Genomic DNA, 67,398 nt, shown 5'->3' on the forward strand with positions numbered 1-67,398 from the left:
GCCCCTTCGGAATAAAAAAAACTAAAATTCTTAACGAACTATTGGAAGATGATATGGGCATTATTTGAAATTTGAATGAGACCTACTCTATTTTAATATTTGCACCATGGTTCTGTAATGAATAGCGTCCTCAAAAGACTTCCGACCCATAAATAAATTGTTTGTAGGAGACAAATAACATGTTTATACCAATGCGAATAATTTTGTTTACTAAACACCATGGACATGATGGAGTTAGTTGGGAAATAACATTTTGTACCAAGAATGTTTAAATACTTCATGCATTTCATTGCTTCCTGTCCATATGGCACAGTGTCAACACCCTATATTATAAATATTTTTTTCATACAGCTCCATACTCCGTTGGTGAGATCAATATTTTATTATTGACATAGATAAAGAAAGTTTACATATGCATTGTGATATACACGTGTGATCGAATATTCAATACAAGCACCTGGATTTTAGGTGAATGGGCTATTTGTGTTCCTTTATATAATTGTAATTCTCAAAATTAAATATATCACAATTTTATATCGTAATTAATTTCAAGTTAGTGTATTAAAAACAAAACCTGGGGTTTACCTCAAAACAAGTCGAATTTCCTTGTAATAGCAACACCATATGGGATACTAGAGCATGCGCAAAACGTAATAATTTGTAGAATAGAACTTGGTGGTATCTCATATGATAGTCGTACTATGCTTAGCCTGAGTCTCTCGGCCTATCTCGAACAAAATCGCCATGCGTAGATATTGAAAAACAAGAGGATTCGCCGTACTATCACGGCAATTTTTGACACGAAGATATAGGGATGATGACGCTGTGGTAGCCTATAAGACGATATAAGCTGATATATATATTGCCAGCCACACGCTTGCGTCGACGCATTGCTCCATACGTGTTGCTGTAACCAATTGCCTCCGCATAGTGACAAGAGGACTGATCGATTCAAAGTTGAGGCAAGTAAATGGGCCAAATCTACAATTTTCACCTTTTTTGCATAAATGTTTAAACAATATGAGACGTAAATATTGTTTTTAGCCTCTGTCGTGTAGACAAATCCAACGAGCCAAGTGATGGTCAGAATTCAGACGGCCATTACTGGGTCCCGTCTGCACCAAACTGGTGTTGTTACTGCCCAATTGGGTGGATTAAATACGCTTAAAATCAATGTTGAAGTGTATTATGATCATTCTTTCTTTTGTCTACGTGTAACATGGGTGATGGAATGCAGTTAAATATCCCCACCAAGGCCACATCATTTTACATTTTAGGTGGGATAGACCTAAGGGGGGCCAGCTCGGGGCTCGTGCATTAGACGCATGAAAATCTCAGTACGCGTGCATTATTTTGTACAATTTTACTCCCAACAAGTGATACTCATGTATTAACCTATAATTAGATGAATTGATTTTATTCCTATAATGAAAATAGACTACATGTCGTGCTATGATGATGCACATGGTGTATGATTCTTTTAATGTGATTATATCTTAAACCCTGTAATATATACCTTATTTTTGGAACCAACTTGCAGTTGCATATAATGTATTGTAACAATGTAATAAGCGTTACTGTGCGAATTGAATTTCCGCTCTGCGTCTTGAAAACAAAAACTGGCGAAAAATTGAATTTTCTTGGGTTAAAAACGTGAAAGATAATAATGAGCATGCGCAGATCGTAAAAACTTGTCATTTCAGCTAATGAATGGAAACGCTGTGGTATCTTATATCATCCCGGTGATGTACTTAGCCTGAGTCGATCGGCCTATCTCGAACAAACTCCCCATGCGTGGCCGTTGAAGAAATCAGTGGATTCTCACTACTATCATGGTAATTTCTGACACGAAGGTAAAGGTGATGATGCCGCTGTGCGTTTTTCCAAGTAAAACAATAGTACAACCACGGCTAAAAACAATATTTATTATCAGAGTATAAGAAATGTTAAATTTAAGCTTACAAGCCATCCTCCGCCATCTGTTTCCATATCACAGTAGGCTAGCTCTAATCTGTTGTCAAAGTATAGCTGGTATACGCCGCTTGTTTCGTAGCCTTCAAATCTAGCATGGAGACAACTTTCGAACTGTACATTATAAGCTAAATAAATGAATGAAATTAATTATAAAAGAAAGAAAGAATGAATGAATGAATGAATGAATGAATGAATGAATGAATGAATGAATGAATGAATGAATGAATGAATGAATGAATGAATGTTGGCAAAAACTGTTTGCTACAATAAGCTGATTATCTATTTGTTTTCATGAATTGGAAGACATTCTTTGTTGTATTACTGAGCTCAATCATCTGAAATTACTGGAGCATGAGCCACCCAGGATGGTGGCTCAGCATATTATTTTATTAACAGAAGGTTTTCTCCAAATTCGTTTCCTAATGTTCTCCTTTCCTTTGCGATAAACATTTGAATATAGCAAACCCGTTAATATAGTACACCCTTGCATTTAATATTTATGCTGATTAACGGAATGACTTAACAAGCGCTTCCCAAACTGTGGTTCACGACCCTTCTCTGGGTGTCGCTGCCTCTTCCAAATGGGGTCGCGGAAAACATACATCTCCGTATAGTGCAGGGTATCATTGAATTGAATTGGTCGTGTAACCCCAATTTGACACATTTTAGCATTTTAGCTTCGCGCGCATTTGTCCCGGTAATGTCATTCTGGCAGTAGATCAACATGATCAACGGGACGACTTGGAAGTTGTGCTCCCTTTGGAAATTGTGCCCAGTATGCCGGAAAGTAACAGCATTATATTATCCTGTGGATCACGCCAAATTTGGATCACGGGGAAAAAAACTGTACGTAATAAAATTATAATCAAAATAATCTTACTGAAATTAGGGCACGACGAATATATTTCGGCTGGTCCTGACATATCTGCATAAAATATATAAAAATACATTGGTTACGTCTTATTTTTGACCTTCCAAATAATTTGAGTACTTATCACGGAAAACACTACTGCACGGTTTCTAACAGGGCTGTCAACTCTCACGCATTGGCGGTGAGTCTCACGTATTGGGTCACTTTATCACGGTCTGACGCCAAGGTAGTATAATCTCACTCCTAGGTAGTAAATCTCACGCCAAATGCTGGAAAATGAGTCAAATCTCACGCATCGTCAAAATAATTTGTTGTCCCTACCCAACTCCATCTCCCACCCCCACCCCCACCATCACCCCCACCCCCACCCCCACCCAAACGCTTTTCAGATTCTCGAACACCATGCCTCAAATAATCATGGGTCAAAAGGACAAATCCCGGTACGGCTCTGTCTCACGCCAAGCAATTCCAACAAGTTGACAGCCCTGTTTCTAAAGTGTACATAATGTTAAATTGAAAACGTGGAAGTTGAAGATGGATAACAATGGAATACTTTTTCGCAAAATTCCAAGACTGGTCTTGTAGAGGTCTGCATTAACGGCACGGGCTAAATATTAATTGGGGTGTGTCGGGAGATGGTGTAAAATAAGTGTATGACAGAAAATGTGCTTTCCATTAGTTTACATTATGGCACTCATAATGTAGTGAATAAGCCTAAAATTTGATTTGATTTTTGTAGGGGTAAAATTTTTGAATTTGAGCAACATTATTCTGATATTATCAAATTCATTGAGGTTTGAGGCGATTTTACTGAACCTGAATACCAATAAGTTTTTGTCTGAACTGAAATGCACCTGTGATCCACCAGTTTTGAAAGTGGGAGGAGCTTTAAAAATATGGCTCTTAAAAGTGATCCGGGAAAGTGATAGGCACTCAGAAAGTTTGAATGGTCCCCTGAGGCCAAATGTTATAAACTTACTGTTCACAAAGAAACAGTGTGAGTTCATCGGACCAAAGATAGTATCTTTGATCGGACAACCAGGAATCCACAGGGTTGTTTTTGTACCGTAAGTTTATAACATTTGACCCCAGGGGGCCATTCAAACTTTCTGAGTACGTACAGCTTCTAGGACTCCCATTTTAAGCCCCTGTTCAAAACCTTGGTACATTGTAAGTGTATTTCAGCTGTGACGAATGCCAGTTGCAGACGTTGCTGAAGTTTAAGAAATATCACCTCAAACCCCAATAAATTTGATAGTAACAGAACCATGTTGCATAAAGTCTGAAATTGTGTCCCCGCAAAGCTCAATTCTAGGCAATTTCGCTACATTATGAGCACCATAATGTAAATATATGGAAAGCACATTTTCCATCAAACAATTATTTTACACCATCCCCCGACACACCCCAATTAATATTTAGCCCGTGCGGTCTATGCATATTCCGTCCAAACAAGTCTTGAAATTTTGCGAAAAATATTCCATTTTAAATGTCAAGTCTGTAGCATGAAACTGTTAGCGTCAATCATCAGTGATGATGTAGAGTCTGATTATCTGACTATCTTCGAATTTAGAAGGCAACTAGCGTTAAAGCAATTACTGAAGGCATTCCCCAGGAATCCATCCTTGGTTCTCTGTTGTTCATCTCTATCTCGAACTATTTTGTGTTGCCAAGTGCAAGATAAAACCAATATAAATTCGAAGATATGCCTCTATTAAACCATCTCACATTTTTCTTCTTTGGAACAACTACAGGAGAAACCTGAAAGCGTTTACCTACTTGGAGCAAATACATGTTGTGGATACCTATGCTCACGATTGGCAAAAACAGCTGGCCAACATTTTGAACTCCGTTCATTGAGAGCAAACTCACACATATATGACATAGGATAACAGGAACATGACTGACTATATAGAAGCACAGATAGAAGCATAAGCGTATGAAGACTACCATCGTCTTTTCTTCATACCACCTACAGTAAACAAAACTCTAGAATTTCCCGGGGTTATGATAAAAATAGCCCGGGAAAATACGAACTTGATGTCATATCTCAAGTTTGATGGCAAAGCCTATGGCCAAAATGAAGGTTGGGACCGTCAATCGAGTCACCCACCTTCGATTGGAAAAAACGAAAGACAATAAATATCCCAGTGGGCACAGGTTAGGATTTCGACGTTGAATCAACGTTGATACAACGTCGAAGTTTCAACCTAACCTGATTTCAACCTGATTTCAACCTAGACGTTAGTTGAAATCGGGTTGAAATTTCAACGTTGATACAACGTTGAAATTTCAACCCGATTTCAACTAACCTCTAGGTTGAAATCGGGTTGAAATCAGGTTGAAGTCCATCAGGTTGAGGTCCATTTGCAAATACAACGTGATTTCAACCTGATTTCAACGTCGAAATTGATTTCGACGTCGAAATTTCAACCTGATTTCAACGTGATTTCAACGTCAGTTGTGCCCACTGGGTAGGCTTACCTATCATTTAATCTGCTGACATAATATACATACACTATACACATGAAAACACACATAACAAGTGGATATACTTGAACCATGATTGTATAACTAACCTGTCTCCTTTAAATAATAAGATGGCAAGAGAGAGAGAAACAAGTTAAACTGAGTTACATTATCTGATTATATATAATATCAAATCATCTGCAGAAACACAAAGACGATTTGAAAATTATTACACTTAGTTCTCTGGGTTAATAGGATAAACAAGTTTTACTCTTTCCCCAGAGTAGGCCAGTGCAGATAAACGTTGAAAAAAAAACAGTGCATCCGGCCGCTCTTCTCCAACGTGCCTCTTTAGCTCAGTTATTTAGAGCGTCGTGCTAGTAATACGAAGGTCGCCGGTTCGAATCCGGCCGGATGCACTGGTGTTTTTTTTCAACGTTTATCTGCACTGGCCTACTCTGGGGAAAGATTAGAACTTGTTCACCAAGACGATTTGGCCCTTTTACGTTTGTAACATTTTGATAGATATAGCTAACAAAAAAAGGACAACAACATTGACAATAAGATATAAAATAGGCCTACTCATAATAAAAAAGTAATCTATATTTTGTCCTGCTTGTGTTTTGCTCATTTGGCGATTTGTAACCTTTTGGACAAAATGTATGAATGTTATAGTATATATCAGAAATGAAATGAAATGGAACTATAATTTTATATCACTGCCAGAGCTTTCCAATGATTGCGACTTTTTCTTGTCCTTGCACTGTGATATGGTGGGCTACTGGTTATTTTATAAACCAAATATGATTATTATTTTCAATTAACTAATTCACACTCACCCATTCAGATGGTGTTGAAAATATTTGACAATCTTGTTGTGCCGCTAAATTTGTTTGCAGATCACCCAACGATGTTATATTCATTAAATCGCATGTTGGCGCTGGAGATTCACAGAAATTGAAGGAATTGCAACCATCTTTGCGAAGACACCTGTCAGCACAATGTAATACATTCACACTTTGACAGGTGGACAATATATCACCGCTATAAACCTGACCAGTTTCTACCCGATGGAAGGATGAACTCTGGAATTGAAATGCCGCATTCGTCAAGACAAATATCGGAATGATAAAAGTTGCCAGAATTGGACGCAAGCCGATTGTCGAGACTACCTGATGATTCTCCATGTTTGATATGTTATGAATGTAAAAAACGCATCGTTTTGGTTTAAACGCTCGATACGTAATGAAGGTGAAACAATGATTACGTTTGATTAGGTTAATAATGACCTACATATACAGGATGACACCATGACCTACATATACAGAATTTCAAGATGACCTACAAAGACAATGGGCTATTCCAGACAGATAATTTCGCAATACATGTGTAGAGGATTGGGAAATCGAGTTTTAACTATTCAAATCCATCTTCTGTGTGACCAGTCTTTACACCAAAATTCATCTATGATCTTGATTATGAGCTAAAATGTGTAAAATCCTAACGTTTTACATGTGTCGAGGAGATTTGTTTTAAAAGCAGGAGACTTTCCTGTAAAAAAAAACCCTGACATAATATGCCCCCCTACACGTGACACATACTGGGAGAAATATAATTTTTTGATACTGTTTTGTATAATATATAATATATTATATAATCACCTACAAAAAAGAAAGAAAAAAGAATGAAAGAATGAACAGGGACTCGAACCTGTACCTATGGTTTAGACTCAAAGTATTACCTAGTCCAGTCAGAGTCCAGCCCACTAACAAGGACTGTTAAATGACAAAAATTTAAAAATATCAAGTTTTAATAATTTGTCACAAAATTTTAATCATATCCCGAATTTCAAAAAATCAAAATTATTTGATGTCAGAAGGACATTCCTCGTATGCAGAATTCAACCCGATATGTCTGATGTGCTCTCATGTCCCAAAAAATTTACTGTCGAAACATTCATACCATAGCCCTTTGCTTGTTCCTGTTTGCATGCATTTGTAGCTTTATTCTGGTTCTTTGTTGTTCAGCGATGAATTCTTTTGTAGGAGCGCTACATAAACATTAATGTCTGTACATAGTGTTCCTGAAAGATGAATTTTGACAATTGACCCGTCCGTTTTTGAAATAAAAGAATTGTACGAAACTACCTCATTTTCAATCCGTTCCACGGAGTCAAATATCTATAAATGACCATGATGACAATAGACGCCTCATGCGCTAATAATGCCCAGAGCACTCTGAATACAGATCATCGATTGATACTAGTATTTGAATCCATGGACAGGTTTGAAAATGAGGGAGTTTTGTAGAATTCTTATATTTTAAGAAAGGTATGGTCAATTGTCAAAATTCAAAAAGTATGTGATAGCTGATTTATTCCTCAACCACACCAGTTATTAGTTATGGTGTTAAACATGTTAAAATATCCAAACAATTAAGTATCTGACGATACATGTATAATATAAAGCGCTGTTTCATATCCTCTATGGGTAGGGCGATATTTATGTGGAATGTCCCAATGACGTTATAAAGACGGAATAACATTGGATAATCAGGTTAATTAGTTCTGGAATTTTGATTCAGATGTCACGTCTTGTCATGCGATATTAAATCGCAATTACTATATAGGTCATAATAAAAGGCGGGCACATCTCCAATTACACGATTTGTATTGATTAGAAAATATAATTAAAGCATTATATCCAACAAAACAATAATATTCAGACATGATTCGATTGTACGTGTTGCATTGACAACTAGAGGAGGGGAACAATGATTACTATATATATGTGTTTATTGAGCGGTCGATTTTCATGTCTACGCCATTTTTTTTTTTTTGCAAACTTTCCATCCAAATGTCAGCAATACTTGTTTAAGTCAAGTTTGTAAGGACAGGCAAAGATGATTTGACGAGGACCAGGGCTGTCATAAACTTTCCGGAGCTTACAACTCCTTACTGCGTCAGAGCATGTCACGTGACTCACGTCACGGTTCAACGGTCTCTGACCAGTAACAAGTATCTTTCACCAGTCCATCTACCGAGTGAACAAGGAATAATGCTACATTCCAAAAGCTCTCATATTTCCGCCTTGATTAATAGTTTAGTTGTCTTCATTAAAAGAACACATTCTTTGTCGGTCTTTAATTTGCTCTATACATGGTTATGCATATTATTTACAGATGGACTCAGATATTTAGCGCACATTCTTAAAACTCGTAGTTTCTACTTGGACAAATATTGAAGGGATTGGATACAATCATTGCGATAAATGCGTCTTTTTTAAATTCTGATCTTCTTAATATATAAAAGATAAGTTTTGTAACGGTTATTTACTGAAGGAATACAGCATTTACTTTGAACACAAACCATTCATATTCTACAAAAAAAGGTAATGACAAGAGTTATTTAAATATGTTCAATGTTAAAAGATTTTAACTCATATTACACTAAAAAATGAAATTGATCTTATAGAAATAATTATGATTGTAAATGAATTGATACCAACGTCAGCTTACTATTACTGTATTTATTACATTATACATGACTGTGTCCCCTTGGAGAGAATACGCAATATAGCCAAGGAACTACCCCCTCAATTCAGATCATAGTATCTAGCTTGATAAATTTCATTTTGTAAAAATTCATTTTCAAAATTTAGTCCTGCATTTTATTTACGAACATGGAATTAGCCTATCGCTGGGGTTGCTAACATTTCTTATGACGCATGGCGTAATATATTTTTTAATTTGTGTTTGCCAAAAATTATATTTTTCTTCTCTTTAAGCACAGAAAGGTGAGTTCGTATAAACTGAGTGCACACTTAATCTTGCTTTTTATATTTTTGTTCAAATTTAGATATCTGAAACCTTCAGCATTTTTCATGAAATTTTAAACCACTTACAAAAAGTAAGTCAAAGACGCTTTTATAAACTTATTACATAATTATACCATATAATGATATGGGATTCTCCCACCCAGTAGCGTATCCAGCTGGGGGCAGAGTTCCCCCTAACAAATATAAAAGAGAAAAGCGCCCCTCTGACAAAGAAGTGAAACAGAAAATCGGGAAGGCAACTGAAAAGAAAAGGGGCGAGGAGCCCGTTTTTCCGAAATTCAAACCGATTGGCAAAATAGCCTAACATACACAATTTTTGCGCGCTACGTCATGTACGTGCGAACATTGTACAAATAAAGCCCTTTTCACTCAAATCATGGGCCAAAATAGTGTTAGAATACAAAATTGTTGCGCTACATTGCAGCAACATCAAAAACGTTCATCAGTACATAACTATCACCCTCGACGGATCAGTATCCGTCGGGGTAATAAAACTTAATAAAACTAAACTGAAATGAACTGCAGTAACAACACACTACAAACGTAAATTAGTCAAAATAGGGCATGATGCAGTCATGTCTACAGTAGAATTCACCGCGAACTTTGCAGGACTTAAACCCCATTAAAAGCTATTAAACCAAGATAACACTCATTGAAAACAGCTCAACTGATTAAATCAGATCTTCTCTGGTTGTGCACATGTGTCTGTTTTATATGTGCGGTATCGCAATGAGCTGGTATTATAGCTTCAGTTGGGTAACCGATTATAAAGGAAACGCAAGGAAACAATGGTATGTGGACCTTTGTTCACGAAATGAGACAATGGTCTGCTTTTTGTTAACCAGCATTCTTGAAAATGAGCAACATAATGATTGTTGACTTAACACGGTTTGAAAATAATTTCTTCATATTTTTTGGTGTTATCTGTCGTTTACATATCCTTCCTAAAACACCAAAGTACGCATATTTCCAAACATCTAAATTAGCTAACAATTTAGGACATGTTACAAAACTATATTTTCTAGAATTTTAGAGGAGTACTTTTAATATTGGCCGGTTTTTTTTCACACAGCGACGTTAACTAGGCAATGTACTATTACCTATAACATACACTAAAACACCAAAGTACGAATATTTCCAAACATCTAAATTAGCTAAAAATTTAGGACATGTTACAAAACTATATTTTCTAGAATTTTAGAAGAGTACTTTTAATATTGGCCGGTTATTTTTCACACAGCGACGTTAACTAGGCAAATTCCCATACTTCTAACGTACGCTATTTGTAGAGGTCACGCGTCAATGGTAAGAGCACTGTGTATTGTGTATAGGAAAACAGTAACTGCAGTATGGTCTTATTTTACTAATTTTTGACTAACAAAAATTAGTCAAATAGACCCTTTTTGACTAAATTGCGTTTACAGTTCATTATTACAGTAACAGCAACAATAAAAGCAACAACAACGCGGCCAACAGCAACACATAGCATGAACACAAAGCAACAAAAAACCAATCTGTAACATCGGCAACACACATAATTTGTATGCTAACATTGTAACCAGGTTTTTGTATAAAGGTTTTGTGATAAAGCGTTGTCGTGAACCATCACACAATGGAATTGACGTAAATTACACATCACATCTAAAAGGCAAAGTGTGTAGTGGGAATTTCCAATCCAATACCGTTGAAGGTTTAGGTACCGTATCTGAGTATCATGGTATACGAAAAGAATAATAATAAATATGCTGTTTCATTCAACGGAATTCCCAAATAAAATCTTTTTGCCTCTTGGTCTTAATTTCTATTTTCTCGCAGCGTGAAATTAAAGTAGTCATTATGTTGCGAAATATGGAAATAAAAAAATGCTTTTATTTGTCATACATTATATATTGCCATGAAAAGAAATATACAAGGTGTCCCATAAAAAGGTTACATGTAGAAAATGAACCGCATAATGCTCTCGTATCTCAAATTCCGTAGCACGGTAAGTGAAATATGTATAAATAGAATCGTCACCTGGATCATTACGCTACAATGCACATTCATTATTATTTAGAATCGTCACCTGGATCATCACGCTACAATGCACATTCATTATTATTTAGAATCGTCACCCGGATCATCACGCTACAATGCTCATTCATTATTATTTCCTAGGTTTATTTGGAGTTGACCTTCACGATAAAGTGCCAACTATTGTAAAATAAACTAGTGGCAAATGGTTGTCATAGACCACAACCCTAGCTGGGGCATGTTGGTGTTTTGGAGGTATCTGACTCCTGCAAAATGTTCAAAAATGTTCCTCCCTTGAAGTGTCATAAATTTCTTGACTCCGTTGATGACGCTACACAGGAGTCATTTGACTCCCAATATGGGGTCATTTTAGACATAGAGTTGCGTAGTGGCTGTACTCTGCTTCTAGAGCAATCCAGACTCCATTTATAGAGTCACCCTGACTCCATTACAGGGTCACTCCGACAGTTTGGAAAATTTTAGCTCAAAATAATATACATCAAGATTAAATTCAAAGTATATACCTAACCTTACTTTGAGTTTCACGCCATATAGACGATCGTCAGACGACAGGATGAAGAAATTTAGGCTGAACCACCATCCCTTAGGAATGGGAGAATATACATTCCATGGTGTCAACAGCCAAACTATTCAGACGACTCTGAATGTAGAGGAAATTGACTCCCCGGGTAGAGTCAACTGACTCTCTTGTGACAGTCAGGTGACTCCTTTTGAGAGCCAGTGCTTGTTTACACTACTTTGAGAGTCACTTGACTCCATTCTGGCTATCAGTATAGTCATGAGGTTTATGTCCAGATAATATAATTCTAAGATTTGACCCAGATGACCTTTAACCCGACCCCTGCCCCTGCAAGATGTTCCATAATGTTCCCCTGGTCATGAGGTTGGCTGATTTTGCTTGATCGCATCGCATTTGTCTTCCAATTTTTCAATCAGGCTCGATTGGCCTTACTTCACTACCACTGAGGAGTAGACATGTATAGATACATTAGTCCAAATTTAATGATCCACAGATGCTATTAAAGTCAAAGTCCTTTGTCTCCTGTGTATTCTCCCTTTCGCTGTAGAGAAGTTGCAGAAATGGTGCATCTAACCCTAGTGTTTTGTACAATTCAGTCGAGCAGTATTTGGAGCTATACCTGTAAATAAAAATACCTTTTAAACACCAGGTACACGTTAGGCGTTTAGCCAAATATTTATTATTATCTCCATGTAAATGTTCAGAAACATATTCTCTACACATCATTTTGCTTTGTCATAAAAAAACAGCGTGCTATAAATTACTAGCATGTTTAGTTGGACACAATTGGGAATTCAAGTTTAATTTTACTAACTATTTTATTTAATCATCGTTATTAACCAAAAGAAGAAAAACATGTAACCCCAAGATCAACTGAGATCCATACCGATCTCAGGCAAGGGTAAACATAATTACAAACAGCAAATACATATGGGTTATTCTACATGTTTATTATTTTAAACTATGATATGCATAAAATTCAAATCGATGGACTGAATGTTTCCAAGCACTAGCATATTGTGGGGTTTTGTACCGGGGTTTTATGAAGCAATGAGACTCACCCAAGATACGAAAACTGCTTCTGTTTGCAAACTTCCACCAGATACTGCAAATCTCCCGGATTTAACTGGAATCTAAGAAGTGTCAGACGGCTGAGATTCTTTGATGAGGCCACGTGAGATATGAAGTGTTTGATGCATTCAGGTGAAATTTTCTCTTCTTCATCTGCATCCAGGAAGAGAGTGTGGAGTTCGAGAAGATTATCCAAGATGATCGACATCTGGGATAAGGCTGTCGTTGAATACAGCAAGTGATGTAACGACAATATTTGCAAGTGTTGCAAATATACAATTGACAAAATTGTATGTCTCTGCAATGGGTCGATTTGACTACTCATGGAGACCGTCAGAACGTTAAGTTCAGTAAGCTTAGGAAGGATCTTACGCAGGATCGTTGCGCTCTTCTTGTCCATTCCATTGCCATGGATCTGCAGTTCAGCCAACTGCTTTGGGAATTCAGTGATGAGGTTAAGCACAATAGCCATTGCAGAAGCCGAAGCATTCATTTCTGCGATGTTCAAGTTTCGCAACGAAATTCCTAACAAGCCTTCTATTAACGATGGTAAACCGTTGCCCGCTTTGTTCGCGGAGATATCAAGAGCTTTCAGTTTCTTGGTATGCCTGAGAATCGTTAACTGAGCGATATGGTGGTCATTCAAATTGGTGCGATGTAGCCGCAAATCCTCCAACGATGAAAGATGTCCTTGTTTTATTATTGAAAGCAAATGTCTGATTTGGTCATGTAGAGGTATATCAGAAAGATCAAGCACTTTCAGAGTCGTTCCTACTAAGCCTTGAAAAACACACAACAGATCTGATTCTCCATTAGATGGTTGGTTTTCCAGAGTCTTGCATAGTTCCGTATAGCACATACCAGCTACGTCAGAATGTCCGTATACTTGAGTATACACAGGAAGATTTTCAAGATCATTGTATGCAGCGACGCCCTTCCCAAGTTCGTTGTAGAGTTTTAAGACAGGGCCTTTCTTAGGCAAACAGTAATCGCCTCTTCTTGGAATGGGGGTTATCTGGATAGATGTCAAGTTAGCGTTGGAATCAAGGCTTGACAAGAAGTACCCCAAGTAAATGACAGCTGCAGGTGACATGCCAAGAAAATTGACCTGACCTGCTGGGAAAAGATGTGTCAGGTGGGATTTGAATTGTCCACCAGAAGCACTTTCAAAGTTACATCCCAGGCATAATTCAATATATCTTTGAATGTGTGTCCATTCGTTGATGTCAGCTACTTTTTCGTAATACCCTGACTGTAGCGTATGAGGTAACTCCTGGATATGTATTTCTGTGAGGCGCTGAATGATGATACCGGCTACGTCGGGATTAGCACCGCATGCAAATCGAAGTAACTTGGCATGCTTTAAGGCGTCATCTATCGATTTCAATTGGTGAAGGATTGAAATCACCCAATCAAGATTCTGCTGAGCAAGATAGTCTGCTGCGCATTTATCTTGGGCGGACTCGTGAAAAAACGTGAAAGTACAAGGATGTTTTAAAGAAACAAAAATCTCTTCAGCAGAATCAGTGCGGTGTAGATTCTCAGGAGCTGTGTCGTCTAGCTTAATGTAAGCGGCCTGATCAGATTGAACTCTCCGATGTTTTTTTTGGACTGTTACTGTCTCATGACTGCCAAGTGCTGTGGTGCCTATATATTCCAAGGCTTCGGACAGTTCATTAGATATCATTTCAAGTAATGATCCTGAAGATTCATTTCGTTTGTGGCGATGAGTAAATTGATTCCTCGCAGAAACACTTTGTCGAGATTTATCATCACAAATAGTGGCTTCGCATTCCGCTGTTTTCGCGTTAGATGACGTAGACACAGTGGGCTCTATATCGTCAGTAACGTGCACGATGAGCTCTATATTGCCAGCAGCAGATTCAATTGGCTCTTCTACATCGCCAGCAGCAGACAATGTGGGCTCTACCGCAGCAGACATGGGATGGCCTACAGCAGCAGACAAGATGGTCTCTACAGCAGCTGACACGATGGGCTCTACAGCAGCCGACACGATGGGCTCTACAGCAGCCGACACAATGGGCTCTAAAGCAGCCGATACAATGGGTTCTACAGCAGCCGATACGATGGGTTCTACAGCAGCCGATACGATGGGCTCTACAGCAGCAGACACGGTGAACTCTACATTGTCAGCAGCAGGTGCGACGTACTCTACATTTCCAGCATCAGACACGATGGGTTCTATATTGTGAGCTGCAGACACGATGGGTTCTACAGCAGCAGACGCAATAGGCTCTGCAGCAGCATACGCGATGGGCTCTATATTGCCAGCTGCAGACACGATGGACTCTATATTGACATCTGCAGACACGATGGGTTCTATAGCAGCAGACACGATGGGCACTACATTGCCAGCATCAAACACGGTGAACTCTACATTGCCAGCATCAGACACGATAGTCTCTACAGCAGCAGACACGATGGGGTCTACAGTAGAAGATACGATGGGTTCTATATTAGCAGAGGCAGCCACAATGGGCTCTACATCACCAGATACAACGGGATCTATAATCCCAGCAGCAGATACGATGGGTTCTATAGCAGCAGATGCGATAGAATCTTCATTTCCAGCACCAGACACGACGGGCTTCACATTATAAGTAACAGAAGCGATGGGCTCCTTTAGATTTTGATCAAGTTTAAGCGGCGGATCAGTCAAAAGTCGTCGGCGTTGAGGTCGGAGAGATGGTGGCTTGTTGTTGGATTCTGACGCATGAGTTTTGGGCAAAACAACAGCTCCAGTATTCTTGATCAAAGTTCCAGAGCACATTAAACCCATTTGCAAGGCTTCTGCAAGTACCGGTGCTTGCAGTTCTTCAGCTAACTCTTCAGAGGTAAATTCTCTCTGTACTTGCTCTTTCAACCATAGTCCTTCAAATGCAAGCCTCCCAACATTGCTAATTACCTCACTAAGTTTTGCCATTTGAGTTCGCTTACTCTTCCATGGAAAGAGCATCAATTTTGCATACTTTAACAGATTTCCTGATCGAGCACATTTGTGCATATAATTGAATAATTCTGAATATAATTGGCTCGTAACCTCCGATTGCCAATCACCATTCATACTCTTCCAAAATCGGCAAAGGAGTGATATCATAACAGGATGTGATGCAATTCCTGGAAGCATATCATGCACTTTTAGGAAATGGATCAGGGTTTGTTTTTCATTCTGTCTAAGCCAGTCGAATCTTTGCTCGATGTATTTCAACACAATATCCTCCGAAAACCCACATACTTCAAAGGATTTGTAGGACCGTATGGTGTCGAAATCGAACGGTGTCCAGATGTATGTGGTAACCATTACAAGAGCTTCTTGGAGTATGTCATGGCTGATAAGATTTGCGATATCATGGCTGAGATGGTGTTGGTTATATTGATTATATCCGCAGAGGAATATAGCAATATCTGATTGATGCGTGTTGATAAAACCCCGTAGCTGCTCACACGATGTCAAGGTATCATTCGGCAGAAGCTGGTCTACAATGGCTTCCTCGAGAGTCATTCTCTCCATTTTACTTAAGTCTAAGATGAAAAGTAAGGGAATGTCTTTCAGTGGGGAGATTTCATCTCGTGTGCTCCATTCATGTGCTAATTTAGACACTAGTGTTGACATGCCACAACCTTTGCGACTTGTTATTAAAATCCGTTTGTGGCTTTCATCGTCTTTCGTTGTAAATATTTCATGATGAGACGGAATTGATTGCTGAAGGCACTGATCTTCATCTTGGTTCCGATGGATTTCTAGTGGCATAAATATCTGATTTACGGGAAGACCATTTATATCACCAGGATATTGCGGAATTTTCAATAACCACTTGCTATAGGACCGCTCCAGCTCCTTCCTGCATTTACCAATGTCAAAATCGGTGATATCTGGAAAAAGTTACGAATTGAAGGTGTCAGATAATACGCAAATACATATAACAATAGTAAACACAAAAATAACAACACCATCTTTGATAACATTATCGCACTGCAACAACAGAAACGATAACATCATTATCACTAAAACGAATATCAACAGCAATAACACTAGTCACAATAATTACGTCCGAAACAACAAATAATAATATTATTAAATACCAACGATAACATCAATGGAAATGTCCAAACTCAAATTCATTGCCACCTGCAGATATTATCGCTCTTATCTTAATTTCACTGAGAATTACTACTTAATTGTAGTCAAAAACAATTAAAACTACTTACTTAATTTTTGAGCCAGTAAATTTTCGGAGATGCTTACTAGACCAGTCTCTCTAAGCGCTTCTGCAAGTTTTGTGATGCAGTCTTCCGTTGTCGATTGGTCTTGGACCCAATCCTTGAACAAGCACACCATGGCCGTAAGAATGCTGTCCTTATTGTCAAATTTGTAGCGTTCGATATCCGGTATTGTAAAGCCAAGTTGTAAAGCAACCTGAATCCAGTCCTCAGGACTTAGTTGTTTAGCAATAGCCAGTAACTCACTATCATCTAGTCCCACTCTTGTTTCTATGACAATAATCAGGACACAGAATCAAGGTAAGTTTCGTAAGTATGTAAGTAAGTAAGTAGGTAGGTAGGTAGGTAGGTAGGTAGGTAGGTAGGTAGGTAGGTAGGTAGGTAGGTAGGTAGGTAGGTAGGTAGGTAGGTAGGTAGGTAGGTAAAAGCAACGAAAGAAAAAAGAATAAAGTAAGGAAGGAACGATATTCAACATGCAAAGGGATTACCTGAAGACGGAAAGCTTAACGCGGTAACGATATACAGTGCGAAATATAATTATGGTACCAGTTATGTTTACTCTGTATATCCTAAACAAAGACAAGTGTGTCAAAATTAAAACAAGCAGCGGTGATCTAAAACCAAAGGAAGGAATGAAAACAAAAGTTGCACTTTTATGTTCTAGTGATGATGCTAGTTTTAATGTGCTATTCAACTGATCAATGGAAAGCACGGCGCTATATAGTTCTCTTGTTTGAGAACGCTTTGTATACCATTTCAACGAATGGGGTCTTGAACTTAAGCTAAAAGATGCAGCTATTGGCTGCTTGTTCCAATTATGCCATATCTGTATTTGTTTGGGACATACAGGGATGACCATAACTGGCACCTAAATTCTTTTGCACACCACAGCCTGTCTCAAAAAACATTGTGCAAGTGAAAAGCGCCCTCTTTGACAATTTGTCAGTGTTAAGGGCGCAGTCTTTGCTCTCAAATACCGTGTGTTGTGTTCAATTTGCTTGTTTCAATCTCGAGATATGTTTATCACAATTGTGCCACTTTTACAAGGGAGCTGTACATGTAAATCAATGATAGCTGATGTTGATGCGTCTAATGCACTCCCCCTTCATGGCTCGTGCATTAGACGCATCAATATCAGCGAGCGTGCATTATTTTTTTTTCTAATTTCTCTCCCAAAAAGTAAATACGCGTTCATTAACCTATAAGTGTGAAATATTTCTTGAGTGACAGTAGATCAGTATTTACCATGATAAAATCATTGACATGCACATGTTTTTAATTTTTCAGCAGAATGTGAAATATTTATTTATCTTTTAACCTGTTTTACCTTTAGTGAGAAAAGAGAATCATTATTCCTGTGTCATGATAAAACAGTAAAAACAGTTTTAAAAATTGCACTGTTGTGTAATTGATGCATTCTTTTGATTTCACGAAGGAACGTAACTCTTGATAAACTTGATGCTATCACTGATTTACTTTCACTGATTACTTACTGAAAGTCCTCTTCCCTAGTAAAAGTGGCACAATTGTGATTTTACCCTTTCGTCGTTAACTAATCAATTAAAGCAAGCAAATTGAACAGAACAAACGGCATTTGAGAGCTGGGACTACGCCCTTGACGTTGATGTAAGCATCATGTCACAACGGTATTTTCTAATTGCCAAAGAGGGCGCTTTTCACTTGCACAATTTATTTTGAGACAGGCTGTATAGTCCTGCCAAAACACTTTAAACTGATAATGCCCTACTGGCTACTGGTAAAAGATCGTTATGTCATCAAAATCGTTATTAACATATTAACCCATACCTGTTCCTGCTAACACCTTGGAAGACGATATTCCTCGTATTCTAGCTATGACATTCCCCATCGCTTCTTTAGCAGTATTCTAGCTGGAAATAATGACAAACAAAGATTAAGAAGAAGAATTACCCTGATTACACTTCAAAATGACGGGCTCATTGTGATTCTTTATACATGTACACTTTGCAGTACACTACTCCCGGATACTACTGTATGGCATTGAACTCGACATGCTTCACCAAACAAAGGCAAATCTAGGTAAACCAACCTTACTTATTATTTTACTCGTAACAATAGTATTGGCATTGTGTGTAAGTTACATGTACATAGTTTTTAAACACACTAGCAATACCACGTTCCATATTCGATCAAAAACCCTACCTTTTCAGTTCAAGCAGTCCCACGTAGCAGCATAACACAGCCTAAATGAAATCAATCACTGCAAATTGCACATTCGAATTTGTTAACGATCAGTACATCCAAACTTTCCATATTAATTATGTTTCTTAGTCGTCGCGTTGAAAATGGGAAATCCTATTTCATAGAATTTATAGTAATATTAATATAGGAACGTGCTATGTCAAGCCAGCGTTGAGCTTGAGTGACTCCCAGACCCCGGGGGTACGGTACTCAAATTTTGTTTTGGTAGGAGGTGTCTCCGAGAATTGAAGTAAGCCCTTCACTACACCAATTTATCAAGACAAGTTAACCTAAATTGGCCCTAATTTTCTGTAAATTTTCAGGTTGTACTAAATTACCAGAATTTTGTTGATTTTAATTTTGAAAACGTTAGCTACAATGAGGCTAATTTGGACTGTTTATAAATTTTAATATGCCCCTTCCATATATATACCAAAATAGACCTCTAAAAAGAGGACATTGGTATATCAAAATTGCCGAAAATGAAGGGTGTCGGTAAACCGACTACCTCGAAAACGAAGACCTCGAAAACGAAGACCCCGAAAACGAAGATCCCCCCCGAAAACGAAGACCCCATTTTGAATGCTTTTTTTTCTTTCAAGATAGGTGTTTTCTTCTTTGGTACTCTTAGATATCAGAACGTAGCGTAAACTAAACGATACAGTTAAATAAGCTCGGTAATTCATAAATAATGTATATATAAAAACGTAAACAAAAAAGTGTTCTAAATTTGTTAAAATGTTTTGCAAATGTATGGGGGCGGTATGACTTCTATAACGACTGTTAGCTACTACCAGTCACACATTTGTGAAGTCGCACAATTGTATCCAAATAAGTTTTGCAATAATTCCGTAGTTCAAATAAGGTTAAATAAAAGAATCCGATACGGCTTAATAATTTGAGCTTGTTCATTAAACTAATATTGAAACCGTTTTAGCTATACAGTAATATACTGCGCCAATAAAGTATCCTTACACTTGGAAAAATAATCACAATCTCAAAACTGAACAATATTAGGGTAAATTTGTTTTTTAATAGATGCACTACCTAATTCTGCACATTATGACACCACATTGAATCCCATGTGACCACAAGAAGTAAAGTTACAAGCAATTGAATAGACGAAAGTTCAGTTTGTTTTAAAAGTGACAAACTGGCTATACATTAAGGCGCAAAAAGATTCCAACAAGCGCAACAAAGAGACAACGCAGCTTCTTCAATGAAGCGTTATTTAAAGCAGTTTTTATTTCAGTTTTACTTCTCTGTAATTTTCATAACTTTAATTTTATTTGTCAATTCTTTTGTTTCAGTTTTCTTTTGTTCCTTTTGTTTTAAATTAAAGCCAAACGCATAAATTAGCCATTCACCACTCTCAAACCAGATGTCTAGTCTGTGGAGTTTTGAATAAGCCAGTTTGTCACTTTTAAAACTGGACCTTCGCCTAATCAAATTCTTGTAACTTTGCTTCTTGAAGTCACATTGGACTCAATGTGGTGTCATAATGTGCAAGATTAAATAGTGCATCTATTCAAAAAGCAAATTTACCCCAATATTGTTTAGTTAGGAAATTGTGATTATTTTTCCAAGTGTAAGGATACTTTATTGGCGCAGTATATGAGACGGCCACGTTGGATTTTCATCTATTATACTCCAAGAAAATATGTATTACATGTATCTACCTTTTCTAGGACGATTCAACGTTCACATCACAGTCATTTATTTTGAGTTGCTTTCACTGTAAGCTTTAACCACTCAACTGTGTACGAGCGTGTGAATTCATTCAACGCAAAGCTATGCCAGCCTAGCCTTGACTAGGCCTAGCCTTGACTAGGCCTAGCCTACGTGTATGCCTACTCCAATGTCTATGATAAAGGCCGTGCGTTTCTAATATTTTAACCAATCAATGAACAAAGAATATATTAATGTAACAGTGAAGATTTTTAGGGTAATTTTCTTTTTGTTCAACTTTGGATCCAGGGACTTACTCGGGCGATATCAAATGGAGAATCCCGTTACACAAAATAAATAGACACGATGGAAGACTTGTAAATATACAATGTTATACTCCGGCTTTAATAATACTCTGTAGAAACAATATTAAGATGGTAAATTATGATGAAGATTGAGTTGTTGATGTTGACCAGTTGGAAGCTAAGATGGAAGATTTGATGTTAATCAGTTGAATGCTCGGATGGAAGTGAAGTGAAAATAATCTAAGAAACAAGTTCATATGGGAAAGCACTTGAAAACCAACGTAAGTACCATTTCTACAACAGCATAAATAATAACCCTAACTAAGCATTTACTTAATACAAATCTTAACAATACATAACACGTTAAACATTTGAAGTACTCATAAAATTGAGAATCAAAGGATGCAGGTATCAATGAGGTAAATGACCTTTTCAAATTAAAGATAAACCATGATCTATTAAAAACAGTTTTAAAGACAATAATGATTATGATGGAAAATAACTTAACTTTATGATGATTATGATCGATTAATTACACAACAGATAGAAATATAATTTGATATGAAACCAAAAACCTATATTAATTAAGAATGACACAATCAAAATAAACAAAATAATAAACATGGTAAATAATGATATTACCTTAAGTCCTAACATTTCTAACCCTACCCTTATTATTAAAACCAACCATTCTGATGCCCGTTACATTAATAAAAGATATAAAACAAATATTTACTGTTCTATTTTCGGGATCTAGTGGAATCTATTGGTCCCCTCGACATGACTGTCTCGGGAAAATAGTAGGCTCACGGTCTCCAGTTCACCTAGGGGACCAATAGATCACACCAGATCCCTCACGAGCAGTAAACATTTGTATACTATTCCTTTAATTAAATGCTTTTGCAAGCGGAGCGGAACAATATGAGACCATTTTGATCAAAATCAGAGAAATTTTCATTTTTGGACCCCCTGTGGAGTCCAAATTTTGATATATGACCTTTCCCCCTATAACTTAAGAAATGTACATCGGAGATATGTCAAACTATACTTTTGCTGAATCCCTATGACGAGAGCAATACATAAGTATGGTTTTTAGCAAGATTTAATAAGGATATACAGAGAAAGGAAAAGAATGATAAATAAATGTAATAATCATTATAGACTGCAAAAACAGTGTTTAGAAATTCAACATTTTTCTAAACACAATTTTGCCTTCACTTTGTAAACACGTTTAGAAGCTAAACATCATGTGTCAAATTTCTGAACATTGGTCAGTGATGGTGTTCAATTTCTAAACATCTGACATCCATATTCTAAACATAACGTTTCTAAACACATTCTTGCCTTCACTTTCTAAATACTGTTTTTGTAGTGAGACTAAACACATAACAGCACTAGGCAGCCATTCGATGTTGTCAATGCCTTTATGCGTTATGTAATTGATACGCCCAGTCAGATGTATTTCACACCTGCCAAACACAAGTCACCCAATTTTGAAAACTGGACTCTCATGAATATTGATTGGCAACATTTTACAATATGTCAGCGCTCAAATCGGACATAATAGAACAATGAAACATGCAGTGCGCTGTTTGTATACGCTGGCGAAGTGACGCAATAAATCGGAATAACTACCATAGCAATAGGTGAAAACAATTTTGAATATATCGCGCTGCACTACAAGCAGGTTGCACTCATCACCTGTGTATGTCTGCAATCATAGATTGAATAAAATTATACCGGTCTTTTCAAAGATACTAATCGTACAGGTGCGAGTGATCAGCATTATATGGTTCAATGCAGAGGTACCGCGTGAACGTACCAGTACAGCGAGCTATATTAAAAAAATGTTTTCTCCTATTGCTATGGTAGTTAATGCAATTATTACATAACTTCGCCAGATTATGGAGAAGAAAAAATAAATAAATATTATCGCTACTAATCCAAAAGGGAAGTCTGAACTTCTTTTATTATTTTCCAGTACCGCTACCAAACTCGCCACATTTTACAATGGTGGCAGCGGTGGTAGAACTCGAAAAGCGCCAGAGACCACAACGTGTTATAGTGGTGGTATGCAGTGGTGTTCTTCACACCGAACAAAGTAGCGATAGTAGCATGGTAGAATCCTGAGCTTATCTTTGGTAAGATACCTTGTGCATTACACTGCCTGTTAGCACCGCAGTACCACATGGCACCATGGTAGTCCACCATTCTATATGCGATAAAAGTTTACCAGTCTAGGCGAATTTGCTGCTTCATAGAATTTGCCTTTGGTTGGTTTGATGATGTGAGCATATGAGGAAGTCAGATGGCCAGTGAATGCAGGCCCGTAGCCAGGATTTATTTGGGGGGGGGTGCTGATTTTGAAAAAAGTGGACCTTTTTTCAAAATTTGGACCTTGTTGGACTGGTGGGGGCGGATTTGGACATTTTTGGACCAAAAAGGCATAAAAAACCTCTATTTTTTCGTTCGCTACGCTCGCAAATAAGACTTTTTGGGTCCAAAAAGTGGACTTTTTGGGTCATTGGCATTTTGGGTTCGTGTTTTATGTTCAACTCGCTCAGCTGAACTGAGCGGAATCAACAGCTGAGAAGAAATAAGATCTCATTGGAAGCTGAATCGAAGAAAGAAAATTTACGAAAAGCAGAAAAGGTTTTAATAATACGTAAACCAAAACAATATTTCTTGATTCAAAATTCAATACGTAAATTTCGGCAATCGCATTTGGCATTATTAAAACGTCTCGCGAAATTTATTTACATGTTCATGCCATCTTATTTCAATCGTCGCTGATGAAAGTCTGATTTTTATACAAAATATGTTTATAAAATGTGCCAAAAAACTTTTATGAAATGTACGCCACATTCTGATAATTATCATTATTATGCAGTGTTTTTATACAGATGCAAGGTGTTTACGATACATGGATTGATATTTAAGGTGGTACTACACCCCTTGATAAATTTGTGACTATTTTTGCATTTTCTCACAAAATAATAACTAAACACACTGGTAACAAAAGTTATGTATATTATATGGGCAAGGAATCCAGTTACTACACTGGAATTTCATTGACTCAAGACAAGCGGTACGTTATTTATGATAAGAAAAGAGGGACCGCTAGAATGTACCTCATTTCTTAACACATATAATGAACCACTTGTCTTGAATCACTGAAATTTCAGTGAAGTAATTGGATCCCTTGCCCCTATAATATACATTTTTTGTTACCAGTGTGTACATATTTTTTGAGAAAAATGCAAAATGCAAAATTAGTCAAAAAAGGCATAACATTCCTGTGATATGAACAAGATACATTGTACATACGACATGTTTTATGTGATATCAAAATGATACTGTCATGAGTGCAAACATATAAACAAATTGTATAACAGGTAGAGCTTAATGTGATACATCTTTGTGATACAGTTTTAAGGGCTTTGTCATGTATTTAATGTGATACATTGTTGATGTGACACGTTTTGGAAGTATTGTTTGCATGTGATACATCGAATGTGATATTTTGTCATATAATTAAGTGCAGTTGCAATGTTTATTGCAAATATGGTTAAAACCTGACACGGTTGTTGACAAAATGCATGAATTGTATTGAATCAGTATTGATATTGCATTGTATACATATGTAGTAATTTGATCATTTAGATGGAGTATATAGAGGTTTATGAAAAATTACTCCGATATTTGTGATATGTTATGATATTTTGTGAAATAGATTCAGTGTTTTAAGGTACATTGGTACACGTACATTGATATTTATTTAAAATGCATGGCATTGATAAGACGAGTATATGTTGTCATTAGATATTTATTGTGAGTGAAGTTTGTTCATTTTTGATGGTGTGCATTGAATCCTTTATACATTCTGATCATTCGATCAACGGCAACAAAGACCATTCAATTAATTTAAATGAAGCGTCTAGAGTCAGGTAGGTGATAAAGAAGTGTACATCGACAGATAAAGCCTCCTCTAGAGACCCGCATAAGCACACATTGGGATACGTGAGAACAATGGTACCACTTTACACATAACTGACCTCACACATGACTGTTGCGTGGTTACTTATTGATACTCGCCTGTTGTGTAAAGCGTTAATATGCTGTCGGATCAGTGACCAATTTAATGGCGGAACCCCTTTGTTCGAAACAATGGTACCATTGTTCGAGACAATGGTACCACTTTTATGAATAGCCTGTCGGAAAATCTAATCGGCATCAAAGGAACAAAGCATTACGTAATCTATTGTCACTCTATGTTTATAAAAGCTCTTTGATTCAATCTATGATTGCAGACAGACACAGGTGATGAGTGCGTGTCTGTCACGATGAGGTTAGTATTTATTCCGTTTTGAAAAGCGTGTTCCGACGGATCTGCACTCGACCGGCCTTTTGTAGTGCAGGGCAATATATTAAAAAATTGCATTCATCTAATGCTATGGTAGTTAATCCGATTATTATATCACTTCTAAGGCGAATCCGCCCACAAAAAATACGTGAAAATGTCTCTATCTGAGCACTTAACCCATGAAGATAAATAAAATCAGTTATTTTATTGATAAAATTCCGTAAAGTTGTGAGACAGTTCTGCTACATTGTGCAATCATTGCACATTGCAAGTTAATGAACAAGGCCGAATGTTTTTGTATCTTTTTGTATTACAAATGTAATATTATTTTCATTGCTGCTTAATATTCCTGAGGGTGATGTGTTTTCCCGTTTATTTCGTTATATTACCACGAACAATAAGCACGGGTGTCGGCGGTCGTGCTGCATTTAAATAATGGCTCTGTGGAAAAGCGAATCACGGGCAAATTCAAATCATGAACTGAATATGGAACCCGTGGCGTCTGATGGGAATAGAAACAAAACTGCGAGAATCGTGGAAAACAAATCTTTCAAGCTCCGTCTTGAACAGTTCGGTGAAACTACGACATTTCATGGTGCACGATATGTAACGAATTCGAACCACAACTGGAAAAGAAGGTAAGTTGACGCGCTTATTCAAAAAATGATTCAATTTCAAACCCTTTTGTGGTGGTATTTCTGCACATGAATCAGGAACTAGAGTCAAGAAAAGAATTATGAAGCAACTAACTGCTAATTGACAAGCAGCATTGACAAATGAGGGCACTTAGCAGGTGGAACTTAGTTGCCTTTTCGCCAGCCCATTCGGGGCTGGTACCTGTTTCAGGTTTGGGGTCAGTTTACTCAAGAGATTATATTTTAGTGGTATTGGAATGATTTTTTTTTACTTTTTGTGGTTAAATTTTTTTAAATATTTTAATTCGATTTGTTAGGAAAAGTAAGTATGTTTTGCCGTTTCAACGAACGAAAACGAGTGAGTATTACCAAAGTTATGTTTGAACTAATTAATTATGACTTTAAAAGTTTAAAGGCCTAAATGTAACAATAATAGTTAATATATATAGCATCATATGGTCAGCAGAAGAAAATCTGACATCACCTATGATGTCATATCAGTGTCCTTGACCGGGGTCCTTACTCCTTGACCACTGAACAGCGTGATATCATGTTGATAACAGATCTATAGAATCAAAATCTTCATCATATCCCCGGATCATATCACAGATTCTCAACAATCTGTGATCATATGGACCATATTGATGTGAAAGTAGTTATCTATCATATCCTGTGTCGTTTTATGGATAAAAATGACTCAAAATGTTATTGATGAAATGGTTGCTATCATAAACATCAGTTTTGTCTTTTCAACGGGAAAAATCCGATGCAAAATAAAGTTTTTAGGGCCTAGCTATAATATGGGCATAATTTATGCATATAGTATTGAACAATGTACCCCATTTGACATGCACTTATAGATAAATAAATTGTCTTACTTTATTAATTTAATAACTTCTTTATTATAAATAAAATGACACATAACTATTTGATTCATAAAATTACATTCAACAAAATGATTGAAGAGAAAACACACAAGACACTAGGCAGACTGTTATAGAATGGAGTATGTAAGATGCCATGTCCATAGCTTCGCAGGAGTTTCCGACTAGCAATCAACATGATCAGCACATTCAGAAAAACACAGTTTAAGAGTGAAGATTGTAGTGAGTAACCAGTCCTTTATAAATGTGCTGGCCACTATCTATTATAATATAGTAGGCTTAAACTATACATTGCGAATTAATTAAGTTATTTTAAAATAAAATGTACATGTAAGTTAACTCAAACCGGCAGTGTATATATCGAAAGCAGTGAAATCGGACATTCCTAAGCGAAGATATTGAGTTCGTAAGTTCTGGTATTACAAAATTGGAAATTGAGATATCGTGGGTAAAAAGCTGAAAAGACAAAAAACCCAACGACAACAACAACAACAACAACAACAACAAAACAAACAGACCAGAACAATTTGGAGTACATGTAATGAATTAAAAGAGTTGACATGAGATTAGGAATTAATGTTTTCTGCTGTTTCAGTGTGCATGTCTTATCGTTGATGGTTTGGTGGACTGTCATGTAGATGTAAGCGTGATCCTAAAATGCCTTTCACATTGACCAAAACTAATTACAAGACCTCTTCTACATTGAGGCTGGCTTTCCTTTTAAAGGGAATTTTATTAAAGTTTGAGCTTAATTAGAGCGGCATAAAAACAAATTTACGCGAGAAATTTATGGATGATAACAGTTTCTCAGTCTTACAGTAAGTTGAATTCTCTAACAAATAAATAAATATTCCCATAGGCGGCGGAACCGGGAGGCAACGCCCCCTATTTTTTCATGGGGGCCGTCCCCTTCCTGTTTAGCCGAAAAACAGTGTTTTGAGCTGTTTTTTGTCCAAATAGAGTAAAACTGCAACTTTGGTCCATCAAATAGCTAATTTACCTTCATGTTTGGGCTAAAACAGTCTAAAATTGACTTCTTTTGGTGCGATTCGCAGGCAAATGTCCAAGCAGAACTATATAGCACAAAACGTGTTCGATCCCCTAATTTTCAATGCTTCCGCCGCCGCCACTGAACATTCCATAATGAAAACGTTACTAAATTTACTAGTGGATATTTACGAGTATATGTATATTTCTCACACAGATTGATTTGGATACTACTCGTAGTTGGGCTTAACTCCTTCCTATGGTTCAATATCTTCAATGGTGTCGATAAATATTTTCGCTTCCCTGTAACGAGTCACGTCAAGATGTCCTATGCTGATAACCTAACATTTCCAGCGGTGACTATATGCAACTACAATCAGTTCCGAAAGTCAGCAGTAGAAAACAGATTTATAGAATCACTCCGTATACTCTACAGTCCAACACCTCCGGACCAAGGTAAAAAAATCACAGTACTCATTTAAAGAATTAAAGACTTTTTCAGTTAGCTTTTCATTAAGGTATATAAAGACATGAAATTAGGGAAGGGATTTGTTTGGTTGAAATATTGAAAGAAAACATGTTTACCTTTTGCTTGCATATTATGAGTCGAGTCATCTTGTGATTATGATCCTACTCTATCACACTATCAATTTAGAAGTTGAATTTCAGGCACTTTCAAAAACATGCAAATAAGCGCATTAATATTTATAAATATCCAAATAACATGAGTAGATTAATGATTGTGCTTACGCCCGAACGCACGGACAGTGGCCCGTCTACTTGGACACTTTTTTTTATATGCAACCACAATACAGAAAACCTAACCATAACCATACCATAACCATAAACACAAACACTAACCCTAACCCACAAACCTAAACCTTAACCCTTACCCTAACCAGAAAGAAATTAAGAATTAAGCTGCCCGAACAGTCGACCAACCATCTACGCCATAATATGCGCCCCAGGTAACCATACTACAGTTACTGTCCGTTTTCCTATACACAATACACAGTGCTCTCACCATTGACGCGCGACCTTTACCAATAGTGTATATTAGAAGTATATTGCATTTGCCTAGTTAACATCACTATGTGAAAAATAACCGGCCAATATTTAAACTATTCTCCAAACTTCTAGCAAATATATTTCTCTAACATGACCTAACATTACAGCTAGGTTAGATGTTCAGAAGGGGTCGCACTTTCGTAGAATATGAGTGAGGGCAAAGCATATAGCTAGCTCATAGCTAGCCAACTCCCCGTGTTAATTGAATGGAGATTTGACCGAAAATATTGAGCTATATTGGTAACGGACCGCTCCGTTCTGAAGGATGCCACAAAAAAACGGTACAAGCTACATTTAAACTATTCTATGAAATTCTAGAAAATATAATTTTTAGCTAATTTAGGTGTTTGGAGAGGGTCGCACTTTTGTGTTTTAGGAAGGATATGTAAACGACAGATAACACCAAAAATATGAAGAAATTATTTCCAAACCGTGTTAAGTCAACAATCATTATGTTGCTCATTTTCAAGAATGCTGGTTAACAAAAAGCAGGCCATTGTCTCATTTCGTGAACAAAGGTCTACATACCATTGTTTCCTTGCGTTTCCTTTATAATCGGTTACCCAACTGAAGCTATAATACCAGCTTTATTGCGATATCGCACATGTAAAACAGACACATGTGCACAACCAGAGAAGATCCGATTTAATCAGTTGAGCTGTTTCAATGAGTGTTATCTTGGTTTAATAATGGGGTTTTAGTCCTGCAAAGGTCGAGATGAATTCTACTGTAGACATGACTGCATCATGCAAATTGTTGGTGGGGGAGGGGTTGGGTGCAGAAATGAAACAGTTGAAGAAAATTATTTCAAACTTTTGTGAATCTTGAATGTCTTATATATAAACGATTCGTATTCTGTCCATTTTATTAATTCCAATGCATCAGACTCAAGCTCGTTTCGCTGCGTTGCATTAACTACCACATCTGATTTTTAATAATATAATTTCACTTCAATGTCATCACAAGTTACCCAACTCTAAATGGACGCAATATTGAAAAGCAAAATCTTGACCCTTGCATTAAAGCATCAATACAAAAAGTACAGTAACCCCGAAGGTTGTAGCAACTACAAAGAACTTTTTAGGTATTTCCTAGATAATGCTTTGCATTAAAGCCTTATTATAGTGCTGTCACATCACATGTATTTCAATGATCAATATGCTGGGGAATACCTCATGATTCATATCATAAATATTGACCACATTTCATATTCTACAGGATGTCTGTCAAAGTGTACATTAGTCTTCGCAATGAAGACTTCCCTTGACCTTGAAAATAAAATGCGCTAACCATGCTATCACACTTTTATTAAAACATCAATGACCTTGTAATAGAGAGCCTTAAAGCAATATTTCTTATTGTAAAATGTCTGACAAATTTATATTTTTTTAAACCAAATCAGTTATTGTCCTCTTTTCATTTTGAGGCGCGCTAATGAAATAAACTCACGAATAAAATGAAGGAAACTTGCTATTTGAGGCGTCCTCTTCGGTATCTTTATAACAAAATTGGTGAGTTTCAACCATACTGGTATAATCTTCCTTTCGAAATTATAACAAATGTGTAATAATTTCTTATATTTTGTTTTCAAATGTTTTTTTGTTATATGTACAGGTGATTACGTAGAAAATATAATAAATGAAACTGGGTATGATGTTGTGGACACTGTTTTGACCGGTGCTCACCAAATAAAAGACATGCTCGTAAACTGCTCATGGAGAATATCAAAGCCGTGTGGAGTTGACAATTTTACACAAGTAATAACCGATTGGGGTGTGTGTTACACGTTTAATGATCCTGGAAATCTTTCAGATGCACTGGTTGTAAACCATGTTGGTAACCAGAACGGGCTGCGTTTGCGGTTGAATATTGAACAACATGAATATGTTTATCGAGACGATATCGCAGCTGGTATTAAGGTACGCATCCCAAATAGCTTAAACAAAAATAGAGTTAGGCTATAGTTATGGGCTAAGAGGTGCCAAAGGGCACTTAATGGTTTGAAAGAAACTTCTCGTTTTTTGAGAGGTTCTTAAAATAATCATAAGGAATTAGGGTTCTCGACTTCAGGAACGCTTAGAAGTGTTAGCGTGCGTGCTGATGCAACCTCTGAAAGCGTAGTTTATAGCAACGGATTGGAAATGCCACTGGGCATAAATGGCATGTGTCGAAGAATGCTTATAGTTATAGGTTTTTATGTGTACCAGCGTTACGAATAGGGTCCCAAATATAAGAAACCAGTATCCATATACCCCCCCTCTCCCACATCCACCCACCCACCCAAAATAATGCAACTGAATAAAATGGGTTGTTCAAGCGAAGCATGTTTTAGACTTTAATGAGGACATTTCTCATTTAACTCGTTCTTATTAACCCATTTTATATTTTATATCGAAATGGGTCAGAAAATTGTTAATGGTTCGACGCAATCCATGTCTTTCTATTCATTAGATTCACATCCATCCACAAGGTGTTCGACCGCTAGTAAAACAGTATGGATTTTCAGTATCTCCTGGCTTTGAAACCTCTGTCGGTGTAAAATTGAATGAGGTTAGTCGAAACTTAAATCCTTCTAACAGTGTACTTCGGTTATATTTGTAAATGCGATTTATAAATACGCACGTGACCACCCCCGCGCTGCCATATAGCTTGTATACCGTAAGTCTCGGAGTGACCTTCTACATAGCGGGTGGTCTTCCAATACGTTTGAATGCAAAGGCGGAACAACATGAGACTACTGTGCAGCAGTCTATTTTGTTCAACTCTGTGATTATACTGTAAACATTTCCGTCGTTGAATATTTTTTTCCGTCGTCAAATACTTTCAAAATATTGTTTTTGATAACCTTTACAAATTCGGAATTCCCTCATGTGTAATAATTTTCCTATTCATTCATTCATTCATTCATTTTATTTCCATAAAAACTGACATTCACAAAAAACAATCAAATTAAAAATTTACAGAAAACAACACATTATGGAGGAAGAGGCTGGAAGGCCAATAAGGCCAGATATATCGCCTCCCCCTAGAAATTATAAAGTTACAAATAACATTTATACAAAAAAATCAATCAAACATCACATAAAAAGGAATCACTAACCAAAAGACAAGACAAGGACGGTGCTTAAAGATAATATATTAAGTATATTTTGAGATTAACATTTCTTTTAATTGATAACGGAAATGTTTAATAGATCTGGAGTTTTTTACATAAATACCTAGTGAATTCTAAAGGATGGGGCCTTTAGTACGAATTGCGTGATCAGAAAAAACTTTTTTGTTTTAGTCAAATTTAAGTCGTTTACATGTCTTGTCTTGTAGTTATGTACATCAGAGCGTTTGGAAAAATAATTATTAAATATAAGAGGGAGTTCATTAATAGAATACTTGTACATGAATGTACCCAAATCTAGTGTGTACATATCTTCGATAGTTAAGATGTTATAGTTTGCAAACAACGGTCCTGTATGTTCTCTGTAGTGACTGTTTGCTATCGTTCTTATAGCCCACTTTTGGAGTTTCATTAATTTACTTAAGTAAGTTTTACAGGTATCCCCCATACAAGTATTCCATAATTAAGATAGGGCATTATCAAAGTACAATAAAGGGTATGTAAAATACGTTCTGGTACATAATGTTTTAGTTTGGTCATGACACCAACATTTCTTGACACTGTTTTTGAAATACAATCTATGTGGCTTTTCCAAGTGAGATATTCATCTATTAACACACCAAGAAACTTGGTTTGTTGTACTCTTTCTAAGGTAGTGTAGTTAAGTATGATTCTCAGATCATTAATTTGTGTCATATTTGGCGTTCCTAGTATCATGTAATTTGTTTTACTGGCATTAACAGACAATTTATTTGCTCTGAACCAATTGCTCACTTCCTCTAGTTCTTTGTTTATAAGATTGACTTGCTTTTCTATGTTTTCATGTGAATATAAAATTGTTGTATCATCTGCAAAGAGGATGAAATCAAGTATATTAGATGTATTAGTTATATCATTTATATATAGTATAAATAAAAGAGGGCCGAGAATAGATCCTTGCGGAACTCCGCAAATTACATTTTTCAATTCTGATGAATGGCAATTATAAGATACATATTGTTTCCTGTTACTTAAATAACTTCTGAACCAGTCTAAGACAATGCCACGAAGGCCATAGTGTTCTAGTTTGTGAAGGAGAATATTGTGATCAATTGTATCAAATGCCTTAGACAAGTCCAAAAATATTCCAACAGTCGTCTCGTTTCTCTCAACCGCGAAATTTATTTTATCTACCATTTGTTCAATAGCCATAGAGGTTGAGTGCTTTGGTCTAAAACCAAATTGTTTAGTGTTAAGGATTCCTTGAGTATCAATATAATCCATACATCTGTTAAAAACTAATCTTTCAAGAATTTTGGAAAAACATGGTAGGAGAGAAACGGGACGATAATTTGAGAAAACTTCAACATCTTGTTTTTTGAAAAGTGGTATGACCTTAGCTACTTTCATTTTATCTGGAACAATTCCGGTAGAAATAGATAAATTAAATATCATATTAAGAGGTTTGGCAATTTCTCGACTTACTTTTTTTATGATTAGATTGCCAATATTGTCGTGACCACCACTCTTATTTAACTTTAACTTATCTATAATTTTGATTATATCAAGTTCAACAATTGGTTTCAGGTACATACTCCCAGATATGGTATCGTTTAGATAATCAAAATAATGTTTCCCTTTGTGTTGAATGGTTGAAGCAAGATTAGGACCTATATTTACAAAAAAATCATTAAATTTATTTGAGATATCTTGAGGATTGTTGATAGTATTGCCACCTTCATCTTTAAATTTACTTTGAGTCGATTGTTTTTTGCTTCGTCCAATAACATCATTGATTGTTTTCCATGTTTGTTTCATATTGCATTTAGCATGCTCAAACTTAGAGAAAAAATATTTTCGTTTCGATTTTCGAAGAAGCATTTGTAACTTATTTTTTATATGTCTTAAATAATTGACAATTTCTAGCATTAGGTGATTTAATATATTGTTTATACAATAAATTCTTTTTATTAATACTCTTAAGTAAACCTTTGGTGATCCATGGTGCTATTGGTTCTTTTCTTCTATTACCCGTGCATTTTTTAATGGGATACAATCATCATATAAAGTATTAAAAGTATCAATAAATGTATTATAATCATCATTTGCATTATTATTGTCAAGAGTTTCGTCCCATTTAACCTCTGACAGTCGTTTTTTAAACTTAGATACATTAACATCACTATGAATTCTTTTGTAAGTTGCCTTATTCGTTTTTTCATTTCGTTTATGTATTTCAAGATTGGTTGACAAAGTAGTTGGAAAATGGTCACTTATGTCTGTAATCAAAATTGTCGATTTGATTATATTTTCATTGGTTGTCAGAATATTGTCAATAATTGTAGCTGATGTTGGCGTAATTCTAGTTGGTTTATAAATTGTAGGCGTCAATGAACATGAGTAAAGAAGTTCAAGATAATCATGAGTGGGTCTGTGACTATCTACCTTTAGTAAATCAATGTTGAAATCACCCATTATATATATCTGTTTTCTGTCTGATGTTAATTTTTTTAAAAGAGGGTCAAAATCCGTCATAAAGTCATTTATTGAATTGTGAGCCCTGTATAACACACCGACTACAGCATTTTTAGAAGAATTACATTCAATTTCTATAAAACACGACTCATAATTAGAGTGGGCATGACAAAGGTCTGGCCTAAGTTTATACTTAACTTTATCAGAGATATAAAGGCACACGCCTCCTTTACCTCGTCCAATCCTGTTCATATATTCTAAATTGTAGCCAGGAAGATTATACATATTCGGAGGTGTGTCTTTCAAATGTGTTTCGGAAATACCAATAACATCGAAATCTTGATCTAGCGTATTAATACATTGTTTAAATTTAGCGAAATTTTTGGATAAGCTTCGAATATTAACATTTAACATGTTAAAGTTTCCACTACTTGCTTTCGGATCTGAACAGAACTGTGTAGGGGTAAGATATGAACAATCGTGTATATCGTCGTTTACAGTATTTACTACATCACTATAGATCTTGCTCGAATTACAATCAAATGTTAATGGATTAAATACCATGTCATTATATTTTTCTAGGTCTGTATCTGTTAAATTAACGTGGTATGCTTGGTTTAAGTTGTCAGCTTCTGCTTCGATATCAGAATTATCGCTATTATCAATGGGTTCAATGCATTTCGAGCAGATCCAATCCTTTGGATTTAGACATTTTAATTGTTTAGGCTTTAATAAGGTACATTTTTTATGAACGTAACCGTTACAAATTTTACATGATATATCCTTGTGACATTGTTTTACAATTTTGAGCACTTAACACATACATCCTTAATATTAACAGACATAACAGAAAGAAAACACCAACAATATATAACTCTTACCAATTTCTAATACAAAAATGTTAAAAGATAAAAAATAATTGCAATTAAAGTTCTTTGTTAATTGCAAACAATTCAACTATTCAATCAATACTAAAATTTGATGATATTTATCTGCAGAGTTCCTATCTTTTTCTGTATAGTATAGTGGTCAATGCATGAGGTTTTGGTCACGCTTTCTGGTCTTGGTATGCCGTGCCCACGAGTCACGTGCGTATTTATAAAAGCGAATTTATCAATATAACCGAAGTACACTGTCTAACATTCACATAAGGACTGTACCAAGATCCACATTATACAAAATTATAATGGGCTATGTAATGGGCAATATATATATCAAAATTTAATATTTGGAAAGGAACTAAAGATAACCACATTCTCAAATGAGTTTAGAATTAAAAATGAAGACGATAGCAATTAGGAGAAACAAATTATTGTTACATTTCAGCACACAAATGTGAAGGGTTGTAAGTCACCAAAAGATGGTACAATGTACTCCAAGTTTTACACCGTGCCAATTTGTTATTACGAGTGCAAAATGAAGTATGTGGTTAACAGATGCAAGTGTCGTGATTATCGATATCCAGGTAAGGTAACCATGGTATTTATCTATTAATTATGCAAATTAATTTTTCTTTTCTTTTCTTTTCTTTTCTTTTCTTTTCTTTTCTTTTCTTTTCTTTTCTTTTCTTTTCTTTTCTTTTCTTTTCTTTTCTTTTCTTTTCTTTTCTTTTCTTTTCTTTTCTTTTCTTTTCTTTTCTTTTCTTTTCTTTTCTTTTCTTTTCTTTTCTTTTCTTTTCTTTTCTTTTCTTTTCTTTTCTTTTCTTTTCTTTCTTTTCTTTTCTTTTCTTTTCTTTTCTTTTTTCTTTTCTTTTCTTTTCTTTTCTTTTCTTTTCTTTTCTTTTCTTTTCTTTTCTTTTCTTTTCTTTTCTTTTCTTTTCTTTTCTTTTCTTTTCTTTTCTTTTCTTTTCTTTTCTTTTCTTTTCTTTTCTTTTCATCTTGTATTCGCCCATTGCATGGTTCCGCCATATACATGATATGGAAATTGAACGTAATAAATAATACGTAATTCTTCTTTTGATGCTTATTTTCAGTTCAAGGCTCCCATGGCGAAATCGTGTAATGGGCGACATTTTACGCCTTTCGTCACGTTTTGAGCTGCTGTTTGCAGCATACGTTTGGGGATTCAATTTAAATCCATGCACCCCTATGGAAGATATGACCTTGCACCCAGGATCACTCAAAGTGGGAAATTTTTGATTCAATTAGAAAACAATAGTTTTTGTTGGAGTAGTGCTGATTTTATTATCATTTTACATAATCTTTTTTTTCCCTTATGCCAGCTTCAATTTAAGCAATCTGAAGGGACCAATAGGGTGAGTAAAAAAAAGTGCAATAGAGATAAGAATCCATTTTTATTTAAGAACCGATTTGAACCTTTTAGATTTTAAAACATTTTATAAATGATATATCCATTAGTGACCTTGTGTGTAAAAACCAAGGAATTAGCATTTACCGTTTTGTAGGCGGATTTTTTCAAATGTCGAAATGAAATGCGCGCAAATTGAAGTGGAGTGAATTTTGAAATATCCAGTAAGTTGGACATATTGGGATTTAAAAAAATGGAGTTGGAGTCGAGTGAGGTATGAAAGACTTAAAGTAAAGTTAGGAAGTTGGTTTGAACAGAAAAAAGAAATTAAAATAACGCAAAAATCAACCTTATTTAAGTTAAAGTCAGTTTCAGAGCTGGTGCCTTTATCGTGCATTGTGTGAAATTGGGTATCGTAGCAAAAGGTCTCATAAAAAGTAAACGGTAGATGTGATTGACTTCATTTTTTCACAACAGGTGACTATTGAGTGTGGCATTTATAGAAACTTTCAATAATTGGAAAGTTTAACGTGGTTCTTACATAAATATCGATTCTTTGCTCTATTGCACTTTTTTGACTCACCCTGTATTTTATGGTAACTTCAATCTTGTCCATTTATGTGTTCTTTGTGGATATGTGTCATAATATTGTTTCTGTTTCCGCGGGTTCATTTTTACTTCGCGTAAAACCAAGGGGGGATGATATTAAAACAAGATTTTCTCATTCAGATCATAGCTTATCATCATGGAAAGTATGAGAGGGTTGTTATTTACATAATCTGAGATATAAGGGTGGAGGTAGAACGTTTTGAATGAGCCTCGTATGTGTTCTACAGATACAAAACTTGTAACTGTTTTCTCAACTTTTAGAAGTTTTCTTCTTTTTAAAAATATGGGTAAAAAGGATCAACATTAAAAAAAAAATTTAAATCGACCAAAATTTTGGACATTTTAAGCTTTATCTAAAACCAAGAACAAATTCAAAAATTTGAGGAAACTGTTACTATTTTCGTGTCTTCCGGACAATTTGGATATTTATCTGGAATTGGCCATTCTTCATCACAAATTCATTTATCACTTCTTATGATTACCAGAAAAATTGCCCGTGTATAATAATGAACAGGAGTTTTATTCCTTTTGTTTTTAATCAACTAATATTTTGACAATTGATCAAAAATAACATAATTATTTCTTATAGGCAATGATACACTCTGCTCTAGTCGAGAAATACGAACGTGTCTATACCCTGCAGAAGGTTAGTATTCATAGAATTATTGGTGATCTCTGAATAGAGCTTGTGCTTATAACGTATCATACCACGGAATAGGCCTGGAAGCGGCGCTAGAAATGAGCATGAAGCCGCATTCATATGTAAATAGCGTATTGTTATTTAAATTTGCGCCCAGACGTATTGAGGGCGACAGTCATGTTATCCAGACAGAGAATGTCTCGATGCGCCAGGCATGTCAAATTGCTGAGTGAATGTGTATAAATCCCCTTTCTGTATAGGTAATAAGCTAGTATATTTCGTGTTCCAGTTTGTTATAACAAAAAAAATATGTATTATATTAAATATATTAAGTGTATAAACTTTGAAATTGACGTGAATTTGAAGTGCAGAGCTCCAAATTTAGCTAAATCATGTAGTGTGAAATTATGCTGTGTGACCCCCTCTGCGTGGTAGAATTATATTCATAAAACATTGAATTTAACATATAATATGGGCAGCCAACCACGATTTATCAGCATTTAAAAGATATATTAATTAACAAAGATAAATAATCAATAGTACAAATGACAATTTAACTAGTAAACAAGTCTGAAATCTTAAAATGTTGCCACGTGATTTCCCGAACACATGATATGTTAACATGTGACCATTATTCAAATTTACCGAAGTATTTGGAGTATGGTGCACGGCTTGCAGGCAACTGTGTATTTCTTTACCTCCGTATAAAATCAATAATACATGCTGGGAGCCAAGTAACATTCTGTCTGCTTAGTGCAGTTTGGTATTTTATTTTACTTGAGAGCATATAGAAATACATAAAGACGAATAAGGCGCCATGATGGAAAGCTATGGAAGGTCAGGTCGGGTATCAAAGGTTATTTTAACTTCAAATACTACTTGTGTTTCACACCTTGCCTCTGTCACGTATTTCCTTCATATTATTGACCTCAAGTCCTAATTTTGACTTTGCTATTGCAAAATGTCATTTCATATCAAATTAGTAGACTTTCTTTGAAAAAACATATCACTGGTGCCTGATGGGAATATCCGCCCGCCATTTCATTAAACTGGATCGTTTTCACCTGGTTTGTGCCCAGATGTATTGGGGGCGCGCTATACTCTCATTGAACAGGCAAAGTTCGCAAAACTAACAACGTTGTTATTTGCCAATATCAATTAACATGATCCAAGGGGTCGAACATGAATTATTCATAACTAGCATAACGGATCGATAGCTGGCCTCACTTTCTAGCTAGTAAACCAGCGGAATTTTTCATAGGTTTTGCGTTGCTAATAGAACAACCGTGAATTTAGTGTCACCCCCTTGATCATACCGTACAAAAGTATGATTGCAATCTAACGCGACAGTTCGTCTCACACACATAACAACTGCACTACGATCAAATAGGCTGATTTGATTGAATGGACTGCACTGTGCCATGATTACGGTGAAGGACACCGGTTCAAATTATTTGTTTGGAGCCACTCAATAATTTCATGCACAACCTCTATTCAATGAGTAGTGTAGTAACGTATTTCCAATTTTGGGTGAGCTATATGCTTTTGCCTTTTTGTTATTTTCCCGGTTATTTTCCTTTCCTTATCACAGTTTGGAATACAACCCGATTAGATCCTAGAACTAATTTTCTGCTGCAAAGAAGTGTCGAAGGAACATATGTTGGTTTCTCTGCACCCAGCATGGCTCAACATGGGCGTCAATCCAGGGGTGGGGCGTCAATCCAGGGGTGGGGACATCTCACTCCTCGGCCTCAGTTGTCTTAAGAAATCGAGCGTTATAGTCATAACAAAATCCTTCCTTTTACTTGCCTATAAATTCCATTGGTTTTATACCTCCTCACTCTTGCACAACACAACTTGTCAATTTTATTCATCATTTCGGTAGCAACTATGACAGGAGCGGACACTGATGTTGTGTACTTATAATTTGTCAAAAGCTTTTGATTCTGTAGATCATTTCAAGCTCGAGTACAGGCTTAAGTGGCCCCTTTTGCAGTGTTTTAATGATTACATGGCAGACTGCAAAGAGTTGTAATCAGTGATGCTTACTCCAGCTGACTTCGTGAGTCCTTTGGAGTTCCCCAAGGATCAATATATGGGAGTCCTTTGGAGTTCCCCAAGGATCAATATATGGGTCCTTCACTTCTTGCTGTTCGTTATTTTCATAAATGGTCTTCCTAAATGTGTCAATTCAAATCTCTTTATGTTATGCAGACCATACCAAATGATAAAGATTATTATGACAATGGATGCTCAACATGCTCTGTCTGACATCAAAGGGTCAAAATGATGCAAATTAACAAAGACTAACATCTGATCTGGTCACTAGAGGGCGACGCGATTGAAAATGTAATCCTCTGCCTAATTCAATACAGCATGCTTTTGATTTTGACTACAAAGCAAGATTAACATGCTGCTAAAAATTATATTGTATTTTTGTGTTTTCCAAATATTATAGTTGCCATATATTTTGGTAGATTAAGGACCACTACATCCATGTCTCATGACATTACTTTCAAAATGAGACTTTTTCGTGGTGAAAATCGATATGTCGTAAATATCAGCATGTTTCAACGTTACTCGTGCGTTTTATATGACGTTGGTGTCCAAAATGTGAAATCGCAATGTCATTTTTTATACGGAAAGTATCACACACACATTTCAATGGACGTATGACCCTCGCGTTTGAATTAAGTCAAATTTTCACACCTCTCTGTAGCTTTATTAAATATAATGATTTCTTACAAACAAAATGGATCATACAACACTTTCCTGTGTTTATGGGGTCCCACTTGCGTATTTTATCGACTGAGTACAGACAACATATCATTGTCATTTATATTTACGTAAATTTATTTTTTTTTTCTGCAGAAACATTTGAAGAACAACATCTAAGACATGACTGTGATTGCCCGTCTCCATGTAAGGCAAGATTTTACGACGAGAAAATATCCATGGCATACATACCTGGCGGGCATATTTTAGACGAATTCATGACACAATTAAATTCGTCAAAAGAAAATTTCAGGTAGACTAATTGCGCCGATTGAAATCATATTTTTAAGCTATTAAGTCGGATTTCATTTTTTCTTCTACCTAACAATTCATATGCGGTCCAAGTGATGACATATGATTTGATCCTGTAACGCTATCAAAGGCCCGCTGATACCGATGTCTGTTTCTATCGTACCGTTGCTGGGTTAATTGTCCGGTATCTTCAAAGGGTAATCCCATGACAAGGTGTACATTGTATCACTAATTAATCCGTTAAGTTTTATTTTTCAATATTTGTATTTTCATAACTTTCTATTTCTGTGTATTTTAACATGTTTAATATGCAAAGAGGGCCCCAGTGGAAAGCAGTGCTTTATTCACTGATCTGGACTACCCTCTATAAAGATGTAAATAATAATAAAAACGTCGTTTCATCTGCTCTTTTTGTCTTCAGAGAGAATTATCTTGAAGTGAATATCTTTTTCGATACACTCCATTATGAAAAAGTTAAAGAAGCTCTGGCATACTCATTTGAAAGTTTGCTAGGTAAGTTATTTAAAAAATACTTTTGACCCTTACCGACCAAGCCTCCTCCATTACATTTTTAAAATATACTGTAGGTCGGAAAAAGATAATTTATCAAGATTGGTCACTTTTCGAGAATTTATGATGATTTCACCCCCCCCGCATATTTTTCGTACCTTTTTTCAGTTTGAAATTATAGCAACAAAAATCGATACCAACTGAACTACCCACCCACCAACCTCCAAGGCCAACACATTTTAGCTATTATATCGTCGCTATTCTGTCAAAACCCCGTGATCACGGCTAGACCCATGACTCCGTCGGACCCGGGCCTGTCCCGACCCAAAGAATTATTACAGCGGAGTGAAATCTACAGGATCGCATGGAAATCATTGCAAAGCCTTGAATGTCGGACCATGAATCATGCTTCAAATCTCTGTTAATATTAATCATGTTAATTATAGTTACAAAACAGCAGCAGGTCCGTATAGTAGTGTATGTCCTCCTCGGAGAGCATTGTGGGGCATTGGGCATGGGGCTTTATAATGAGATGACGACACAATTATGCAAATTATGCATAAATCGGTTTTAAAGTTGTCGTTTTTTTACATAAGTTTTGGTTGAAACCCCACTGTCCCCACATGCAATGGAATCGCTCAAGAAATTAAAATGTTTGTTGCGTTATCCGTTGCAAATTGCACAAATCACACAAAAGAAGAACTTTATAAAAATAATAAAGATTTATAACGTCTGTGTTAGAGCTCCAATGAAGCTGCCCTTAGGAGGTTTATATATGTTTATTTTAAGGAGAATTCGCACACAAAAGAACGTCATACCTCATTCCCTTCTCCAGTTATGAACTTAGCTGTTGCGCAAAATATAAAAATGCAACATTATCAGATTATGCTGTTCTATCTTTTATACACAAGTGTAATTTTTACAGATTATTTTACTCTGTGCTGGTTTGTGAGCTTTGGTTAATATGTTATATTTGTAGGTGACATTGGTGGTTCAATGGGGCTATTGGCTGGAACGAGTCTGGTAACTGTGGCGGAATTCATCGACTTCTTCATAGCTACCTGTCATAAGAAACATTGCCCGTAGAAGTCCCTGGAGACAAGAATTAGCAAATGGATTTCATCCTTTGAACGTTGATATTAACCAGCCTGGACCACGACGAAAAGGCGTTCTTGACGGATACCCGTCAAAAGGAAAGGCAGAGGGCGGCAAACAAAGGTCTATAGTTGAAACAGGGAAACGGAGATGAGAGTGTTTAAAGTGAGCTAGCTTTATGGCACTATAAACAGACCAATAACGCTTATTGCTGCACAGAATGAACAGAATCAAATACTTGCGCGAGGAGTCCAACCGTCAAAAGGAAAGGCAGAGGGCGGCAAACAAAGGTCTATAGTTCAAACAGGGAAACGGAGATGAGAGTGTTTAAAGTGAGCTAGCTTTATGGCACTATAAACAGACCAATAACGCTTATTGCTGCACAGAATGAACAGAATCAAATCCTTCGAAATCGACGGATAGTGGAGTATAATGCTTCTGTATCATGGTATTGCGCCACTATAAAAAGTAAAGTTACCACATGACCAAAAATTGCAACATAAGGTTTTTTGCTATTCTCTTGCAGTATAAGGTCCAATAAAGAACATATGAAAAGTTTACAATAATTGAACTTGCGCGAGGAGTCCAACTGGGGGTCATCAAAATGGCCACCGAAACCGGGAAAACTACCCATAGAGGCCTTGCATGTGACGTATCATCCCGTAAATATTGTGGTATTCAGAAGGATCGATTTGACAGCCATACTGAATTACTGAAATGGCCGCCATTTTGGTATTTTGGCTTATGAAGTCACAGTTATGCACGTAATTGTAAGGGAAAACTCTGCTCCAACCATATCATAAACGATATTAGCAGCAATAATAAGTTGAAAACCTAGTCACCTTCTTAAGGTAGTATGAACGGCTAATCAAGCTTGCAGCAAAATAGCCACAATAGCAAATTGTAATTGTGTATTAATTTAAAACTTTGACCAAACTAGAGGTAACTCTTCACTCCACCTATTTTTAGAGTTTCATAAAAACTTTACCATTTCTTATGTATTTCTTTATTTTTTGAAAATTACCTAAATTTTTCCACATTATAATTTGTTTTGCCTACATGGAGTGTGCTATGGTTTCCAAACTTTCAGGGATGGTGTATAAGCTTAATATCTAAATTCTCTCGCCAGCTTTTTTGGATAAAGTGTTTAATTTTTTAGAAAATTAATTTTTAAATTTTTGATTTTAGGGAAATTTAGAAACACTTATAACTGAAAATAGAAACACTTAATTAAAAAAAGCTGGCGAGAGAATTTTCTAAATTTGATTACCTTTCATATGACCTCTTGTTTGTTGAAATTGGACCTATAGTTAGCTCCAAAAAAATTCTAGAATTTAGGTAATTTAGTGTTTCTAGAAAAAGTCAAGAAAATTGAAAAAAGTACTAACATACCATTTTATATCTCCTTTGTCAAGGCCAATATCTTGGAAAAAATTGCTGTCCTTTATTAAGTAGCATTTTTGCAATAAAATAAATTAAAAACCAGATTTATACAGTGGGTATAAAGGAGAGAAAATCACATTTAAACAAATTACTTGTTTTCAAATATTAAGCTGATTTGAAGAACTTGGCAACATGCCAAAAACATGCCGTGTGCAAAGTCTATGGGGTTTTCCAATCACAAAAAAAGTCAAAAACGCTCTTTTGGAAAAAATTAAAATTTGGCAGGTGAGTTTGTCTCACCCAGCTCCACATTCTGTATCATTTTCAAATCTGAGCATGACACCGTAGCCGTTCATTTATTAATCAAATAAAACAGAACATTTAATTTTTTTGAAGTAAAATGTCACAACTCCAACCTATTGTGGTACTCAACTCATGGCCACAATGTGGATAGTCGGATATAACTTGCTTATGAGTGTAAAGTTGGGTATGACTGACATGTTTTATTTTAATATTGATATCTTAGGTGTATTACATACACTGAAAGCCAAAATTGAGTGTGTGGGACTCTAAAAGCAGAGTCCATCCACTCTGCGACTCTATATCTAAATGATTCCATATTGGGAGTCATCTGTAAACTCATGTTTTCAAAGCTCCCAAAATTGTCCTCATAAGACCTGAATGTGGTGTTTAAAATATTCAAAAGTTGAATACACGGAGTACGCGTGCCCTACATTTTATTTCGACCTTCGAGAAACGTGTGTTTTATTTGAAGATGTAAATCGACCATAGATTCACCAATATTAATCTAAATAAATTTCATCAGACCACTCAAACATAAAAAGTTGCAACTTTATAAAACAGTATATTTGTATTTTATTGTATTATTATTATTATTATTATTATTATTATTATTATTATTATTATTATTATTATTATTATTATTATTATTATTATTATTATTAAATGAAATGTGTATGGCAAAATATCAGTGTTATGTAATTTGAAGTTGTATGTCACATGATCTATTCCCTGAGGCTCGTGTGCATGAAATGTCCCCAAAGTTACTCTTCACAGTTGTTGAGTAGCCAATGAGATCTTACCAAAAAGTGAGGTTAGACTTTGCGTAACCCGGCAATAACTCTGCTAGAGGTCAATGAACTTTGTACAGAGGTCAAGCAACAAACTTGCTTTAATCCTGTTAAAAATTATACCAACGTATTCCTTTAGTTATAAGGATCCAGAAAATGTATAGTTTGACCTACCCCCCCCCCCTCAAAAAACTTGCTATAGTGTACCCTGTAAACCCCCTATAAACCCTATCACAAAGAGATCAAAATTACAGGGGGAAAATCCCCCTCAAAATAAGACCCCATCAAGATCAAATTTACAGTGAAAAAATCCCCCTCAAAAATGACCCCAAGGCATAATGGACGACGGATAAGGTTAAAGTTATTTCTCCGACTGTCAAATATGCTTATGCTCTTATAAATATATGCTCATGTCAGTTATCTTCATAGATGTATATCCCAAACTCTTCCATACAGCCCCATCATACGTGTTTTGCACTGTGCCCGCGTTTGCACATTATAATGTTTTCAGAATCTTTCTTCCTTGTTGAAGAGTCCAATATAATCAACACTTGGACTTGGACTTTTTTTGACCAACACTCATTTTTGACTCAAACTCATAGCAAATATTTTTTGACTAAAATCACATTTTGACCAAAAATCACAGTTTTTGTCCAAAAATCACATTTTTTTACCAAACAATTTGTATGCTGTTATTAATAAATGCCCATTTCAGTTTGCTTCATAGATGTATATTCGTCGCTCCAACCCTTCCAAACAACCCCATCATACATGTCTTGCTCTGTGCCCGCGTTTGCACAGCATTCAGCCTTGTAGTCCCCATTAAGATTAGACTCGAGTAATTCATAGCAGTTTTTTCCATTCCTATCATTACTGAACCACCATCCTGTATGCAGATTGGCTGCGTTAGCGCACTCTGGACGACTGCCATGATCATGAGTAATGAAGGTACCTGGATTACTCTGCGCCAGACTATCACCTATGAATGAAGGAAAACAGAAAAAAGAAGGAATATTTGATGACCCATCGGGAGAAGTAACATCAATGTTCATGGCAGAAATGCAATTATAATAGCAATTTAGTTTACAAATAGGCTAGTGTGATGGTTTCACAAGAATTTTTAAATTATTAAAATATATTGTCACGTGGGTCATGAAATGTTACTGTATAACAATGTTTTAATGGGTGCAGCGTCGGATTGTAAAGCTTTAAAGGTTGTTAGTTGTCGAGCTTTCGTCAGGTGTGACAACGTCAGACTTCTTAAAATACACCATACCGTCATCATGAAGTAGAGCAGCAATCCCACGCGAAATGCTTGGGACAGTTTGTTTATTTTACGCATCCCCGCTCCCCTTATTCAATGTTGAATGCTGAAAAATAGTAAAAAGTGGTTGCGCTCAATGTATGCTCCAACATTGTTTCCGGGGAGAGGGGAGGGGGAGCAAGCAAGTACATAACGTGAGCTATGAAACGTATCATGTATTTTCAGAGCTTTTCAGCCTTATGTTCAATTCACAGGAATTTGATCTATAAAACATCATCTGTCCCAACGATTTTCGCACAAGATTGAGGGCTATCCGAGCTCAAGTTTGTCACTGTAATAACACATCACTACAAAGTTGTTACAGTACTGTAGCAATAATGTTAGCGATGAAGCCGGTATCTTTTCGACGGCGAACTATTTGAAACTGGCGCCATTTGTGTCTCCCATATTGCATTGCGGTGACCGCGAATACGCGGAGTAGGGCCAACCATCTGTTTCGGAATTGGCCCGGGGGGCACTCAACTTTGGAAGTGACGGTATGTGCCTGTCAATAGGCCCCCTCTTTTGAAGTCGACTCTACCCGATGACCCCTTTTTTTAAAGTCATACCTGATGACCCCCCCCTTTTTTAGTTGCTGCTACCCAATGACCCCCTTTTTTCTAGATTTCCTAGAATAGCATCATCAAAATGCAACAAAATAATGCCGAAACTTTCAAATTTTGCTCCATTTTTTCAAAATTATTCCGAAACTTTCAAAATTTTGCTCCATTTTTTCAAAATTTTCTACCCGATGACCCTTTTTTTGAAATCTTATACTCAATGACCCCTTTTTTCAAAATATTATACCCAATGACCCCCTTTTTTATTTTGTTTGTACCCAATGACCCCCTTTTTTTAAATAATGCTTTGTTACCGATAGGCCCCTACTTCGCGACGCCGGTAGGCACATACCCGTCACTTCTAAGTTGAGTGCCCCCCGGGGGAATTGGATTCAGAATAGCGCTATTGGCCACTATAAACAGCCGAGATAACGGATAGTTGACATTCCAGCCTAACACCTTATGCGTAGCCTATAAGGATATCGTAAAAATACCGTGCACCACTATAAACACGCTCTATGTGGTAACATGTCTCACCTAAATCACCACTCCCGCCTTGTGATCCCAGATCTAACGTATAATCAGGATCTGTCACCCGAAACGTTGGGTATATATAAGAAGCCTTTTCTCCTGTAAACTTCTTTAATGTTACCATTAGATTCGCGTAGGTAGATGTCACTATCTTGATGTTTACATTGCCCCACCAAAAACTACCGCATAGATCACCAAAGCCATATTCATACGCCGTCCAGTTTTGATAGAAACTTTGCTGTCCATCGATGCGTTTTTGAATCACCTATCGAAAGAAATTCAAATCAAGTCAAGTTATATTCACAACGTTGTAAATACGCATTAAATACGATTAATAACAACAGAGGGCGCTTTTTCTCATTCACTACCCAGAGTACAGGGGTATACTCTCACATGATACTTAATATGTGATCCTAATACAGTATCTCATATTAGTTTTCATGTTCTCCTACCCACTATAGGTGATTCAATTGAATTCGATGCAAACGTTATGATATAACCAATGATACAAATATTTTTATCCAATATGATTAGTCTATAACCGCTCAAACACATCGTTTGTTGTTATGTTCCCCATGTCTGTGCTTTATAATGTATTTTGTAGTTTTCGATCTACTTTTTAGGGAACGATTATCCATCAAATCTCATTGGTAGCCTTTACAATGTTCATTGACTTGACATCCAATGGTTTGCTACTACGTTATATATAGTCGTTTAACATTGTTTTGCGTGTGTTTTTCCGTGAGTTCCGTCGACAAACGAATACCGTGAATAAATAAATAAATAAATAAATGTGACCGTTTTCCGCACGCCTCGTTGCGATCTGTCCGTTCTCGCTCAATGATTACATTCTCAAATGCAACGGCAAATAATGTTCACTGCGTATATCGTATAGGGTGTATCACAATGATTGAGACCCATCAGTTTTGTCGTCTAATGAAATATCTGCTTCTCCGAAATAGATCCTCTTGAAATAACAACAATTTGTAGCCTTATAACTTTTATTACAGAAATCTATAAATAAGGTGGATAGTAAACTGCATTTTGACGTGGCATTCTTGTCACCATACTCACTGAACACTGATGGGTACCAATCATTTTGATAGATCCTGTAACGGCAAATCCCAAAACAATTGTACTTAATGTATATAATAGCCTTAAAACATACCAGCTGTGCATTTGTGTCAGCCAATCGGCAATAAGCAGGAACAACGTTTGATCCAACAGTAAGGTAGTAAACCCCGTTTTCCGTGTGTGCGTTTGTTTTTGCATCGCTACAACTTGAGTAAACAGTTGATGCTGAAAAAAAAAATTGTCAAGGCAAACCTCCTGCTTTCGATTACATGCACATGATTTGGGCAAAACGTTACTTCTGAGTCTTTTTAGGATATAAAAAAAACTTGAGAAAGAAGGTTTTATTTGTGTACTTTTTATAATTAGAAGAACTTATCCTACATCATTTTTATATATTGACAGTCTGACAGCATGGACCAATCAGCGTCCTTCTAATTAAATCGAACGGAGATCGTTTCGTATCTGTTTCGTATCAATTGACACGAATAGTCATTATTCCAAGATTTTGACAACGCCCTCTGTCACAATTCCAGAATTACGACAGTTCCAGGTTTTTGATGCAGCCTGGCAAAAACTTGGAACTGTCAAAATTCCAGAATTTCGACAATTCCAAGATTCTGATGTAGCACCATCCTCTCGGCTTGCCAAATATTGCTTTCCCCATCCCCCCTTGGCTGGCCAAAAAAGTTCTTGCACCCCCAAGTTTACCTCCCACAGGGCTCAAAATTATTGCACAGCCCCTAAACTACAAAATACTAAAAACTAAATAGTTGTAAGTTGTAACACAATAATATCACAAAATCAGATATCTTACCTTTTGGCTCACAGCTGTTGATGAAAGGCCAGTTGCTAGGATTAGATACCGTTGTGCTTATTGGCAAAGGCGTAACTGTTGTACCAGGTGTAGTTGGAATGTTTGGTGTTTGCGTGTCATCGCCAGGTGTTGTTGGAATGCCCGATGTTTGCGTTTCATCGCCAGGTGTTGTTGGAATGCCCGATGTTTGCGTTTCAGGTGTTGTTGGAATGCCCGGTGTTTGCGTTTCGTCGCCAGGTGTTTGCGTTTAAGATGAGAATAAAAAATAGTAATTAGCACACAATGTTTGGCAATTTGAGCTCCCTCTATAAAAAAAAATACACAAACTATTATGAAATAGCCTACCGTCCGACTTGTCAGTCACAAAACCTGGGTCGGGGTCATTTGATATTGTGTCCCCAACCCATGTAGGGGACGTGTCCCCGTCCCAATGATCGACGCCCTTCGGGTGGGGTGTGGTTTTGTGTGTCAGCTCACAAATGTACAATCGCCTAATCTGATTTGGGTTTTTTTTTCAAACCTGACGTTTTGGCATCTTTACACTTACACCTAATCAACCAAATATGTTGTGGTGTTTGTCAAGTCAGCAGAGCAATATTTACATAATATCGTATTCAAACATTAAGTCCGCATAGAAATCCACATGCTTCTTCTGCAACAAACAACATATATAGCAGACAGACAAGTATTGACATTTAGTAACCAAAGTTCTTGATATCTGACCAGAAATTGCACTTACTTTGTGTACGTTTCAGCAACTGCTGAAACGCACACAAAGTAAAAACTGGTGCAATAATTATGTGTACCCCCAGGGTGGTGAATTATGGGGGGGCAAAGATTTTTGGCAGGCCAAAAGGGGGGCAAGCATTTTTGGCAGGTCGAAAAAGGGGGGCATGCAATTTTGGGCACTGATATTTTGGGCACCATTTCTATATAACGCCCTAAAAGGTGTAGGAAAACATTAGGAACACGTTCAAATATGGCTTCCCCAAAATCTTAGTGTGTGAGGGGGAGGGGGGGGGGCAAAGGGGGGGGGGGTAAAAATTTTTTTGACACGGCCAAAGGGGAGAAGCAATTTTGGCAGACCACTTTGAGAATTCACCACCCCGGGGTACACATAATTATTGCACAACCCCTAAGTGCAATATCTGGAACATCGATATCAAGAATTTTGACTGCAGAAACGTACACAAAACATGTAATGACATTAGCCAGTTTCTCTAGGGTTTTCAAAGATTTGGGGTCTAAAGTCATTAAGGGTTCACTTATGGATTGACACAAAATACCTTTAAAATGCTTTCCTGTAACAAACAACAGGGTGACGCCACTTGCACGCATACATTGACATTAGCCAGTGTCAATAGAGTGTTCACAGATTTGGGGTCACAAGGCATGAAGGGGTCACTTCCGGTCCAACACCAAATACATTCAAAATGCGTCTTCTACCACAAAAACATAGCAGGGTGACACCATTTGCACACATGATGGACATTTAGCCAGTGTTTCTAGGGTGTTCCAAGATTTGGGGTCAACGGTCATGAAGGGGTCACTTCCGGCCCGAGACGAAATACCTTCCAAAATGCTTCTTCTGCCACAAACAACATAGCAGGGTGACGCCACTTGCACACATGCATTGGTATTAGCCAGTGTCTGTAGGGAGTTCACAGATTCGGGGTCAAATGTCATTAAGAGAATTAAGGGATCACTTCAGGCCCGAGACGAAATACCTTCAAAATGCCTTTTCTGCCACAAACAAAATAGCAGGGTCACAGCATTTGCACACATGCATTGGCATTAGCTAGTGCGTTTAGGGTGTTAACAGATTTGGGGGTCAAATGCCATTAAGAGGTCAGTTCCGATCCAAGACGAAATACATTCAAAATGAAAATACTGCTTCTGCCACAAATAACATAGCAGAATGACACCAGTCATACCACTCGCACACATGCATTGACATTAGCCAGTGATGTCTATAAGGTGTTTTCAGATTTGGGTCAAAGGTTATTAAAGGTTCACTTCCGGCCAGAGACGAAATACCTTTAAAATGTCTATTCTGCATCAAGCAAGATAGCAGATTGATGCCACTTATATATATTAGCTAGTGCCTTATGAGTTGGTCACAAATTTGCGTATGTATCTCTAGAGTCAAAGGTCAAAACGGCTGTCTATGTGGGTGCAGGACCACATCACTTCTAGTTTCTCATTTTATTTGTCTTATGATTTACGAGGTGTCATATTTGTCTTCTTTAAGGGTAGGGCCAACATATCTGGAAGCGCCCATTGTACCTGTTGTCACTTCTGATGGTAGAGTGGTTAGTGCTGGTGGAGCGGCGGTCGTCACACCTGGTGGTAGAGTGGTTGTTGCTGGTGGAGCGGCGGTCGTCACACCTGGTGGTGGAGTTGTTGTTGCTGGTGGAGCGGCGGTCGTCACACATTGGTGGCAAGGTAAGGCAAGGAATGTGTAAAACAAAATGCTTTTATGAGAAATTGTAAACGTTTTATTATTATTGGGTTATTCAGTTTAAGTTCTAAGGATGTTGACAAGCAAATTTTTTGATGGACACTTAGTTTAGGCCCTTCACAATTGATTCTGAGTTTACTGTTCATGATTTTAAAAATAGGACGAGGTGACTTTTAATTATTAATTATTAATTATCTATTATTTTCTTTATTTAGTATTAGTTATCACAACCAATAATATCAACCCGTTTTGACGGGAGTCGGCATTTAATTATTTTATTAATATGCTTACTTTTACACATAGTATAAGGTGCAGTTATGCCGTTTGTTTTTTCCTCATTATTGTTGATATGATTCATGTTAGAAAGTAGCAAGTAAAAGTCATTAAAAGTTATTTTAAAGGAGAAAATCCAAAATAAAAATAAAATAATTAAATATTTTGCAATTTTCAATTTTGGACGCGGGCGGTTAACAGTAAACTAAGAATTTAATGTGAAAGGCCTTATGCCATTTTTTTCAATGGCAAATGGTACGATCGGTATTCGAAACTTTGGATAATCATGTGTTTTAAATCTCACCTTAAACGGTTTTGATTTATATGAGGACTTTCACATTCCCCGAAACATTATCTGAGCCACAATAAACATTCATAACCTCATTAATAAACGCGATGCGAGCGATCCAATCATATTTTATTATTTGCGAAAACGCGAACGCAAATCGAGGTCATTAATATCTCACAATTGACCGCAAAATGCGTAATTGTTCCAATGTCGCACACAATTGACTTCTGCGTGCGCGGTATTGTGCGTCCAACAAACTGCGCGCGCGCTGGCTGCCGTATTTGGATTGCGCGCTACCATATTTGCACAGATTGTGATACGCACTTTTGTTATTGGTCGTTCTGTTTTAGCCTGATCGATTTTTGGCAAGGGAAGATGTAACAATCATCTATTTTTATAAACTTTTGAGCAAAATTTTGTGTTATTTTGTAAGGTGAAGAGATTAAAGTGACGGTTATGAATGAGGTTAATAACTTTGCATCGGTAATATGTCGGGCATTGTGAAAAATCTAAACATTTTGCTTTGGACCTCGGAATATCCCTCGGGGCTACGCCCCTCGGGATATTCCTCGGTTCCAAAGGCAAAATGTTTAGATTTTTCACAATGCCCTCCAAATAACCGATGTGCAGTTATTAACCTCTAATTATTACTACATACTTTTTTTTCAAAAAAATGGAAAGATAAATTCTTTAGACTGATTTTGGGGTTAAAGAGGAGGAACCCTTTACTTATTCATTAATAAACTAAAATCCAAAATACATATTATCCGAGTTTTTACTTTTCTGCTCTTCCAATGATGCAAAGTATTTAGGCATTGTACTATCTTTTGGATTAATTTAGGTAAGCCTGAACAAGACCAGAGCTGCCTTCCGTACAGTATCACTACTAAAATGATCATATTAATCATTTTAGTACTTAATCACAATGAATATTTACAACCAGTTTAAGTGCTTTGACATGGGCAAATTTAAATATTTATTATTGTATGAATAAATTCTCTCTTTACATATTTAAACAAATTGCAACTAACATGGCAACTAACACACTAGAACAATTTCAATAAAATTACAAATAGAAAAGCAAATAAGCTCAAGTAAGTGGCGCGAAGTCAACCAAGATCATATTATACAAACTGAAATTGTTAATGCCATTATCATAGTCTATTTATCATTCAGTGACCGTTAAGTTCTAGTGGATGGTGATCCGGGACGGTGATAAGGAGAGCTGCCTAGATTCCTCTTTCATGGACGACATCCCCCCTACATCTTGCCCCCTCTCCCACTCACTGTGGTATACTGGCCGCCGGAAGGGTTTTTTACCAATTTTGTCTTGTCTCACCTTCCTTGCAAACACAAAAATGTTCTTCAAACATTTTTAAAACATCTTTAACAACATTTAAATGTCGGGATTATATAAAGATCATTCACGTTTTAAAACGTTATCATGGTTATTGTAACATATGTTGGGGAAGTTTGTAGACATTTTGGCACAGTTAAATAACATTCTGTTAGAATGTGCCAATGTGGTGCATGACATTTTCAAAAATGTTTTATGAATGTGATTAAAATGCAAAATTATACCCATTATATAACTTGAAATTTGAACTTTTTCTGCAAAACGTTGTTTGTTTGCTGGGATTGCCTACAGGGTTATATCAATAATAAGTTTCCGATGTCAAAAGTTCAATTTTGATGGAAAAAATTAAAATTAATACTATTTGACATACCTCTAGTTTGATCTACTGACGTGTTAGTCATAACCGAACTAAAACATAGACGAAAATACACATAGCAACAGTGTGTATACGAAACTATGTATCAATCAATCAATCAATCAATCAATCAATCAATCTTTATTTCATTCAAAATACAACAATACAATAACAGCAAAACATACACATTTGAATGAGGAGATGCTCAGAAGGCCAAAAAGGCCTGAACAAACACCCCCTTAACCTAATAGCCTAAGTTTCATAATTTATCTAATAAAAAACAATTACATACATACAAACACCCCCACCACCCTCTTTCATGTATGTCTTACCTTGATCCTTTGAATTATAAGAGGCCAAGAGGGTGAGAAATAAATGACAACATTCAGTTACTTATTATACATTGTTTCACCTCAAGTTCGGTAGTGACGTAGGTGCCTATTTTTCGCTGGTCGCAGTATCAAATCCCGGGGGGGGGGCACTTCGATTTGAAATGGATATAGGTGTAGGGCTGGCACTTTCGCACCCAGGGGCATTCGGTGAGAGCAAAATGTAAAAAATATGGGGTCATTGGGTGACAGCATGATTTTTGGCATTCGGTGAGAGCAAAATGTAAAAAATATGGGGTCATTGGGTGAGAACATGACCTTTTTTTAAACAGAATCTTTGGGTGAGAGCCGAAACAGCGCGACAGAAACCTCGAAAATCGAATTTCTCGTTCTAAATGGCTTCAAATTTCTTTGTTTTTTCAAAATAAGTGACAAAATCAGTGATAAATGAAAGTTGCTGTTAAAAGTGAACAAGTAAGGGTCTTTGGGTGACAGATCAAATGAAAAAATAAGGAGTCTTTGGGTGACAGAGCATGTGTTCGTAAAAAAATATGGGGTCTTTGGGTGACAGCGACGCTTAAAAGGGGTCTTAACAGCCCTACATACGCGTCACCTCCAAAGTTGAGTGCCCCCCCGGGTATCAAATCACCTTACATAAAGCGAAAAAGCATTGACGTCACTGCCGAACTAACGGATAGCAGTAGAGGTGTATTATGAGAAGGGCGAGTGGCACAAATATGATCCTGTTCCTAAACAACTGGAAGAACAACTGAAAATATAAATTTTCTAATTGAAATAGTGAAAAGGATGCCAAATTATGTTCTGGAAAGTTTGATACTTGGGTATGATTTCATTAGTAACAAAATATTTTTTCATTATAGATTTTTGAAAGTCTATTTTATTTTTCATTTGAGCATAATCTAGCAGTTGATGTTATTGTTGCAAACTGTGCGCACAGTAATAAAACAATAATTTGTTTTAAATATTTTGTTTTTCTGATGACTTGCAGTTAATGTAAGATTTCTATTTGTGTGGCTATAGTGTAAATGATGACGACGACGATGATGATGATGATGATGGTGATGATGATGGTGATAATGATTTTTTTTATCTTTGACAAATAAATTGTCTAGCTTACGCCTTTATTTATGAAATTTTCTATATTCTTTCTTTCTCTTTTTCTTTCTTCTTACCATTATTATAAATGTAGTATCATTACTTAATATTCCAATATATTTTACTATAATTCCATTTTTCTTTATCTATATTTATCCTCAGTTTTCGTTTTGTATTCAACATTATTTGATCAATTCTTTTTATTTCCTGAATAAATAACATCAATATAGGTACAGATTTTCCAGTATCATTGTATATTATTCTAGATTTGTAAATAGCAAAACACCCCAAAACAATTAAAATATTAGCTAAATGTTTTTCATTATTTTCAATATCCCACCCACATAAAATGTTTTCCAGGTTTATTTTAAACAAGTTGCAATTTTCCATTTGATAAATAAAGTTTGAAAATTTAATCCAGAATACGTTGTTATTTGAACACATAAAGAAATGTTCCAAATTATCGATACTATTACAAAAGTCACATGTATCTGAATTACTAAGTTTCCATAAATACAAATTCCTTTTACATGGAATAAGATTGTATAACACATTAAATTGGAATTGCCCCAATCTATTTTCAATTCTGTTTCGAATTTTAAATTGAAATACCTTTTCCCACACTCTTGCATACACACCATGTTTTTCCCAATACTGAATACACACAGGCTTCTCCAGATCAGTATTTAACATACTATAAATTTCTTTCGTTTCAAGAATGGATATATGTTTAAATTGCTTATTCCGAAATTCAAAAATAGTGAACGATTTTTCTTTACAGGAGGGCATAGAATTACTCCTGACCTCTTTTTTCCAGTTTTCCGGAATCGCATGAATTAATTTGTGAAATAAGAACATGTTCAGTGGATTTTTGATAACTTGAGATAGTTCATTTAAATTTAAAAACCTATTATTTATAACAATGTCTTTCATGCGTATTACACCTGCATCAATCCATTCCTTAAAGAAAAGAACTTTATTTTTATGTCTTATATTTGTATTGCCCCATAATACAGTATTATTGTTTACAGAAATGTTTTTCCTTTGTCTGTTTTGCAGTGTATACCAAGCTTTTAAAACCTCTTTATAGAATAGAGGCATGTTGTCATACACGATTTCTTTTATGTCTTTCGCATTACAATTAAACTCGAGTATTAAAGACAAGCCACCAAGCTGTTTGAACCAATGTTGTGATATTTTCTTCCATGTAGCGTTATTGTTATTTCCATCTAAAATTCTAGCAATCCATTTTATTTTTAAAGCAGCTATTTGATGCTCTAAGTTTATCATCTTCAAACCACCATATTCCATATAACCTGTTATTGTTTTTCTTTTAACCTTTTCTCTTTCTGAACCCCAAAGGAAATTAAAAATTTGTTTGTTTACGTTCTTAACAACATACTCTGGTACATTTAGATTACTGGCATTATAAAGTATTTGTGAGATACCCAACGTTTTGATAATCGTTATTTTACCATAATATGTTAGTTTTCTCGCTTTCCAGCTAATTAAGGTTTTTTGCAATTTGGTCAATTTCGGTTTCCAGTTAAGGTCCTCAGTAATCTTCTTATCCTTCCCAAAATATAAACCAAGACATTTCACTGGACCTTCGGTCCATTTAAAATCTTGAATTAAATTCGAGGGTTTATTTATTCCCAGCCACATTCCCTCAGTTTTTTGTTTGTTAATACTTATTCCTGAAAGAAAACTGAACTTCTCAATTTCTTCCATAACATTTTTAACAGAATCCATATCATTTACAAATACAGTGGTGTCATCTGCTAGTTGAACAATTTTAATTTGTAGGTCTGGTTCCTCTTTGAAAGAGACACCCAAGAAACTTATAGTACAAGAGAGTTGGAAAAATACTTTAAAAACAATTGGAATGGTGATGTGTTTCTATCACATGGGACAAATCATAGCAAAGGCGTTGCAATTTTGATAAAGAACAATGTGGAGTTTGAAATTATTTCGAATTATACTGACACCGAAGGAAGATACATTATTTTAGACATGAAGGTGAACAATAACCCCATACTTTTGGTTAATGTGTATGCACCGTGTAGAAATTCTCAGGAGCAAATGCCATTTTATAATAAATTAAAAGACATTCTCTCTGATTTGTACAGTGTTGATAAATGTATTATCTGTGGCGGGGATTTTAATGTGATGTTGAATTATCATCTTGACAGAAGCGGGGGTAACCTGCACCAAAAAGCCTGTGTTGTTGATGCCGTTTTGAATTTAATGGATCAGTTAAACCTTATTGATATCTGGCGGGTTCGAAACCCAAATCTTAGAAAATATACTTGGCGCCAACGAAATCCCTTAATTCAGATTAGACTTGATTACTGGTTTATTTCCGAGAACTTACAAGATTGGGTTAAAAGGTGTGATATTTGCCCTGCAATTAATACTGATCATTCTTCAATTCATCTTAATTTGGAACCTAATGATAATAATAATCATGGCCCTTCGTACTGGAAATTTAATGATTCTTTATGTGATGATGTTAAGTTTATTGGTGAGTTAAGAGATAAAAGATCATTATGAGTATGTAACCCAAGGAGTAGTTGTAAGATCTAGAGCAGACTGGTTGGAAAAAGGGGAGAAAAATAGTAAGTTCTTTCTCAATCTGGAAAAGTCAAATAAAAGCAAAAGCACCATCAGATGCGTGCTAAGTGAAGACGGTACAGAATGTGTTGATGAAAAGAATATTTTGAATGAGATTAAACATTTTTACTCTACTTTATACTCATCTAAGAAGTTGATCTTGACTCGCCATCATCTCAACGTTTTTTTAATGATTCAATTCCCAAATTGTCAAATGATGACCAAAAGAGCTGTGAAGGTGAGCTCACGATCGAGGAATGTTATAAAATACTTAGCAGTATGAAAAATGGCAAGTCACCTGGTAATGATGGTCTCACAGTTCTATTTTATAAAACTTTTTGGGTTGAATTTGGATGTTTCCTAGTTGACTGCTTGAATGCAAGTTATAATTTGGGTGAATTAACAAATTCTCAAAAACAAGGTGTCATAACATTAATTTTGAAAAAAAATAAAGACAAACGTAAGGTGGAGAATTATAGACCCATTACTTTGCTTAATGTGGATTTGAAAATTGGGTCAAAAGTCATTGCCGAAAGGATTGCTAAGGTTTCTCCAAAATTAATCGGCTGTAACCAATCTGCTTTTGTCCCTGGTAGATATATTGGGGATGCTGTAAGAACTGTGGCTGATATTTTATATTTTACTAAAGAAAGAGACATCCCTGGAATTTTACTGTGTATAGATTTTGAAAAGGCATATGATTCAATAGATCATAAATTTATGCAACATGTAATGAAAAAGTTTAATTTTGGAAGTTCTATTCAGAAATGGATTGATACTTTTTATAATAATATCACAAGTTGTGTTATGAATAATGGTGTGTCGACCGGGTATTTCCCCATTAATCGTGGTCTTAGACAGGGTGATCCCCTGAGCTATCAGCTCTTTAATTTGGCCATTGAAGTCCTTTGTATTCAGATGAATAATAATGAGGACATTGTGGGCATTCAAATCGATCCTAGCGATCGAGGTACACAGGTGAAAATGTCTTGTTATGCAGATGATATGTGTCTATTTGTTAAGGATATTGATTCAGTTAAATGTACTATGAAAGTGTTAAGGGAGTTTCAGTCATGTTCTGGTTTAAAAGTAAATAATAATAAGACCGAAGCAATGTGGATCGGAAGTGTCAGGGATAATAAAAACAAACCGCTGGATGTACAGTGGACTAAGACTGTAAAAATCTTAGGAATTTACTTTGCATATGAGGAAAAAGAGGTGATAAATCTGAACTACAATGATAGAATAAGATCTCTGGAATGTACATTAAATTTATGGAAACAGAGAGATTTAACAGCAATTGGCAAAATCTTGGTGATTAAAACATTTGGTTTATCAAAACTTCTCTATACTTCAGCAATGATTGGTATGCCATTAAGTATTCAAAAGAAGGTTAATGATATTATTTACAAGTTCATCTGGAATGGCCCAGATAAAATAAAACGGTCTGTTTTGTGTAGAGAATTAGATGAAGGTGGTTTGAAAATGGTTGACTTACAAGCAAAAATCAAAACACAATCTGTTATGTGGCTTAAGAGACTAATTATGCCAAACAAATCTGGTTGGAAAAGTATCTTAATTTTTTATCTAAGAAACCTGGGTGGCACAGGTATTCTGGAGTGTCATTTTGATTTTCGAACACTATCAGGAATTATTCCCCCATTCTATTTGAATGCATTCAAATTATGGTCAAAGTTTAATTCAGGTGAGCCAAAAATGCTATCGAGGTTTGCAAACAAGTGATTTGGAATAATAAGCGTATTCTGATTGGTAAAAAGTCGGTGTACTACTCTAAGTTTGAGGAAGCAGGCTTCCATACAATTTACGATTTCATTGATGACAAAGGCAATTTTAAGAATTTTGCTAACAGGATGGGTGATAACTATAATAGAATTGATGTGCTTAAATGGTTTGGACTGATTAATGCAATTCCAAAAAGTTGGCGTGACATGATTCGTAAGGAGGGACGACCCTTCCAGAGGACTTAGGCATAGTGATCAACTTATCGAGAGGAAGTGTTCCACTTCTGAAACTGAAGTCCAGGGATGTTTATAAGTCATATATTGATAGCATTAAAACTGATCCTGTTAGCCAATTTTCATTAAAAAGAGTTTATAATATGACCGAAGCCGAATGTTGCGAGTTGTATTTAATGCCTTTCAGAGCTACGCTAGATGTGAAATTAAGATGGCTCCAGCACAGAATTACTCATAACATTTTGCCAACTAATGACTGGCTGTGCAAAGTTGGTTTGGTTGACAATGATAAATGTGTCTTTTGTAAAACAGAGAAGGAAACCATTGTACATCTTTTTGGTAGTTGTAATATTGTGGCAAAGTATTCAGACTTATTTTGATTTCATACCTGAGTTCGATGAATTTAGTAAAGTATTTGGTTTACTGGATACAAATGTTAATTACTGGGCAGGTATTAATCAAATTATGCTCATTGCTAGAAGATATATTTACAAGTGTAGATGTGAGCAGTCTAAGCTATCTTTTAATGGTTTCAAAAATATTGTTGTTGATACCTTGAAGCTTGAACATTTTTGTGCACAAAGAAAATTGAAGTTGGATTTACATTTTAAAAAGTGGGATCCCTTTCTCAGCTTGTTGTAGTGCATGATATCTGGGATATCTCAGTTTGCCCTCATTGCATTTTATGTATACGGTTGAGGTGGTACTGCACCCCTGGCCAATTTGATGCCTATTTTTGCATTTTTCTACAAATTTGTTTGAGAGGAATGCAAGGATGGTCACGGTTTTGTCGGTAGGTGTGGTACCGCCTTAAATCCTTTATTCCATAAAAGTGTACTAGAATCTGTTTGTTGAAAATTCATATTAATTTCATGACCCCATTTATATGCTTGTCTGGAACTTGTTGTGATGCATTATATCTTGGATATTTTAGTAGCCTTTATTGTATTGTATATTATGTATACCGTTAAGGTGGTGCTGCACCCTGGCTAATTTTGTGCCTATTTTTGCATTTTTTCTCCAAATTTGTTGAGAGGAATGCAAGGATGGTCACGGGTTTGGAAGGGGGTGTGGTGCCGACTTAACTCCTTAACTCCATAAAAGTGTACTGGAATAGAATATTGTATTGTTTTATATTATCCCCCTGGAACTTATCTGTATTGTATATTCTTTTTGTATATTCTTTTTGTGCTTGTATTATTATTGTACTGTTTTTATTTGCAACGCATGAAATGATTTAAATAAAAGCCCGATTTCGGGCATGAAATACAAAAAAAAGAAAGAGACACCCTTAATATTTACATTATCTTTAATATTTATTGACATAAATTCCGCCGCCATAATAAATAATAAGGCCGATAATGGACAGCCTTGACGAATACCTCTTTTTAATTCAAATGATCTTGATAACCATCCATTCATTGAAATGCAGCTATTTATATTAGCATAAATGGTTTTTATCCATTTTAAAAATTGCGAGCCAAAACCAAATCTTTTAGACACTTCAACAGAAAATTTATTTCCAACGAATCGAAAGCCTTTTGGAAATCAATAAATAATATAGCGCATTCATTATTCTTACCATTACAATATTCAATAACATCCTCAATAATTCTTATGTTTTGTCCAATAAAACGACCCTTAACATATCCACATTGTTCTTCACTTATAATCTTTTTAAGAATATTTTGGACACGATTTGAGAGCACAGCAGTACATATTTTATAATCATAATCATGGTGATAATGATGATGGTTTAGATGATGATGATGATGATGATGTTGTTTTTGTTGTTGTTGTTGATGATGATATGATGATGATGATGATGATGATGATGATGATGATGGATAATACAACTGATGTCAGATGATTATTAGAGTCGTGATGGTGACGATGATGGCAGTGATGAGGATTTAATTTAGTATGAAATTCTCAACCCCTCCCGCACCCACCAGTCAATGTTGTTTTGATACTGAGACAGGAATGGACAATTGGTCTAGTATTGGCTCCAACATTGCTTTGGGGGGGGGGGGGGGGCAAGCAATATGAAACATTCATGTTTGCCACTCATGTTACTTGTAATGTTTAAACAAAGAGCACGTTTCTATGGTATCACTCACAGCATGGAAATAGTAGACATGCTCACATTTTCGGCAAGCCCCACGTGTCAAGGCCAAATCGACTTTTACAATGTTTATTGAAGAGATAAGATATGCATAATCTTAGTTTGCGAGAAGATAAGAGGTCAAACGTTTCCATGTTAAAAATAGAATTACATGCTAGGCATGTTTGTTCCTCTTTGTCGTTTGTGTATTAATTATCATCATCATCATCATCATCATCATCATCATCATCATCATCATCATCATCATCATCATCATCATCATCATCATCATCATCATCATCATCATCGTCATCATTATCATCATCATCATCGTCGTCGTCGTCATCATCATCATCATATCATCATCATCAGCACCATCATCATTACCTGACTACTAGCCACAACTGAAACCCATACCAAGGAAAATAAAATATCAATTTTGCTGCAAACCCTCACACACCGACACCGCCTGGCTAATAATTATTTGGTGGAGCAGAGACACTCAGATGAATACACGGGATCGATACACGTGAATTGCTATGCACGATTTTGATATCAGACGAAAATCTTCGAATACTGGGTTAGAAATTGATGAATATCTCCCGCAAATGAATTTTTCTCAAGAAACCAGATGTGGTCTCATACAGTTGAAAATACGTGTTGAACAGATATGATAGTCGCAAGAATGCGCTTTGAAAATTGGCCGTGCGCTTTAAACTCAAAATCTGGTTTTATATTGCGTTGGTCCTGTATCATGTGTATGGACTACAGCGTGTATTACAGCTGCACTCACTGTAGGCAGTATAAAAGTCGATGACCATTGACCTCAATGGGGTATACAAGCTTATTCACGCACAACCAAGATCAATTACCCGGCTATTGTGAGTAGCCTTAGTTATGTCCCTCGACTAATTATTAGTTTTAAAGAGCTTTAAAGGTTTGAACCAAATGGCTAATCGTGGCTGTGGATTCAACCTACCATGGCGATTCCTGCCATGAAGATATAGGGTCGATGACACTGTGCCTCAGAGAAAATTAATATACAAATATTTAAAATCGTGTTTTATTACAACGTATCTAATAGTAATAGGAATTTACACACAATCATGACAACTGCTAAATTAAGCTGAAATGAAGAAAACATAGACTATAAAAAAGTGTTGTAAAAATGTTGTTTAGTTACTTTTAAAACCCAAAATGTTAGGTACGACATTCTTGCACCCGGCCACTTTCAGACAATGGGTTTAGGTACTCAGCTAGAGTATTGTAACTCGAGTACGAGTACTCGATTGTACTCGAGCACTACAACTTAAGAGGGCCGAAATGACAGGGTACAAAGTGGCTACCAGAATTGGCTATTATTCTTCGTCTGCAAGGGTCCCCCTTTCGCTCGGTCTTTTCTCCTCCTGGCTCCGCCGCCCTTCGTATTATTAATAAACTAAATTCAGACTCACCCAGTCCGATGGTGTCGAAAATATTTGGCAATCTTGTTGTGCTGCTATATTTGTTTGTAGACCACTGGAAGATGTTATAGTCATTAAATCGCAAATTATCACTGCAGATTTACACATATTAAACGAATTACAACCAGGTTTGCGAAGACACCTGGCAGCACAATGCATTGCATTCATACTCTGAAAGGTAGACAATTTACTACCGGTATAAACCTGGTCAACTTCTACCACACGGAACGATGACATCTGGGATTGAATTGCTGCGTTGGTCAAAACAAATATCTGAATGATAATAGTTGCAAGAATTCGACAGCTGATAGACAAGACTTCTTGTTGCTTTATCATTTTTCCAGTTTTAAACATAAATAATATTATGTTATAAAGGTAAAACTATGCATATGATAATCGAGTTAGAGAGAATGTTTAACTGAGGTTAATTAGGGTGGAGCGAAGGGTGCCCTGTGAAGTTGGTTGATAAACATTTCTATTATATTTTATAATTATAATCGATATAAGCGGATATTAATTGTGTTTTATAATCGAAATAGCTGAAGCTGCATGCCCACCTTTTATCGATCTATTTACCGTAGTACGTGTAACCTAATTGTGATTCTTGTATGCTGTGACGCTCCTATCAAAATTAATTAACAAGAATTATTTTCAATACCTGCTTTAGATGCTGATATACGAAACATAATTATTGACAAAATAGCTAATGAACTTACCGACCTATATCAAGTTTCATGTTTTAATAGAATTGCTGAATTGATTAATAATAACAACATTTTAAAGGTCTGTGACCCGAGTCACGCATACCAACGCATTGGTTTGCTAAAAGTGCTAATTATCCACATTTACGCTAAAAATGTTCTTGCTTTTTCACATAGATATGGATAAAGGGGTCAATATTTGACATTGTATGTAAGTTTGAGGGCAATCCATATTCTAAACCAATAGGGTTACCCCCGTTAGATGAAAAACAATTTGCTTTTAGAATCACATCCAATTATGACGTTGATCATGCTGACACCCAAACAGATAACTATTAATACTATTCGCCGTCGAAGTAATGAAATAATCGGATTAACTAGCATAGCGATAGATGAATACAATTTTTGAATAGATCGCCCTGTACTTCAAGCAGGTTGCACTCATCATCTGGGTATGTCTGCGATCATAGATTGAATACAATACTAATCTTACAGGTGCGAGTGATTAGCATTTCTTTGACATCTATGGTTCATTTCATCGGTACCGCGTGGACGTTGTAGTGCAGGGCGATCTATTCAAAAATTGTATTCATCTATAGATGAGTTGACCTCAATGTTTATCAACAAAGGCAAGGGACTGGTATATCTTTATGCTTGAGTGAGCCCCGTGCAACCACAACACTGTTCAATAGTCGTATTGTGGTGTGGCGGGAGTTTCAAAAACACGAGCCCTGAACAAAATATGATGCGCGCGCATACTGCCAGGCACAAAACAATGGAAATTGTGATGATGCGTGCGCATACTACCAGGCATTGACGTCAGAAGTCAACTCATCTATAGCTATGGTAATTAATTCTATTACATGATCACTTCGACGGCGAATATCAGTCCAGTTGAGTAAAAAGGGAACAGAGGAACAGAATGGGTGAACTCAGTGTTGAATAAATTGTACTATTGAGTAAAATTTAATCAATAGTAAAGTTCAATTTGTTGCGCCTTTTTTTCAACATTGAGTAATTTTCACTATTTTTTATTTAGAGTGATGCCAAAAGCAAGGGAAAACTTGGTGATAAAGCAGCTGATAATGACACAATGGTATAGAGAGACGCCTTTATAACTGCGCCATTCGTAGTGATCAAGATGGTAACACTCACCCATGAATAAATATTGATGTTTATATCTTAAGTGCATTAGCCCTGGGCATTAGTCCATTATAGGTAAACACATCAAAAATAGTAAGCCCCCCAGTGGTCATTCAGCGCGAAAAAAGCAATAATTGTGTGTAAAAAGGAATCGGATTTGGAATGATCAGTAAATGGTGCAGTTTGATTAAGTGGCAAATTCAAACAGATTACCGTGAAATTGGCTGTTTGGCTGTCTGATTGTTTGGCTGTCCAAATGTTTGGGTGTCTGGTTGTTTATCTTTCTGGTTGTTTGGCTGTCTGATTTTTTGGCTGTCTGGTTGTTTGGCTGTCTGATTATTTGGCTGTCTGGTTGTTTGGTTGTTTGTTCGGGCGGAGGCAAATTCATTAATTCACTCTGCAGCTCCAACGCAATAACCGATCAGCTTCAAACTAAGTATGGTGATTGGATATGGCGTGATGTGCTGTATAGTGTCATGTTATTTGCATATTTATGAATATTAATGAGCTTATTTGCATATGTTGCCTCAATTTTCATTAATCCACTCTGCAGCTTAAACACAATATCCGATCAAATTCAAACTTCGTATTGTGAAAGTACATGGTGGCTTGATGTGCTGTATAGTTTTGTGTCCTGTTATTTGCATATTTATGAATATTAGTGAGATAATTTGCATTCAATTAAACACTTTGCAGCTTAAACGAAACAACTTCTAACTTGATATGGTGACAATATGGTAGCATCATGTACTGTATATAGTTTTGTGTCATGTATTTTTGCATATTTATATTAATAACTTCAATTGCATATTATTTGTACTTACAAACCTTTATTTACACACCTTGATTGCGAACCGCGTAATTGTAGTTTACTGTGTTTACTTCAGAGGGATATACAGGTCGTATTGAAATGATCGATACCCATCACCTTTGATGTTTATTGAGGACGCTTGTTTCCAATTCAACATTGAATCCTATTAAAATGGACAGGATTTACAACCAAGATCTTGTGCCACATGTTGTAAAATCCTCTCACCAGATGTCCAGATTTGTGCCCAAATGCAAAACTGGAAATGGGAGCAGGGGGCAGCAGAAACATACTTAGCCTGAAGCGATCTTTGAAGCTATGGATCCACGTAAGGTCGCTGCGTTTCCTGCATTCCATACTCTTAGTGGTGCAGCAGATGTAACCAGGAATTTTGCCGGTTACATGATAGAAAGATTTCAATGATGCCAGTGTTGAAATCTAGGGATTAGTCTAATGTGTCTGTAACCTCTATTAAAAACCAACCATAAAACGAGAAAGGGACGCAAGGAGGGGTTTCATTATTCGTGCGCAGGGTATGGCCCCGGGGGGCACTTCAATATGAAATGGATATAGGTGTAGGGCTGGCACTTTCGCACCAAGGGGCATTCGGTGAGAGCAAAATGTAAAAAATATGGGGTCATTGGGTGAGAGCATGATTTTTAGCATTCGGTGAGAGCAAAATGTAAAAAATATAGGGTCATTGGGTGAGAACATGACCTTTTTTTAAATGGAATCTTTGGGTGAGAGCCGAAAAAGCGCCACAAAAACCTCGAAAATCGAATTTCTAGTTCAAAATGGCTTCAAATTTCATTG

The 67,398-nt window shown here is 36.2% G+C and overlaps 2 protein-coding genes across 2 annotated transcripts; one reads left to right on the forward strand and one right to left on the reverse strand.

Moving 5' to 3' along the window:
- Window positions 1-11,823: 11,823 nt before the first annotated feature.
- On the reverse strand, window positions 11,824-18,962 carry LOC140160234 (uncharacterized). Its single transcript, XM_072183510.1, has 4 exons — window positions 18,824-18,962; window positions 17,006-17,287; window positions 12,766-16,669; window positions 11,824-12,323 (listed from the first exon to the last, which is right to left on the reverse strand). Exons 1-4 carry the CDS (start codon window positions 18,882-18,884, stop codon window positions 12,173-12,175), a joined length of 4,398 nt encoding a protein of 1,465 aa, XP_072039611.1. The 5' UTR covers window positions 18,885-18,962; the 3' UTR covers window positions 11,824-12,172.
- A 9,249-nt stretch (window positions 18,963-28,211) lies between these two features.
- On the forward strand, window positions 28,212-43,056 carry LOC140160401 (acid-sensing ion channel 1C-like). The gene is made up of 8 exons (XM_072183637.1): window positions 28,212-28,535; window positions 30,762-31,066; window positions 31,599-31,697; window positions 36,040-36,178; window positions 38,159-38,215; window positions 41,081-41,237; window positions 41,658-41,749; window positions 42,726-43,056. Exons 1-8 carry the CDS (start codon window positions 28,403-28,405, stop codon window positions 42,830-42,832), a joined length of 1,089 nt encoding a protein of 362 aa, XP_072039738.1. The 5' UTR covers window positions 28,212-28,402; the 3' UTR covers window positions 42,833-43,056.
- Window positions 43,057-67,398: the final 24,342 nt, after the last annotated feature.

This window comes from Amphiura filiformis, chromosome 9, assembly GCF_039555335.1.
Source record: "Amphiura filiformis chromosome 9, Afil_fr2py, whole genome shotgun sequence".
Taxonomy (NCBI): Eukaryota; Metazoa; Echinodermata; class Ophiuroidea; order Amphilepidida; family Amphiuridae; genus Amphiura; species Amphiura filiformis.

What these genes read in the sequence shown, in the direction of transcription:
- LOC140160234 (XM_072183510.1), bottom strand. Translation starts at nt 18,884, where the DNA reads ATGGGGAATGTCATAGCTAGAATACGAGGAATATCGTCTTCCAAGGTG. An exon ending in CAAGGTGTTAGCAGGAACAG is followed by an intron (nt 17,288 to 18,823) that starts GTATGGGTTAAT and finishes TTATTGTCATAG; the next exon opens with AAACAAGAGTGGGACTAGAT. An exon ending in AAGCAGTTTTCGTATCTTGG is followed by an intron (nt 12,324 to 12,765) that starts GTGAGTCTCATT and finishes TTTTATTTACAG; the next exon opens with GTATAGCTCCAAATACTGCT.
- LOC140160401 (XM_072183637.1), top strand. Translation starts at nt 28,403, where the DNA reads ATGTCCTATGCTGATAACCTAACATTTCCAGCGGTGACTATATGCAAC. An exon ending in GTGTCTATACCCTGCAGAAG is followed by an intron (nt 38,216 to 41,080) that starts GTTAGTATTCAT and finishes TTTTTTCTGCAG; the next exon opens with AAACATTTGAAGAACAACAT. An exon ending in TCGTCAAAAGAAAATTTCAG is followed by an intron (nt 41,238 to 41,657) that starts GTAGACTAATTG and finishes TTTTGTCTTCAG; the next exon opens with AGAGAATTATCTTGAAGTGA.